The sequence below is a fragment of the Zingiber officinale genome, chromosome 11A, assembly GCF_018446385.1.
Source record: "Zingiber officinale cultivar Zhangliang chromosome 11A, Zo_v1.1, whole genome shotgun sequence".
Taxonomy (NCBI): Eukaryota; Viridiplantae; Streptophyta; class Magnoliopsida; order Zingiberales; family Zingiberaceae; genus Zingiber; species Zingiber officinale.
Genome location: NC_056006.1, coordinates 85,794,018 through 85,866,106, shown reverse-complemented (window position 1 = coordinate 85,866,106; position 72,089 = coordinate 85,794,018). Strand labels below are relative to the sequence as shown.

The 72,089-nt window shown below is 38.8% G+C and overlaps 1 long non-coding RNA gene and 2 other non-coding genes across 4 annotated transcripts; all 3 read left to right on the top strand.

The window, feature by feature from the left end:
• The first annotated feature begins 40,530 nt into the window (after nucleotides 1-40,530).
• On the top strand, nucleotides 40,531-40,602 carry TRNAD-GUC. Its single transcript has one exon. It is a non-coding gene; the product is annotated as a tRNA-Asp (tRNA).
• A 121-nt stretch (nucleotides 40,603-40,723) lies between these two features.
• On the top strand, nucleotides 40,724-40,795 carry TRNAD-GUC. Its single transcript has one exon. It is a non-coding gene; the product is annotated as a tRNA-Asp (tRNA).
• On the top strand, nucleotides 40,747-51,713 carry LOC122031030. Of its 2 annotated transcripts, none has more exons than XR_006125710.1 (6): nucleotides 40,747-40,936; nucleotides 41,015-41,084; nucleotides 41,175-41,326; nucleotides 41,402-41,647; nucleotides 41,736-42,060; nucleotides 51,675-51,713. It is a non-coding gene; the product is annotated as an uncharacterized LOC122031030 (long non-coding RNA). The 2 variants fall into 2 exon arrangements; XR_006125709.1 differs by lacking the exon at nucleotides 51,675-51,713 and adding an exon at nucleotides 44,214-44,390.
• The last annotated feature ends 20,376 nt before the right edge of the window (nucleotides 51,714-72,089 follow it).

Sequence of the window (72,089 nt, the reverse complement as noted above, 5' to 3'; positions counted from 1 at the left end):
GGACAACAGTGTTCACCTGGTTAGTCAAGTCAAGTCAATTGATCCAGTTAGATTTGACTAAGGCTGGAAGACTTGATTTGATTACTGTTAATTATGTATTTAATGCCCAGACTCATATTGATGCACAGAAATAAGCATTTTTGAGTCCAGGCTGTACCCTATGCATCTCACACCGTTCTATGTTTTACAAACACAATCAAGGTAAACCTAGGTGTTTGTGAGATGCTCTGGCTTAATTCTAGGGGAACATGATGTCTAGGGGAAATCCTAAACTAAACCCAACTTTTGAAATTTTATTAAAATTGGAGTTTTGAAAAACTATTTTTCCTAGAATTTATAAAAGAATGTGACTAAAGGACTAATTTATTAGGTTAAGGTATAGTTAATCAAGCCTGAAGTGAAACTGTCCATTAGACTAAAAAGTCGATATAGATACAAGAGTCATAATAGAGCTGCTACAAGCTGTACTAGAGTCATAATAGAGCAACAGTAGGAACTACTGAGATGATGAGGGAGGTGGTCCGGAACCCAGCGACCAGAGTAGTGTCAGGATCTCAGTGTGACGAGCTCGGTCGTCCTCTCGTAGATCTCGGCACAAGTCGGAGAGCTCCTGTCGTACGTCTCGTCGTAAGTCGGAGACCTCCTGTCGAACCTCTCGTCGAAGATCAGAGACTTCTCGTCGCATGGACTGATGAAACTCGGAGTTCTCATGCCGAAGACTCGACATAGTCCTCTCTAGTCCGGAGACTCGATTAGCGAGAGTGCGGGGAGCTGGGTGTGGTGCTCGAGGAGGTGGTGGGGCAGGAGCAGCCTCCTCAGGAAATAGTGCCAACATGAACTCATCATGCTCTGCCTCCTCCGCCTGCTGGTGCTGTGCCCCCCTACGCCAGGACATGGTACCCTCATCGTCTATATGGATATTCGCTAGGGAAAAGTTCCTAGCTCCTATGATGTCAAACTCGGTCATGTAGCGGATGTCACCTGTGGTGACGTCAATGTGTAATGAGGCCATGTAAGCTGTCAGAATATGACAATAAGGCATATGTACTCGTCTGCTAGTCACGAATCCAGCTGCATAAATGATAGTGGAAAAGATGTGAAGACTGATGTCTATATCTAACCTCTGACACAGGGCATAGAGCAGGAAGGAGTGAAATGGACGCATCACCGCAATGTCGTGAGTGGTAAGCGGTAGAATACAAAGTACTAGAACCCTATAAAGGGCGTAGTCCTGAATTCTAAGGTTAAGTGACCTAAACTGGGTCTCAGTGGGATCACGCTGGTCCTCAAAGAAGGACGAATAGATTGTATCAAGGGTAATATGTGAGTAGGGATCTCCAAAAGGTAGCTCCCTAGGAGGGTAGCATAAAAAGGTGCATGGTGACTCTCATAACCCTAGAAACTCACGAATGGTGGTGGGAGATAATGTGATATATGTGCCAGCTGCCCTAGTGGTATAGGTGTAGTCGTCTACTTTCACTAGGTTGTTGTAAAATTCGGCACATAGACTTATGTTTACTGCGCTGGCGCACTCAACTAGGTTTCGCAGCCTATAGTGGTTTATAGTCTCGGAGACTGGAATACAGGAGCGTAAAAAGAACGATCTGTCTATACATTTGGTTCTAATGGCCATGTAATTTGTTGACATAAACTTAATCCTAAGTTCTTCGGTGGGAAACCTAGGGTCAATGCTAGGGGTAGAGGGCCCAGCACCAGATTTAGTACGCTTCCTAAATATCAAACTAACATTACACTAAGAAAAGATTATAAGAAAGAAAGTTTAGGAGGGGATAAGAATTTTACCGAGGAGCCATTGTAATAAATTTTAGAACTGACGATCTCGGTTGAGTTGCGACTCCGGATCAACCGCGGACAATTTTAATTTTCAAAATCTTCGCAAATAAGCTAGGAAGCTAAGGAGGAAGATTTGAGTGCAAGGGTAGGGGACGCCTGCTGCCCCCTATATATAAGGGGTTCCGGGCGCCCGGACGTGTTCCGGGCGCCCGGGGTCGTGTGAGGCGGGGCGCCCGGGGTCGTGTGAGGCGGGGCGCCCGGGATCGCTGCGGGCGCCCGGGGTCTGAATACCGGGGGCGCCTGCCCCCGGTTTTTGACCGTGGTATTATTATTAAGCTTTAATTTTTAATTTAATCTTAATGCAAGTATGATTAAAGATGCTTAAATAAAATTGATTCTTAACCATCTTTAATTGAGAATTAATTCAAATTTTGAAATTGAGTTTGAATTAATTTGGAAAAAATAATTTTGAAATTCATTTTGAAAAATTTTGAAATTCATTTTGAAAAGATTTTTAAGTAATTTTGAGCTTAATTTTGAAAAAGATTTAAATAATTTTGAAATTGATTTTTGAAAAGATTTTTGAAAAGATTTTTAGATAATTTTGAAATTGATTTTTGAAAAGATTAAATAATTTTGAAATTGATTTTTGAAAAGATTAAATAATTTTGAAATTGATTTTGAAAAGATTTTTAAATAATTTTGAAATTGATTTTGAAAAGATTTTTAAATAATTTTGAAATTGATTTTTGAAAAGTTTAGATAATTTTGAAATTGATTTTTGAAAAGATTAAATAATTTTGAAATTGATTTTTGAAAAGATTAAATAATTTTGAAATTGATTTTGAAAAGATTTTTAAATAATTTTGAAATTGATTTTTGAAAAGTTTAGATAATTTTGAAATTGATTTTGAACAGATTTTTAAATAATTTTGAAATTGATTTTGAGAAGTTTTTTAAATAATTTTGAAATTGATTTTTGAAAAGATTTTGAAAAGATTTTAAATAATTTTGAAATTCATTTGAAATTGATTTTAAAGTAATTTTGAAATTCATTTGAAATTGAGTTTAAAGTAATTTTGAAATTCATTTGAAATTGAGTTTAAAGTAATTATGAAATTCATTTGAAATTGAGTTTAAAGTAATTTGAAATTGATTTTTCAAATAAATTTTTAAAAGAATTTTGAGTTATGAATTAATTATCAGTTTGATTTTAATTACTTAGTCATCTCACCCGATCTAAATTTTCAATCAGGGAATCCTATAATTGTTGTGAGATGAATTGAGGTTCAATTTAAGGGTTTTGTTTAGTCTTGTGTTAGATTCAGGTTTAGCTTTGGATTCAACAAGTAGGTATTCTTTGGATAAACTTCTGGGCTATGGTGAGTCACAAGGAGCTCATTAAAGTAACCATGCCTTCGAGGTCTTCCAAATAGTCCTACCCATTGAACTTAATACTAAAACTTGGTCTAACTAGTTAGGATCCATTTAAGAGTAGCTTCGGTCAGTTCCACTTGGCCAAATGCACCAGGTCGAAGCCATATCTTCCTAGACATGCGATGCCCAAGTTTCCCTAACGTACTATCATCCAAAAACTTCACCAGTACTGTGGTTCAAGTTAAACTTATCCCTTTTTAATCTAACCTTAAATACCCTGCCAGGTAATCCATTCTTGTTTTACCCATTCCGGGTAAATTAGGTTCAGTTACCCTGTCGGGTAGTTCAGTTGGAGGTGCCAGCTAGTTTGGACTCTCCTTCTATTTTTCATTTATAATTTTGATTTGTTTAATTTTGAATTTCGAATTTTAATTTTTGATTTTTAATTTAATTTCAAATTTTAAATTTTAATTTAATTTCAAATTTTGAATTTGATTTTAGATTTTTAATTTAATTTCGAATTTTGAATTTGATTTTAGATTTTTAATTTCGAATTTTAAATTTCATTTAATTTTTGAATTTAAATTTTGAATTTTTGAATTTGAATTTCAAATTTTGAATTTCATTTTTGAATTTATAATTTAATTTCGAATTTTGAGTTTCATTTTTGAATTTATAATTTAATTTCGAATTTTGAGTTTCATTTTTGAATTTATAATCTAATTTCGAATTTTGAATTTAATTTTTGAATTTCGAATTTTGAATTTAATTTTTGAATTTATAATTTAATTTCGAATTTTGAATTTAATTTTTGAATTTATAATTTAATTTCGAATTATCGTTTTTCTCTTTGCTCCCCCTGGATCACGGCCTCGATATGGTCTATCGAGATAATGCATTTAATCCTTCGGGACCCAGTATTGACCAAGTCCAACTTGATTGATCAATTTGGACTTGGGGACCCATGCTTGGGCTGTGTTACTACTTTGTTTGTTTATTAAGGATAAGTAAGATTTATATTTACTTTTATATCCTAGCCCAGTTCTATTGTAAATGGCCCTTTGTGTCCCAAGAATTAAGTCCAAGTTCTTGGAGCCCAAAGAAAACCGTTCTAAAGTAGTTTTTAAATCTTTAACCTGATTTTTTAGACTTGAATTTTCTTCCTCAAGTTTATGAACTTGATTTGGAAATTCAGTCTGACTCTGGTCAGGTAAGGTTTTAGTGTCAGGTGTCAGCCACTTCTTTAAGGACAGATACTTCCTTTAGAAGTGACTTAACTTTCAGGTTTGACTTAGCTAATTTACGCAATAAATAACTAACTAAAATGTTTAACCGGGAGATACTTACAGCGGGGTCTGGTCCTTCGGAAACGGATACGGATCCGTGGCTTTGCTCGGACTCCGCCTCGGACTCGCTCTCGCTTCCGGATTCGACGATTTGGTCCCGGGCCATTAATGCGAGTAGACTCATCTGTTCAAGCTCGTCGTCGTCGTCCTCCGATGAAGATTCATCCCATGTTGCCTTAAGGACCTTTTTCCTTCTTTGCTTTTTGACCTCCTTCAGGTTAGGGCAGTTGGATTTGATGTGCCCTTTTTGGTTGCAGCCGTAGCATGTAACTTCAAACTTCATCTTTGAGTTATGTGAACCTTCCTTCGTTTTTACTGCCTTTTTAGATCTCTTTTGTTGAAGCCCTTCGTTTTGTAGAGCTTCTTTACGAGGTTTACCAGCTCGGTTGTAATTTCAATGTCTTCATCGTCTGAGTCTGGTTCAACCTCCGACTCCGGTTCCGTTCTTCGTCTTGATCTCGGTTCCCGTGTTCGACTTGTACCTGCAACCAACGCAATACCTTTCTCGGTTGGCTGTGCATTAGTCTGCTCATGAAGTTCAAATTCACAAAATAATTCGTCTAATTTTATTGAAGACAAGTCCTTGGAAACTTTGTAGGCATCTACCATTGATGCCCACAATGTGTTCCTTGGAAATGAGTTTAAAACATACCTTATGACGTCCCGATTCTCTATCTTCTGTCCGATTCCGTGAAGAGAATTGAGGATGTCTTGGATTCTCGCATGTAGAGAACTTGCCGTCTCGCCTTCCTGCATCTTTAGATTATATAATTTATTAAGTAAAAGATCTCTTTTACTTACCTTGGTGTCGTTAGTGCCTTCGTGGAGTTCGACTAGCTTTTCCCAGAGCTCCTTTGCGGAAGAGAACGGGCCGACTCTGTTGAGTTCTTCTTTGGTAAGGCCGCACTGGAGGGTGCAGGTAGCTTTGGCGTCGGCTTCCACCTTTTTGATTAGAGAGGCGTCCCACTTCTCGCAGGGGTTGGTTTGCCGTCGTCATCGGAAGGTAGCTGAAGTCCCGTCTTAATGATCATCCATGTTTCGAACTGAATCTTCAGATACGTCTCCATTCTTCCCTTCCAATAACCGAAATCATCTCCGGAGAATAGTGGGGGACGAACAGTACTGAACCCCTCTTGTTGAGCCATTTGTAATATGCAACAAAACAAAAAATATATGTTCCAAGACTACGTCTTGGATTAGTAGTGCGGGAATAAAGAATAGTAATAATAACGAGCTCGAGTGGTGTTGCACCAACTTCGGGCAAAAGCCGATTCGATAAAAGAATTAGAATAAAACTTTAAGGCTAAATTCTAATTGACTCCGAAAAATATAAAATCGAAAGAAAAATTTGTTTTGAAAGGTGGTTGCACCAATTCAAAACGACCCCGCTCTGATACCAATTGTTGGATCGAGACCACGCTAGAGGGGGGGTGAATAGCATTCGTGGCTATTTCTTTCGATTCGTAAAACAAACGAGTAAAAGCGCAGTGGAATAAAGAAATAACAAACACAGAGAGACAGGAAGATTTACTTCGTTCGGAGCCTAAGGCGACTCCTACTCGAAGGCCCGCGATCCTTGATCGCTTTTCGTGGGCAACAACTATAAGCACGATAAAACTATTACAGATTAACTACAATTTAAAGCAGTAAACAGATTATACCGACAACAAAAGACTAAATCGAAGCTCCGGGTTATCGGGGTGTCGTTGCAGCACTTTCTGGATCGAGTCGTTAGCAGCTTGTCGCAGGGAGATTACTTAGATTCTTGTCTATCTTGAAGCTGCACCTTGACCCTTCTTTTATATGATGTTCCGGGCGCCTGGAGTGTGACGTGGCCAGCCAACCAGGATGCTGCACGTGTCAACTTCGCGCAGCGGATAAACTTTGGTCCCGGGCGCCCGGACCTGTTCCGGGCGCCCGGACCTCCGGGCGCTCGGATCCATCCCGGGCGCCCGGACCTCCGGGCGCTCGGATCCATCCCGGGCGCTCGGATAGCCTTTTTCCAGCAGGTTCCTCACCTGCAAACAAAGGTTAGTCCGAGCAAAATCCCCTGCAAGACAGTGTTAGAATAAGACAAAACATCATAAAGAAGAATTGACAGTCTTCGGACTGTCCGAGTCTGACTTCGGATTTCCAACCGGAAATCCTAGGTCGACCCGACGCCTACTGTTCCCTCTACGGGGAACGCGTCCTCACCTACTCCACTCAGGAGATTTACCTGTTGCCAGTCGATCCTCCAGATCGACTGGACTTTTGCTCAGCACTCGATGCTTCCGGACTTTCTGCTGGACATCCGCTTCCCGGCTAGTCCAGACTTTCACCTGGTTCGCGACACCAGGACTTTCCACCTAGGGTTACCACCCCCTAGGACTTTTGCCTGAAGCCATCGACCTGCCAAGACTTTCCGCATAGGGTTACCACCCCCTATGACCTAGAGTTACCACCCCCTAGGGTTTTTCCCTTTGCCTAACCGCAGGTAGGACTTTCCTGAAATACTCATTCAACCATGTTAGATTACAACAACCCTTAACTTTGAATCCTTTGCCATTATCAAAACTCAGGTTCGATCGTCGGATGCTTCCCGCACCAACATATTTTACTTATCCCAAGCTTCATACATTGGAAAAATCCTTACTCGTTTTAAGCATACAAAACTCCAAGAAAGGTTTCTTACCTTTTCAGGATGGAGTAACTTTATCTAAAGATATGTCTCTGTAGACATCAAAGGAGATAAAGGAAATAAAGGCAGTTCTTTATGCTACGGCTGTTGGAAGCCTAATGTATGCTATGCACGAGATCAGAAATCTGTTTTGCCAAGAGCATAGTTAGCAGATATCAAAGAAACCCTGGACAAGGACAGTGGACTGCAGTAAAGCATATATTGTAGTACCTTAGAGGCACTAGAGATTATATGCTAGCTTACAAGGCAGTTAATTTAGTCCTTATGGGTTGCATGGATTTTGACTTCCAATCGGATAGGGACAATAATAAATCGACCTTGGGGTTTTGTGTTTACTTTATGAGGAAAAGTCATAACTATGGAAGAGTGATAAGCATAGGTGTTTTTCTGGACTCCACCATAGAAGCTGAGTATATGGCAAGCCTCTGAGGTAGCCATAAAAGCTGAATGACTCAATAACCTCAAGATAGACTTAGATATGATTTCTGGTTTGTCCAAAGATTATTACAATTTATTGTAATAATATTGGTGCAGTAGCAAACTCGAAGAAACCATAAGTCTATAAGGCAAGTAAACACAATAGAGCGCAAGTACCACCCAATACGAGAAATCGTATAAACGAGGAGAAGTTGTTGCTGCCTAGATTGCATCAGATGATAACCTAAGGTTCTTAAGGCAAGAGCTTTTTGAAAGGCATGGGAATCAGATGTATGGCAGCAAATATGACAGCTTAGTCTTTTAGTATAAGTGGGAGATTATTAGAATGTATACTAAAAGCCTAGCTTTTGGCATAAAATATTTATCTAGAAATAAGAATCACATTGGTCAAATGTCTACATTTGTGATCAATGTAGTTGTTCAATTAATTTATATTGTAGATAACATGGTGTGTGGTGTCACACACAGAAGATCATGTTATCAGTACCTTATAAATTATAAACAGTAGCTCACGACCAAGATGGAAAGCAACAAACCATTGGAAGGTCGTAGTGTAATTAGATATTAGTTTATCTTAACTATATAATTACACTAGTACACTTAGAGTGTATTGAGTAGGACCATTTGAGGTCGTTCCTTTTATACTGACTTTATAAAGGAACAAAGACCTCAGTTATTATGGAAGTGTGTGCTCTTAATCCTAATATAATAACAAGCATATATATTTGATATTTATTTCTTTAATTTATCAATGGGTGAGATTTAGTTCGATAAATCAATAAGTCCGATAAGTTGGGAAATGATATCACTTATAGTGTGTGTTGTTGATTATAGAAGGAAACTGTGTCCTAGTTATCTAGGTTGAGAATGTCCCCAAGAGGAGCTCATAAGGATTATCATGTTAAACCCTGCAGGTGGACTTAGTCCGACATGACGATGAAGTTGAGTGGTACTACTCTTGGAGCTAGATATTAATTAAGTGAGTTGTCAGTAACTTACTTAATTAGTGGACATTTGTTATCTTAAACACAGGGAGACTAACACACTCATAATAAGAAGGAGCCCAAAATGTAATTTGGGATTGGTGCGGTAGTTCAATAATAGTTCTTTAGTGGAATGAATTATTATTGATAAAATTAAGTTGTGTGTTCGGGGCGAACACGGGATGCTTAATTTTATCAGGAGACCAAAACCAATTCCTCCTCTCGGTCCCTATCGTAGCCTCTAGTATATAGAGATTTATACCCACCGCATACCCACCTTCTTACCCATCCAATGGGGCTGACCAAGCTAGCTTGGAACCCTAGCTAGGGCCGGCCAAGACCAAGTGGATGAGCCATGTAGGTGGCCGACCAAAGCTTGGGTCCCAAGCTTAGGTGGCCGACCACTAGAATATTAAAAGAGTTTTTTTATTAAAATTATTTCTTATGTGGATATCATGATTTAAAAGAGAGTTTAAAAATTAAAATTTCCTTTTATAACTTTCTACAAAAGATTAAGAGAAGAGATTAATCTCTTTCCTTATTTGTAGATTAAAAGGATGGTTTTAATTTTTATTAAAAACTTTTCTTATTTGTAAATCATCCACATGTTTAAAAGAGAGTTTAAAAATTTAAAATCTTTCTTTATTTATTGATTAAAAGGTGGATTTTAAATTTTAAGAAAACTTTACTTTTTAAACATGTTCATTATTTAAAAAGAGAGTTTAAAAATTAAATAATCTCTTTTATAAGTTTCTACAAAAGATTAAGAAAAGATTTGTTATCTTTCCTTATTTGTAGATTGAAAGAGATTTTAATTTTTAGTGATAACTTTCTTTTTATCCACATGTATAAAAGAAAGATTTTAATTTATAAAATTTCTTTTTATTAACCAATCATGAAGGGATAAAATTATTGGAAAAATTTTATAAATTTCCGGAAGCAAATAAGGAAGATTTAATTTGTGTTTAAAATTTTATTTGCTTGGAGATTTGTATAATGGTCGGCCATTGTAAATTGAGAAGAGAAAAATTATTTGTAATTAAATAAATTTTCCTTTTCATGGCAAAAGAATTAAGGAAGTTTTTATTTAAATTTCCTTATTTGCCAAGACCAAGGATTATAAAAGAGGGGGTAGAGGTGCCTTCATGGATGAACAACTCTATTATTTTTCTCCCTCTTTTCTTCCTTGGGTGTGGCCGGCCCTTTCTTTCCTCTCCTCTCCTTTGTGTGGCCGAAATTTTCTCATGGTGGAGATAGCTTTGGTGGCCGGAACTAAGAAGGAGAAGAAGGAGAGAAAAGAAGCCTCTTTTCTAGTATCCCTTGGAGCATGGTGGTGGTGGCCGAACCTCTTCATCCTAGGAGAAGTTTTGATGGCCGAAACTTGTAAGGAAGAAGAAGGTGCTAGGTGGTTCTCATCTCGGAAGATCGTTGCCCACACAACGTCCGAGGTTAGAAGAGGAATACGGTAGAAGATCAAGAGATCTTTCTAAAAGGTATAACTAGTCATTTTTCTTTCCGCATCATACTAGTTATTTCTGGAAATAATACTAAATACAAGAGGCATACGATTCTAGTGTTTCGGATTTGTTTTCGATATAGTGTTCTTTTGTTTTTCTTTTCCTTGTGATTTGATTGTTCTTTTCGGTTGACCTAAAGTTATTTTAGGAAATTAAATATTAGCTTTCCTTAAAAGGTTTTGTCTAGTCGGTGGTGGTTGCTCCCATATCCAAGAAGGCCATGTGCCTCGCCACGTCAGTACTGGGAACCAATTTTGGAAATTAATATTTAATGGAATTAATAACTTAGGTGATTTGGATCAAACGTGTTAAGTTCCGCAGGAGATCCAAGTCAAAACCTAAAAGAACAAATAAATTAAGTTTTGGATCAAACGTGTTAAGTTCCGTAGGCGATCCAAAATTTAATTTAAAAGAACACATGGTAGCTAGGAAAAGGTTCAGACCTTTGTACAAAATTTTTGTACAGTGGAACCTCTAGGTTTTCCGAGTAGCAACCAACATATATTTAGATGGACTTGAGGCTTTAATGAGGGTACGATAGGGACCTAGAGGAGAAATTGGTTTTGGTCTTCCGATGAGTTTGAGTATCCCGTATTCGCCCCGAATACACAACTCAAGTTCATCAATAATAACTCATTCAACTAGAGAGTTATTATCGTACTACCACACTAATCCCAAATTACATTATGAGCTCCTTCTTATCATGAGTGTGTTAGTCTCCCTGTGTTTAAGATAACGAATGCCCACTAATTATGTAAGTTACTGACAACTCACTTAATTAATATCTAGCTCCAAGAGTAATACCACTCAACTTCATTGTCATATCGGACTAAGTCCACCTGTAGGGTTTAACATGACAATCCTTATGAGCTCCTCTTGGGGACATTCTCAACTTAGATTACTAGGACACAGATTCCTTCTATAATCAACAATAAATACTATAAGTAATATCATTTCTCAACTTATCGGGCATATTGATTTATCGAGCTAAACCTCACCCTTTGATATGTCAAAGAAATAAATATTAAATATATCTGCTTGTTATTATATTAGGATTAAGAGCACACACTTCCATAATAACTAAGGTCTAGTTCTTTTATTAAGTCAGTACAAAAAGAACTTACCTAAAATGGTCCTACTCAATACACTTAGAGTGTACCAGTGTAATTTATTAATCAAGATAAACTAATACTTAATTACACTACGACTATTCCGATGGTTTGTTCCTTTGCATCTTAGTCGTGAGCAACTGTTTATAATTTATAAAAAATTGACAACATGATCTTCTGTGTGTGACACCACACACCATGTTGTCTACTATATAAATTAATTGAACAATTACATTTAACAAATAAATGTAGATATTGACCAATGTGATTCTTTTATTTCAAAAATAAATGTTTACAAAAGCTAGGCTTTTAGTATACACTCTAACAGTGCTGACACCCCCTCTGCTCCCGGCCTACGCGCGCTGCCTCTCTCTCATGCTCTCTCGCATTCGCCGCTGATGGGGGGGGGGGGGGGGGGCAATCTCGGACTCTGACCGCCTCCAAGGTTGGCCACCCTTTCTTCCTCGCACCGTCTCCATTGCTGACGTCGCACTCCAGCCACCCACTATGACTCCGGCGACAACCCCGGTGTCGCTTTGCGACCCTCGACACTAATATGGCCTCTAAGCCCCCGCTGTCGTAGGTCCGGATAGCACTGATACTACCGTCTCTACTTCCATTATGTTCCGGTCTTCGTGCCGATTTGGCCTGTTTGTTGTGTTCTGACCTTCGTACCAATCTGACTTGTGTATTATGCTCCAACCTATGTGTTGCTCCTGTCTATGTGTCATGTCTCGATCTGCATGGCAATGTCTTATCTCGGGCTACGTGCCGGAGTCATATGTCGGCCCGCGTGTCGATGTCATATCTCGGTTTACGTGCCGCTATTATATCCCGACCTGTAACCCGTCCCATGGCTCCGTACCGCATTCGGCTCTGCGTCGTCAGATCCAGCTCCTCGTCCGGCACAATCATCCACTCTTCCAGATCCCGACCACTAAAGCAGTGTCCCATCCGAGGGCGCCCCCCGGGCCAGGGTACGTTTTCTTACTCGTCTCTCATTTATTTCATTATTATATTATTAGTATGTTACTAATATGTCCGTTAGATCCGTCTCGAGCTTCGGGGTACCAGGGACCGGGAGGACCCGACCATTGGCTGCAGGTAGTGTTGACCAGAGGACTTCTGAAGACTTGGTGAACACAGAAACCATCTCAGCATACCCCCCTCCGGGACATCGCGACTTCGTCAACATTCCATCCACCTCACCCGATGGTCTGTCTGATTTAGATTTCGGACCGGATCAATGTCTTAATAATATCATATTTTATAAGTTAATTATATATATATATTAATTTAATTTAATATTTAATTTTAAAAATAACATCTAATTAATTTTTAAGCTAGATAAAATTACTTTCGGCAATTTACCAAAACACGTACTACGGTTAATGTATTTACCAAAAAACGCATCACAGTTTTGTATTTACCAAAAGGCGGAGTTTACCAAAATCAATCCCCAGATTACCCCTCTGGCTAACCTGGCAACCGCCTTTTTCAAACACATTTTTCCAAGCATCCAAGCCGAAAGTAGAATAGAAAAATAATTTGTGGTTCGGATACACGTCTTCTCACCGTCTCTCTCCCTTCGTCCCTCTGTGTGGTGTTATAAACTTGAAAGAAAAAAAAAATGAACCCTGCGCTTGCCATTACTGCTCGTGGTGGTTGGCGATTGCAATAGACCAGTTAGGTTTATGGCATAATTGCGTAAGAGTTGCTAGAGGAGACCAAGGACAAATTAAGTTAAGAAGGTCAGCCGAGAAGGACAAACTTCTTACAAGAGGGAAATGAGTAGAAGCACGCATTTAAAGATTTAGACATGTATGTATGGATTTTTTTACTGTAAAATAGGATAGTGAAGGTAAATAAAAAGTACACCATTTGTCTATGAAGGGTGGCAGCAAAAAGTGGTATTATGGTTAATTTTGATTGTGTGGGGAATAATATTCAATAACACCTGAATTATGATGTAATAGAAGACTTAATCAATTTAATTCATGTTAGTTTTTGACGTTGATAGTTAAGTTTGGCTAGGGTTTAGTCAGTGGTGGTCCTAGTTTACAAGAAGTATCTGCTTCAAAAGTGGCTTGATATCTATGAGATCATGCCCAACGTGGGCCTGATATCTATGATATCAAGCCCACGTAGAGCCTGATATCGATAATGTGTTATGTGGTTAAAACTTTGCTTTTACATCAGACCGTTCCTAGTTTGAGCAAAATTACAATTTAACTACAAAAAATGATTATGTAGTTGCAAATTTACTAAAATAGTTTTTTAATTTATTTATCAGGGATGATCATATAACTGACGAAATTCTATATGAGATATGGAATACTCTTGATGCAACTTCTAGCATTGGACATGCAGATAATGTAGGAGAAGTATCCAGAACAAATATTCCATCATCTTCATAGTATACTTGTGTGCATAACACAAATAGAAATACGAGCAGTAATTTCACATTTGATCTAAATGAAGAAGCTAGTATTCAAGAAGATGAGGTTCTGAACCCGTGTGCAACACTTGTTGATTACTATGAGCCTAGTTGGAGTGAGGAGGAAGGGTATTATAACCGAAATGGAGAGGAAATGCAATGCAATACAAATGTACAAGAATTCTTTGCCGATGATATGCAGATTGAACAATATGAAATATCTCAAGAGCAGTATAGTGACTTAGAGGAGGAGTTCCCAATAGCTGATGATCCATATATTCTAAATTCTCGATTGCTCCAAAGGCCAATTGAAGAGGCAACAGATCAGCATGAATTTTTTGTAGGACAGATATTTCAGTCTCGACAAGAGTTCAAGAATCAACTTGTGAAGCATGCCATGGTTAAACATATGAGATATAACCCAGTTGACACTAGGAAAAATAAAGTAAAAGCTGTCTGCTTCAATCAACCGTGTAAGTGGAGAGTAGTTGCCAGGGGGGATGTCGAGTTCATTGTTACGAAATATATAAAGGAACACCAATGTGACACCATTAGGGAAAGTGCTGATCATCAAGCATGCTCTTCATCCTTTGTAGCTTCTTTTGTTGAAGAGCAATTTCTTGCTAATGAACAATACAAGCCAAGTATGATTATAGCAGATATAAAAGCCAGGTTCGGAGTGACCATATCCTACAGAAAAGCTTACATAGCTCGAGAGAAAGCGATGAAGAAAGTTGTTGGAGATTATGATCAAGCATATAGAGATCTTCCACTATATCTGCGTGAGTTAAGAGTAAGGGATCCTGAAACCTATGTTGCACTACACAGGAATGGGGATAATCAGTTCCAACGATGTTTTTGGGGTTTTGGAGCTTGTAGGAGAGTATTTAGGTCTTATCTGCGTAAATTAATTGGAATTGATGCCACACACCTAAGAGGCAAATATCCGGGTGTGTTGTTGATGGCTACATCAATAGATGCTAATGACAATGTCCTCCCAGTAGCCTTTGGAATCGCTGAAGTTGAATGTGGGTCTGCATGGGAGTGGTTTCTGGATCATACGAAGAGATTCTTTAATGTTGATCCAGAGTCAATGAGTATAGTATCAAATAGACATTGTGGCATTATAGCAGCAGTTAGGAAAGTATACCCTACTGCCCATCATGATTTTTGTTGCCACCACATGTCTTGCAATATGGTAACAGATACTGGCAGTAGGTCAGGTTTAGGGTTGTTTTGGGCAGCTGCTCGAGCAAACACAACACTACAATATGATCTCATAATGCACTCCATGCTTGAAAAACATCCAGATGCTCATAAGTGGCTTCAGAACATTGACCCTAAAAGATGGGCTAATGCACACTTTAGTGGGAGAAGGTACACAATGCTAACCACCAATTGTGTAGAGAGTTTAAATGCTTTGTTCAAGGAGACGCGTGAACTTCCGATAAACAGGTTAATTGATAATACCAGAAGAAAGGTAGCTCAATGGTTCTGTAACCGTAAGGAGGAAGCGTCGAAATGGTATGTAGCGTTGACACCTCATGCTACCAAAGAAATGCAATCAAGGAGGGAGAAAGCTAGACGATATAAAGTCCACCCCTACTCTCAATCCGAAATGGAAGTAGAGACATGGGGTGCTTCATACATTGTTGATTTGGAGAGGAAATATTGTAACTGTGGGGAGTTTCAAATTTCAGGATTGCCTTGCTCACATGCAAATGCCGTCATAATTTACCGGAACATGGATACACTCCCATATTGTGAGCATTACTTTCATTCACATAATTGGAAAACGACATACATGGATCGTATTTACCCCTGTCGAAGCAAAGAATTTTGGCCTAGGGGTGTCAACAACATTATAGTGCTATGTCCCCGTAGCCTTGTGCAGCCTGGTAGGCGAAAGAAGGCAAGGATCGAGTCAAAACATAATGGGAAGGTAAAAATCAAATGCAGCAGGTGCAAACAACTGGGCCATAATCGGAGGACCTGTAGAATGCCGCCAGCCCCTGGATCTTGACTGAATTGTAAATTGGAGGAGTTGAGGCATATGTTTTATATGAAGTACATAAATAGGTTTGTAAGACAAACAGTTGTTAAATGTGATGTTTCTGTTATATACGTTTATGGAGTATTTAGTTTGTGTTACAGTTTTATGGTAGGTATGAGAAGTGTAAACCATCACCTGCAAGGCAGAAATAATACTTCACACCATATCTCCATTGTGTCAAATAAAAATGCGATACATTTCAATTCAACAGGAAGGAGTTCGTAATTTCAAAGTCACATTAATATGTAGTGAAATATAGATGTGTTAAAACATGCACAAAGGGAGTGTAGTAATCCATTCCATAGGGTAGAAAAGAAAATGTGTGCACTGTTCCGTGCCAACTGGCACGGAGCCATACTTCGTAATCCATGGTGTATAAATTATGTTTGACAGCATAAATACCATCTCCCCACCATGACCTTCACAGGGGACTTGATTTCATGAAAATCCAAGTAGGGGAGGGCCATCAGTGGGTTTTGGTCAAAACCCACTGATGGACCTAGACACATCGGATTTGACCCATTTCAGCGCTAGTGGTATTCTAGAGTTGCAAGGACTCAGAATCTGGTGGCAAATAAATGTTTAAATATTTATAGGTGCTGGGAAAAATTTAAAATACAATCAGCCTCCGTTGGGCCTGATATGCTTGGATATCAGGCCCAACGTGGGCCTGATATGAGTGCATATCAGGCCCAACGTGGGCCTGATATCCAAGCATATCAGGCCCAAAGTGGCCTTGGCACTTATAAATGACAACTGGCACGGAGCCATACTTCGTAATCCATGGTGTATAAATTATGTTTGACAGCATAAATACCATCTCCCCACTAAGACCTTCACAGGGGACTTGATTTCATGAAAATCCAAGTAGGGGAGGGCCATCAGTGGGTTTTGGTCAAAACCCACTGATGGACCTAAGCACATCGGATTGGATCCATTTCAGCTCTAGTGGTATTCTGGAGTTGCAAGGACTCAGAATCTGGTGGCAAATCATTATTTAAATATTTATAGGTGCTGGGAAAAATTTAAAATGCAATCAGCCTCCGTTGGGCCTGATATGCTTGGATATCAGGCCCAACTTGGGCCTGATATGCTTCGATATCAGGCCCAACGTGGGCCTGATATGAGTGCATATCAGGCCCAAAGTGGCCTTGACACTTATAAATGGCAACTGGCACGGAGCCATACTTCGTAATCCATAGTGTATAAATTATGTTTGACACCATAAATACCATCTCCCTACCAAGACCTTCACAGGGGACTTGATTTCATGAAAATCCAAGTAGGGGAGGGCCATCAGTGGGTTTTGGTCAAAACCCACTGATGGACCTAGACACATCGGATTGGACCCATTTCAGCTTTAGTGGTATTCTGGAGTTTCAAAGACTCAGAATCTGGTGACAAATCATTATTTAAATATTTATAGGTACTGGGAAAAATTTAAAATAAAATCAGCCTCCGTTGGGCCTGATATGCTTGGATATCAGGCCCAACGTGGGCCTGATATCCAAGCATATCAGGCCCAAAGTGGCCTTGACACTTATAAATTGCAACTGGCACGCATGGCCGATGCTTCGTAATCCATGGTGTATAAATTATGTTTGACAGCATAAATACCATCTCCCCACCAAGACCTTCACAGGGGACTTGATTTCATGAAAATCCAAGTAGGGGAGGGCCATCAGTGGGTTTTGGTCAAAACCCACTGATGGACCTAGACACATCGGATTGGACCCATTTCAGCTCTAGTGGTATTCTGGAGTTTCAAAGACTCAGAATCTGGTGGCAAATCATTATTTAAATATTTATAGGTGCTGGGAAAAATTTAAAATGCAATCAGCCTCTGTTGGGCCTGATATGCTTGGATATCAGGCCCAACGTGGTCCTGATATGAATATCATTTAATAAAGCAGTATTCTATCTCCCCCTAATATAAACTCCAAGCATTCTTACAGGGGCCTGATCAAAATAATAAAATAACATCAATTTTAATAGTCACCTTCCATAGGGTAGAAAAGAAAAGGTGTGCACTGTTCCGTGCCAACTGGCACGGAGCCATACTTTGTAATCCATGGTGTATAAATTATGTTTGACACCATAATTATCATCTCCCATGACCTTCACAGGGGACTTGATTTCATGAAAATCCAAGTAGGGGAGTGCCATCAGTGGGTTTTGGTCAAAACCCACTGATTGACCTAGAAACATCAGATTGGACCCATTTCAGCGCTAGTGGTATTCTGGAGTTGCAAGGACTCAGAGTCTGGTGGAAAATCATTATTTAAATATTTATAGGTGCTGGGAAAAATTTAAAATAAAATCAGCCTCCGTTGGGCCTGATATGCTTGGATATCAGGCCCAACGTGGGCCTGATATCCAAGCATATCAGGCCCAAAGTGGCCTTGACACTTATAAATTGCAACTGGCACGCATGGCCGATGCTTCGTAATCCATGGTGTATAAATTATGTTTGACAGCATAAATACCATCTCCCCACCAAGACCTTCACAGGGGACTTGATTTCATGAAAATCCAAGTAGGGGAGGGCCATCAGTGGGTTTTGGTCAAAACCCACTGATGGACCTAGACACATCGGATTGGACCCATTTCAGCTCTAGTGGTATTCTGGAGTTTCAAAGACTCAGAATCTGGTGGCAAATCATTATTTAAATATTTATAGGTGCTGGGAAAAATTTAAAATGCAATCAGCCTCCATTGGGGCCTGATATGCTTGGATATCAGGCCCAACGTGGGCCTGATATCCAAGCATATCAGGTGCAACGTGGGCCTGATATCCAAACATATCAGGCCCAAAGTGGCCTTGGTATGGTATCCTTTCTTATAAATTTAATTTACAATAATTTTATTCACCATAAATTTTAGTTACACAAACAGTAAATCATTACTACAATAAATTATTACAATTGTTCACTATTTCTATAGTTTAAAATTTTTTTCAGACATGATTTTGTGTCCAAGTCTAAATCTATAAGCTCTCATATCAGCTTGTACAAAGTCTGTAGATCTCCGGAACATCAAACTATCTGCATAGCGCATTATAAAAAAAGCACAATCCAACCTACAAAACAAATGCACAATCCATCATAGAAAAGACAAATAGAATTAGTATGGAACATACACTAATACTTACGATTTGCTTTGTGTGGGCCCAATAACTTGCATCGTTTTATACTCTCTCCCGGAGAATGGTTCTAAACCTTTATGCCATATGTGATAGTATGACCAGTTCAGCTCCTTAAAAAACAACACCTACAAATATCAAACCATAGTAATTAATACATAAACAATGATTATTGGATATAAGAAATTTGTTACTTACAGTTTGATTAAAAACAGAAGTGTAATTTTCTGTGGTGCCAAGAGAGTTATAATGAATTATTTGTCGTTCCTCCAGGTCCATGACCATTAGATGCCAATGATCATCTTGGTTATGTAGAGGACAAAAAATATATCTAATGTCCTTGTCGTCATCTGTTTTTGCAGTTTGTTTCAATGCATCCACGTGCATCATTCCGAACAAGTCCTATACAAATAATAGAGCTATTATGGTGACTGCATCCAATATATAATTTTAACAATTTACAATGAGATAAGGGACATACTGGGAATCCAACCCCACAAAATATGGATGGGTGGTATGGTGAGTTAGAGTGTTTGGCTTCATTAGCAAGAATATTCCAATAAACATTTATGCAATCCCCATTAGTATATTGTGTCCAATCAAATATTGTCATAAAAGATTGCATATCTAAGGAGAAATTATCATTTGCCCATATTGGTTGCACCGTCACCCTACACACAAGTATACAGTCAATGGTATTTAATAAATTGAAAATAAAAAATTATCATTAAACTCCAATAATAATCCTTTGTTGACATGTGGGTTAAGAATTTAGGTTGGCAACTACGTTACCTTAACTGACTGAGCTTCAACAATGCATCGGCTATCACATCATCTTTGCTCTTTTTAAAAAATGTTTTTGCTTGCTGAGATAATTAAAATCATACTATGTCATTAAGGATTCTAAAATAACAACTTACCTACTCTCGACCGTACCTTCAATATTTTGGTTTTGACCTTGTTAATTTCATGACATTGTGTTTCTATCTGTGATGAACTTGTATTTTCTGTCTTTGATGGTGCAGGAGCATCTGGTTCGACACTAAGAACAACCTGTTTGCCTTTTTTTTTGGTGCATTGGGATATCAACCTTCTCTGGGTTCTCTTTCTTTTGGGGTCTACCCGAAAATTAGTTGGAATTATAGGCAGATTAGGGTCTATGCCTTCTGATGCTGGGTCTATGCCTTCTGATGGTCTTGGCTCCCCTGATATGCTCTGTATGACTTGTTGGAGCTCTTTAATCTTATTTTCGGCATCGGCTATGATTTTGTCTTTTACAGTTAAAATTCTATTATCCACCTCAGAATTTATAGTGTCAGCCTTGTTGCCACTCGTATCCCGTTCTTTACGCAGTTCACTTATTTGTTGATCCTTTTCTTTAAGCATAGCTTCCATATCAGCAATCACAATATCCTTTGTTGCTACTAGACTATCCTTTTCTTCTATCACCGTTGCCAGGTTTTTATTAGCTTCCTCCAAACTTTGAGAAGCTTTATATAATTCTTGCTTTAAACTCTCAATTTTGTTATCCTTTTCCTTGCACAAACTACAATCTACGGTATCGTCACACTGGAGTTGGCCTTCTTCGGCTTGATGTAAAGATCCTTGGCCAACCAACTCAAGATACTCAGATGGTTGAGGCCGGTTTGGTAGTAAATTAAACTTTGATTCTGTCGGAATTAAATCTACTAAAATTTTATCTGCAGTTACACGGTCTATCATTTTTTTTACTGTGTCAACATGATAGTTAGGCCACCTCCATCGTAGTATTCTTGGCAATTTTTCTGGAGGTCTGGATCAATAATGCTGATGTGCTCACACACCCATACCTACAATATGATTATAAAAGTAATTCATAATCTTTACACATATCTTGCTATATATGTAATCGGACTTACAGCTAAAATATTTGGAAATCCCTTTAGCAAGGGGGCCTTGGGCGTTGCATCAGCAACCTGTGGTTTTGGTCTTAATGTAAGCTCCAATCCAATGGAGTCTAATTGTTGAGCCATGAAACTGTATACTGCATTGCACCAGTTAAACCTAGCTAAGTTTTCAAAATCATCTACACAGTCAATTAGGGAGAGCACAGGTATTCTGAGAACACTGCTACTCCCACAAAACAGAACTGTTGTAAAAAAATACAGGATAAAAAGCTGACAGTACAGCTTGTCGTTTGATCTAGACTTCCTAATCAGTTTCTCTAAATGTTTGGCAGAACAATCCGATTCTCGGAAAAACTCCATGTACAGTGCGCTTGAAGCCTCATTTAAATCGAGACGAACTATATCTCCATTGTCGGGTAGGCCAAGAATCAGTCCCACATCTACCTTTGTAAAATTGAGCTTCTTCCCATGGAAGATAAAGTTTTTTTCCTCATGATCCCAGTTATCAAACATATTTTGTACCTGAGCTCTTACAAAAGAACTATCAGGGAGGTCGAGGATCCACGAAAAAGGTGTGCCTCGAATCATCTGTTCTTGTTCTGCAGTCGGGTTAACAGAAGAGATAAACTTTCTGAAGTGGCAAATGGTACTTTTCCAGTTCATTCTTTTAGTTCTTCCTCTGTTGACGTAACTTTGATAATTTGGTCGATCAGCACACAGACTTGTGGAGACTTCTTTTGTTGCCATTGCGAACCTACGTACTGTATAACAACACACAGAAAAACAACTCTTAGTTCCCGTAATAACGACTACGCTCTTATTCTAACACACCCACACAAACCCTAGGTTAACCGGTTATAGAAAGCTTAACTAAATGAGCAACCGACCTCCGTACGGAAATGATTCTTGAACGCTGGTGAAGGAAGAGTGGGTTTTGGCCCAGAGCTGCGTTGAATGGCTTCGAGAAGAAGATGAAGACCGAAGCAGGAGAGTGTGCGCTTTTGCAGATTGAAATTTGGGCCTAATATCTCATTAATTTATATTATTTAATTACCTCGATTTATGTGTAAGATTATTTATTATTATTTTGAAATATTACTTTTTATATTATCAGCCCCACGTTGGGCCTGATATGCACTCATATCAGGCCCACGTTGGGCCTGATATCCAAGCATATCAGGCCCAACGGAGGCTGATTGCATTTTAAATTTTTCCCAGCACCTATAAATATTTAAATAATGATTTACCACCAGATTCTGAGTCTTTGAAACTCCAGAATACCACTAGAGCTGAAATGGGTCCAATCCGATGTGTCTAGGTCCATCAGTGGGTTTTGACCAAAACCCACTGATGGCCCTCCCCTACTTGGATTTTCATGAAATCAAGTCCCCTGTGAAGGTCTTGGTGGGGAGATGGTATTTATGCTGTCAAACATAATTTATACACCATGGATTACGAAGTATGGCTCCGTGCCAGTTGCCATTTATAAGTGTCAAGGCCACTTTGGGCCTGATATGCTTGGATATCAGGCCCACGTTGGGCCTGATATCCAAGCATATCAGGCCCAACGGAGGCTGATTGTATTTTAAATTTTTCCCAGCACGTATAAATATGTAAATAATGATTTGCCACCAGATTCTGAGTCCTTGCAACTCCAGAATACCACTAGCGCTGAAATGGGTCCAATCCGATGTGTCTAGGTCCATCAGTGGGTTTTGACCAAAACCCACTGATGGCCCTCCCCTACTTGGATTTTCATGAAATCAAGTCCCCTGTGAAGGTCTTGGTGGGGAGATGGTATTTATAGCGTCAAACATAATTTATACACCATGGATTATGAAGCATCGGCCATGCGTGCCAGTTGCAATTTATAAGTGTCAAGGCCACTTTGGGCCTGATATGCTTGGATATCAGGCCCACGTTGGGCCTGATATCCAAGCATATTAGGCCCACGTTGGGCCTGATATCCAAGCATATCAGGCCCACGTTGGGCCTGATATCCAATCATATCAGGCCCAACGGAGGCTGATTGTATTTTAAATTTTTTCCAGCACCTATAAATATTTAAACATTTATTTGCCACCAGATTCTGAGTCCTTGCAACTCCAGAATACCACTAGATCTGAAATGGGTCTAATCCGATGTGTCTAGGTCCATCAGTGGGTTTTCACCAAAACCCACTGATGACCCTCCCCTACTTGGATTTTCATGAAATCAAGTCCCTGTGAAGGTCATGGTGGGGAGATGGTATTTATGGTGTCAAACATAATTTATACACCATGGATTACGAAGTATGGCTCCGTGCCAGTTGCCATTTATAAGTGCCAAGGCCACTTTGGGCCTGATATCCAAGCATATCAGGCCCAACGGAGGCTGATTGCATTTTAAATTTTTCCCAGCACCTATAAATATTTAAATAATGATTTGCCACCAGATTCTGAGTTCTTGCAACTCCAGAATACCACTAGAGCTGAAATGGGTCCAATCCGATGTGTCTAGGTCCATCTCTGGGTTTTCACCAAAACCCACTGATGGCCCTCCCCTACTTAGATTTTCATGAAATCAAGTCCCCTGTGAAGGTCTTGGTGGGGAGATGGTATTTATGCTGTCAAACATAATTTATACACCATGGATTACGAAGTATGGCTCGCACGGACAGTGCAGACCATTTCTTTGCTACCCTATGGAAGGTGACTATTAAACTTGATGTTATTTTATTATTTTGATCAGGCCCCTGTCCAAGCATATCAGGCCCAACGGAGGCTGATTGTATTTTAAATTTTTCCCAGCACGTATAGATATTTAAATAATGATTTGCCACCAGATTCTGAGTCCTTGCAATTCCAGAATACCACTAGCGCTGAAATGGGTCCAATCCGATGTGTCTAGGTCCATCAGTGGGTTTTGACCAAAACCCACTGATGGCCCTCCCCTACTTGGTTCTACCTTAAATCATGTTCCCTGTGAAGTTCTAACTGGGAAGATGGTATATCTGGTGTCAAAACGTATTTATACCCCATTTCTAATAAGGTATTGCTCCGTGGCAGTTGGCACGGAACCTAGTGACGTGCTCTGGAAACCGACTGTTGGTCCGAGCCTATTTGATTTTTTAAACAATCCCAACCGTTACCATGATTTCAGTTTTGAGAAGATAGAAATGGTGCGCATTACAACTTATATACATTGTCTCTTTCCACTGATAAGCACCAGCATTGCATTTTGTATTTTGTGATTTATATTTCTGACTAATCACTATGTAATATTATTAATATTCCAGTGACAGTTTCTAATCTTCTCATACACTACATACCACCGTATTATATAACAAAGACTACATATAAAGATATTAAAAGTCCTACACTACGTAATAATTGCATTTACATTCTATACAAGTTTTTGCCTTACAAGACTGGATATTTAATCCAATGTTTGAAAATATTTATCCCTCAAAATTGCTACCATTACATCAATTCTAATCTTTTTCATGTCTCCTTGTTTGAAGTCTATCTTCATATCATATAGGACACATCGAATGTATTGCATCACAAAGAAGTCACAGTCAACGCTGTAAAGAACAATAGCATTTTAATTGTCAATATTTTTTTATCAATTATTTATATTGACACCTTGTGCTCGATTTACCTTGTTTGTTGTTGTGGACATTCAATTGTGCGAGAGACCCATCTATCAAACGGATAATGCCTTTCCAAGTTTGGATGAATAGCAACAACGTGCTCACGACTATATAATTTAAAATCTGATACCTGAAGATTGAAGAGGAAATTTTCATTTTCCATCAACTAGCATTTATATTAAAATACAAACAATATCATTATTATTAGATGCTCACCGTTGCTTCAAATTCATATTTGTATTTACTTCCACTTGCAAGAGAATTGTACTGATTGAACGTCATTGATTTGGTGTCCACCACCAGCAAGTGGAAGTGTGCATTATCACTGCACAAAGGTATAAATATATACCTTACCTCTTCATCTCGTCTATCCGTCTTTATCATGTGTTGGAAGGCAAACTTACTTGACGATTTCATTAATGACTACAAATATGAAAAGTCATACATACATAACCAACTAATAAAAAGAATTCTATTTTTAACTATAATCAAATCAATTCCTTACTGTAAAGAATGTTGAACAATATATTGACTTGTTGTATGTGCTTCCAGACGGGAATGCCCCCCTAAATAAAATTTTACAATACGTGTCGATTACATCCCCTCTTGTCAACATTTCTCCATTCACACCAGATAAAAGGGAATACAAATTTAAACAAAAGGGTGGTTCCTCCCAAACTATATCATTTGTAAACCTACAAAGTAAACAAATCACAGATTATTTTTACAAATTTCTTTTTGATAACCTTAGCCCAAATATGTAATCAGATATGCATATATTATACTTTACTATTCAACTATTTAATTTAATTTACGTACTTTATTTCCTCCAAGGCTTTTAACAAGTACGCCACCTCTTCGTCTTGTTTTTTTTCTTGGAAGACTTAAATTGCTTCTTCACATACTATGCATACAAACAAAAAAGGCAATTAGATAATCCATTATATCTAACAAATTGCAAAGAAATTTGCATATATCGTCTTACAGCAATTGCTTGTTTCCTCATTTTGTCATATTTGGCAAACATTTCTACATCCTTGTCCGTCTCTTCATCAGATTTATCTTCCATCATTTGTACAATATTAATTTCTTCTTCCATTTCATCCAAACCTATTTTTCCTTTCCCCTTGCCCACAACAACATATTCTTTGACAAATTTTTTTCCTTCTCTTATACTTGTAACTTTTTCCGCAGGCTCACTTATATGTATATTTCTACGCTGCCTCTTAGGTAAAGTTTTGAGCCACAATGGACTATCAATTGGAGTATCCCTGTAATCATAGCGACTTCTGCCACGTCCTCTCCCTTCTTGTTGTAACACCTACAGGTTCAATTTGAGGATCGTCTACAGGCTCGCTATATTGAGATTCCATGCCTTTTTTTCAACTATTTTAAGTAACTTTTTCACCCTCTCCTTCAATTGCATGTTCTCCATTGTTAGCTCTTTATTTATGTTTGCTTGAATAATGCAATTACAACAATCCTTATTAATCTGCCTTCCTCCTACACTCACTTCAATTTGTGATGCCTCCATTGCATGTGGACTGTCCTCAACGCCAGCAAGGTTCTCAACCAATGATCTTTCATCTTGGTTAGGGATTAGGTTAATCACAACCTGTAGCAATATTAAACCACATGTTAAAACCATACTTTTTTTACCAAACTATAGTCAAAGTATTCTAAATTTACCTCTTCAGATGAAACTTGGTTAATCATTTCTCTCACCTTACTAATATGTGAAGGAATATTCCTCCACTTATTTATTCTGGCTCCTTTTATTTTGTATGGTTTTTGGATTGGAACATGCTCCAAAAACCATGCCTGATTCACCATGACAAGGGTTAACTATTTTATAATTGTTCGCAAAATATTAAAAATTTTCACACAAATTAAACATTTACTGCCAAAAGACCAGCAAATCCCTTTAGGTAAGGGAGGTTGGTGTTTGCATGTTTTGTCTCAGTTGATGAAAATATGTCCCCAATCTTAGGTAATTGTGGAGCCATAAATTCATGGATTGATTCAACCCAGTTGAATCTATCAAGATTCTCAAAATCATCTACTATATCTATAAGACTTAACGGGACCTTATATGTACTAGAAGAAAATAAGACACAAACAAATATATACAAAATATAGAATTTGTAAAATAATAAAACATCATCTTCGACTTCAACGCGATTGCCATAAAATTTAAGCAACTCCTCAATTCTTGATCTAGTGGCTTCTTTTTTGTTTGAGAAGTAAGTTAGAAAAAGGTCACTGGATGCTTTAGCTGAATCAATCGGAATTGAAGCTCCTCGGTCTGCAATACCGAGCAGCAATGAAACGTCTCCTCTTGTGAAGCAAACCGGAACACCTGACCAAGTTAAATTATTATTAGAATTCTACCAACACATACAAAAGTATTAGGAACACCGTGGACATGATACAATGTCATATCAAGAACTGATACTCCATCGTATCAGGCCCACGTTGAGCCTGATACGATGCCGTATCAGGCCCACGTTGGGCCTGATACGGCATCGTATCAGCCCCATGTTTAGCAAAAGCTTAAATTTTACCATACAACTACTTTGTAATTAAAATACAAATTTATAAATTGTACCTGAGAATCTAAAGGTTTGACTACTTGAATCCCAATTTTCAAATATATTTACCAAAATCCCACGGATGTGCTGCATATCTTCTATGTCCAAAAAAATACGAAAGGGTGACTGTTTGATCAGTACTATGTGTCGGTCATGTAAAATAACACCGCCTCCATGCGTTCCTTTCTTCGTGGATGGTTGAAAAAAAACTTTTAAAGTGACCGAGGACACTGTTCCAATGCAGTTTCTGTCTCACATCAACTGAACCCTATACTTTATAAAAATAAAAAAATTTAAATCATACTAGTTCAGCTTCTCAATATCACAGAGTTTGTAAAATGATAACCTTTACAGCTAATTGATGTAGCGAGGATGATGATTCACCCGAACGACGTCTTTGCGCCATTATGATACTAGCTGATTAATGTAATGTAAACCCTAAAATCCTTCACTGATGGCTCACGAACACTCTTGGTTTTTAATTAAACTAAAATGCTAGCTAGATGGCGCTTGAGAAAAACTCGAACTGATGGCTCACGAACAATAAACTAGGGTTTCACAAGACCGAGCTGCACTCGCATGCCACAAAGGAGGGAGGTACCCTAATGATCGTTTTTTTTTAATATCTAAGTTTTTTAAAAATGTGGTTCGGATGCCTGGGAATTGATGACTGATCAGAGGTGTTGGTTGGCGGTAGGGTTATATTCGGTAATATACATCACTTACCTATGTCTTTTGGTAAATACAAAATCGTAATACGTTTTTTGATAAATACATTAACTATAATATGTCTTTTGGTAAATTGCCGAATTACTTTTAACTATAATCGAGGATGGTGCTCATTCGTCAAGTAAATGGGCAAAAAGTACTCATTTGCACGTGAAAGGTTTTAGTTTTTTTTTTTTTTAACGATTCAATACAAAAGAATGAATAGATATATGATTGGTCTGCTTGGAGGGAGTTGACAGGGTGTTGGGTCAACATATTCGTTTTTTATCACTAATGATTGATCTGCATGGAATTGAATAAATATTAAAGTGTGGAAGGAGATTAGTTGAGGTAGCTGAAGTAGGGAGACGTGCCAACTGAAAGACATGGATTGGAGAGTGAGATGGGGATGACACTGCAATAATATTAGCCGAAGGAGCGGTAGAAAAGGTTTTTTCTTTCGAAAAATTAATAGAATTTTTTTAAAATATTTAAATGACATGTTATAGTTTTAAAATTATTAAATCATATATTCAATTATATTTTATCTAAACAAATCGATTATCTGATGCAATTGATTTAGATTTTTTTTTTTATAATGAACAATAATTTTAATAGATTAATTACTATATTATACTTATAGCAATCAATTATATATATATTTTTAAAATAATTAAAAAATAATCAGATTTCTGATTCTCCTCATGACTTCAGTGAGATCGTGCTTCTCTCCTCGATTGATATTGAATCGGCCTTCCGAGTCACTCTTAACTAGTTCACTCTTATAGCTAGATAGTCCAAGCGTTCCATGCTTCTTCCTTGATCTGACTCGGAAGGGGGACTAGTGATTCCAAAGGACGCGATATCTTTTTCCCGCCTAGCAGATCCGACCCAGCCCAATTGGTTACAGATTATAAAATCTAAGACCAGATAGTCCATTAGGATTTGGAGCATGTCCTTGTAAATAGAATAGCAAAGGCCAATCAATGGTAAAAAATCTCAACTTCACTCGACTGACCATTTCTTTGACGGGGATTCAATTCAATGCTTTACAGGGAACTTTGTGAAATATGACTTCAGCTTCATAAATTAAGGCATCAATTCCCAGATGGAATTAATCACACTACTGGCCGATGGAAGTTGGACCTTTTTTCTCGATCGTCACTGCACAAGGAACACCAGGCCTGACATCTGAGAACTGTCTCGTCATCAATCTGGGCTTGCTCCCACAGGAAGAATGCACGCAATGAAAGGCATGGGCCACTCATCCAGTCCTTGTCGAGCACGTTGATAGACAAAAGCCAAAGCTCCTCCATCTCTCTTTTTCTCATGTTGCAGGGCCATAGAAATTACCCTGTTCGAAAGCCAACTCCTCGAAGCTGGAAGCAGAAGACCACATCATTATCTTCATTATGCCTGCAACTTTGGTTTATCTGATTTGAGCTTTCATTTTAAGCATCAATCACCAAAAACCTCAACCCCAATGCACAGTGCACAAAAACCATCAATCTGGCCGTAGGACTAGGAAATGATGGGAAAGGAGAAAAGAGTGAGAATCAATGAAGAGAACCACTTCACACGCAATTCTTTTTGCCGGAGTTCTTACTTCTCAGGATGGCATGGCACATTGTGGCATAGCATCTGTGGGGAAAATTCATGGTCACGAATCCATCATTCTCATTCTGTTTAAAAGCCTCATCGTGTCATATCTGCGTAAAGCATTCATTCACTCCCCCCTGTTTCTGTTAATGTTAAACGATATTTGACGCGCAAATGGCCGTCCATTCCAAAATTGACGACCGAGATCATACTGTGGAGCGTGGTCCCTTCGAATTCTGCTTTTACTCCGACTCCCCGGACTCTCCTGCCTTGTGCGCCGCCGACGAAATCTTCCTCGCCGGAAAGATCCTTCCCTTCGGCGCTCCTCCTCCCAAACGGTACCAAATCTCGGAAGGAGAACTCCGCCGGAGAGACTTACTCCAAGTCGACCATCGGACGACCAGGTGCACAGCCGACGATGTCTGCTTCTGGGGCGGCGCCCAGTCGAAGGCCGGGTACCGGAGGCTCCGGAAGGTGTCGGACTGCGACGGAAAGGAGCTCGAAAAGGCAACGGCCGCAAGGACTCAGAAGGAGCCGCATCGGCCAAGGTGGTTCCTCTTCGTTCTGGGTTCCATGCGAGTGCCGGAGACGATGGACATGGGCAACATACGGAATCGGCAGCGCCGCCGGCGGAGTCGGGACTCCGAGCCAGGCGGCGACGTGGGACGAGGGACGTGGAGGCTATTGCGGTCGCTTAGCTGTCGGCGGTTTAGAGCGCCGCCGTTGTGACAGCGCCGCCGTTGAGCTTCGCATCCCGCGTGAAAGGCTGGTGATCTCTTATCTGGGTCGATCGTGACCTCAGGGTGGACCGCAGATGTCCTACATTCAGACAGATCTTTGAATATATATAGAGAAATTTATGCATAAAAAAATATCGATTATATTTATACAAATTCAATTTATTTTATAAATATCTTAAAAAATTTCAAAACAATTCTCAAAATATTTGATAGACCAACGGTAAGAGAATTCTAAGGATAAGAAGGTGTATGATTAGTCTTTTGCTGGTCCTCTCGGATGAATTTAGTGACTAGTGTATGAGGTGTCATGATTTATCTCATCCGTGTTGGCCTTGGGACGTATTGACGGGGGCATTGGAGGCGAGTGTATTCGCCTTTTTGCCACAATGATTAGTCATTTGCTGATGGTCCAACGACAGATATGATGATTTAGGAGAATAACATTTAGGTCTATTTGCTATATTTCTTGAGGAATGTGGAATCGTCCCATAGTACATCACGTCGGGGGCATCTAGCATGAATGGTGTACCTGAAAGACAAAACAGAACTCTAAGGCTATGATAAGGAGTATGATTAGTCATTCCTCCTTACCAGTATCACTCTAGGGAGAAGTACTAAAGACTGTAGCTTATATTCTTAACATGGTACCAACTAAAGCAGTTGCCAAAACACCTTTTCAGCTTTGGACTAGGCGAAAACCTAGTTTAAAGCACTTTCACATTTGGGGATGTCCAACTGAGACTAGGTTTTATAGGCCAAATGAAAGGAAATTGGACTCCAAAACAATAAGTAATTACTTTATTGGTTATTCTGAGAAATCTAAGGGTTTCAAGTTTTATGATCCCAATAAAGGGTCTATTTTTGAGACGGGAAACGCGGCATTCTTTGAGGATGTTGAATTTGGGGGGAGAAATAATGTTAGAGACATTATTTTTGAGGAGGAGTCGGTGTCAACACCGACCACTGCCTTTGGCAATGTGCAGGTTTTTAGTCCTGTCATTGATCAAGAAGCAGATCCGGTACCTCAACAGGATAATGTACAGGAAAATATTGAACAATTCCCCATTCAGGATGAACAAACTCAACAACTTCAAGAACTAATGCCATTAAGGAAATCCACGAGAGTGAGGAGAAGTGCTATTCCGGATGATTATGTAGTGTTTCTTTAAGAAAATGAGGAAAACAATGGTTTGATGCAAGATGATCCTCTCAGCTTCTGTCAAGCCATGCAGGGTACAAACTCTCAAAAGTGGATTGATGCCATGAACGAAGAGTATAAGTCAATGCAAGATAATCAAGTTTGGGATCTTGTGCCATTACTTGCAGGAGCGAAGCCCATTGGTTGTAAATGGATATTTAAAACTAAGAGGGACTCGAAGGGTAATGTGGAGAGATATAAGGCTCGTCTTGTAGTTAAAGGTTTTATTCAACGTGAAGGCGTTGATTGTAAAGAGACTTTCTCTCCGGTTTCTACGAAAGACTCCTTCAGGATAATAATGACTTTAGTTGCACATTTTGATCTTGAGTTACATCAGATGGACATAAAGACAATGTTTCTCAATGGCGACATTGATGAGACAATTTATATGGTGAAACAAAAATTTTTTGTATCTGCAGACCCAAAGACTATAATAAAGAAATCCATTTATGGGCACAAGCAGGCTTCTCGTCAGTGGTACTACAAATTTCACCAAGTAGTCATTTCGTTCAGTTTGAGATAAATGTTGTTGATGATTGTGTGTATCACATGTTCAGTGGGAGTAAGTGTATATTTCTGGTGTTATATGTCGATGACATATTGCTTGCCACCAATGATTCAGGATTGTTGTACAACATCAAGAGCTTTCTTTCAAAGAGATTTGAAATGAAAGATCATGGGGAAGCCTCTTTTGTTATGGGAATCCAGATACATCGAGATCGTTCTCGAGGTATTCTTGGGTTATCACAAAAAGGCCATATAGAAAAAGTGCTACAAAGGTTAGGCATGTAGAATTACAAACCGGGAGATACCCTTGTGTCTACGGGAGACAAGTCTAGTCTCAGTCAGTGCCCTAAAAATGATCTGGAGGTTAAGGAAATGTAGAATATTTCATATGCTTTGACTATTGGAAGTCTAATGTATGCTCAGGTCTACACAAGACCTGACATATCATTCATTGTTGGTATGCTGGGCAAATATTTAAGTAACCCTAGAATGAATAACTAGAAAGCAGCCAAACGGGTTATGAGGTACCTACAGAGGACTAAGGATTACATGCTTACATATAGGAAATTAGATCAGCTGGAGATCATAGGGTATTCTGATTATGATTTCGTTGGATGGCAAGATAGTAGGAGATCCACTTCAGGCTACATATTTCTATTGGCGGGGGCGAGGGGCGCATGGAGAACTGCTAAGCAGACACTAGTAACACCTTCTACCATGGTAGCAGAATTTGTAGCATGTTATGAGCCATCCAATTAAGGAATATGGTTGCGAAACTTTATCACTGGGATATGCAATTTTGGAGGTATTGAAAGACCACTAAGGTTGTACTGTGACAATAACTCGACGGTGTTGTATTCAAATAACAACAAGAGTTCTACTAAGTCAAAGCATATTGACATTAAGTTCCTGGTTGTGAAGGAAAGGATACAGACTGGACAGATTACTATAGAGCATAGGGACAGATTCAATGATAGCAGATCCGCTGACTAAAGGGCTACCACCCAAGGTCTTTCATGAGCACAGTACTCATATGGGTATTGTATTGTTTTAGGATTCTTTGGTTTAGTGGGAGTCTGTATTGCTCTATACTATGTTATGGACACATTTGTTGTGTAATTCTGATATTTCTGTACAGATATAAAGTATTCAGTTTTATTCCACTCTGTTAAGTATGGTTATGGTTGATCTCACTAAGGAATAAGGTTGGACCAGTTGGAAATATGCATGTTCAGATCACATTGCTTATAATTTTCATGCTACACATCCATGATTGATCTATGTCATTTAGTTGTGTTGGTATATGTGATTATTGATGGGTTTAGTCACGCTTAAAGTGATGAAAATCTCTTTAGTCCTATATCAATACGATTAATGGACGAGATTGATTAAGGGATATCCTTATTTGTAACAGCACATTTGTTCGGTGACTTTTGTAGTCCAAGTGAGAGATTGTTGGAAAAATCCAACATTTGGACTTACATATGTTGAATCAAATGTGCATAGCTGTCTTTCGATAGTCCAATTAAAACGATCTACTAAGGTTTAAAGTTTGGATAAAATAGGATATTAAATTGTCATGGAATTAATGTGTAGATACCATAAAGGGATTTTCATTTGTTGAGGGACCAAATTGAAAATAAAGTACCTTTGTTATTAAAAGGGTTATGGTTCCCAAACGACGATTCTTATTCCATCAGTTTCTGTATTCTCTCGATAGAACGTACTTGAAAGGGAAGAATCGATCATTTTGAAAAACTATACCAGGTAATTCAGATTCAACCTATGAATTTTGGTACGCTTCCGTGTTCATAGTTTTAATCTTTCCTATTCTCGATTTATCATGGTAGACGTCATCACATGTATTGCTAACATTAAATACACCTTAGTCCTACATTAAATAATAAATACGCCTTACTCATATATTTTATTTTTAAGACATTGATCGTGCAATGGTGGAATTATCACAATGATATAAACCCTAAAGTCTTAAAGGAATTATGCTGATTCGCTAATAAGACCTTGCTAATGTTGATATCGATGGCTTCCTCTGAATTCTCATCCTCTACTACTCCAAACTATGACAATGATACACTCTCACCCCTTAAATTGTCGCGTAAATATGATCTTGCTTTGTTGGGTTCACAATTGTGTAGGATGCGCAAAGACAACCAAAGACAAGCGAGTTGGACTACAATCTCCTTGGGGACCTCCTGTTACGATTCTGTAAGTGCACGGATTCGTCGCCAGTAATAAAGAATATCGATCCCACGAGGACTGGTTATAAGCATTAGTGATGACACACTTAGGATTAGTTACACTAATAATGGTTGTAAGTAATTTAAGACAAGAGATTAGAAAGCGGGGAATGAGAACTAGCAACGAGAAGAAATCAACCTGGGTGATGAAGAGTTCTACGAGTTCGGTTTCATTGTGATGGTATTGATGTGTCACATACTATCCTATATTCATTGTCCATCAACATGCATTCGCCGGAAGCTAAAACAACTATCCCTAAGCACTAGATAAAGACGATCCCTATGAAATCCTGTTACGGTTAACCCCTGTCACTAGGGCACCTCGGTAGATCACAAGGACACGACTCTAATTGATGTTATCAAAGATATAATTAAAAAGCTTAGTTTGGTCTCTCACTTCCTTGTGGAGGAGTTGCTTCTCCTTTCAAGGAAGTACCTTAGATGCTCGTGAATGGTTTACCCCTGTCATGGGCCCCTTGGGTGTACGATCTAAAATATTCCCTCTACGAGGTTGGACAATTAATCAACACGACAAAGAGATTGAGTAGTCGAAACAAAGCAAGCGAAATCATCCAATGAATATAAACATAATATGAGTTTTACATCAAAACCAATCCACAATTACTCCCTCATCATAGAATAAGAACTCTACTCCATAGACGCCGGAGAAAAACCTGAAGACATGATATATATAAACATACAAATTCTCAACACGAAGATAGAAAGAAGAAATATGCTTATCCAATGACGATGAGTGATCTTCGGATCCAATCCTTTGCTTCTGGAGTTGATGTGGTGATGAAAGATTGCTGGATCGATGTCCTGGACAACGTGGAACGACACCAGGGTGATTCTCCTCTTGACGGCTCGCCTCCCAGCTCTCTCCCCTTCGGAAAAAAGGTTAAAACCCCCTTTATATGCTAGGGCGCGGCGCGGCGGCATGGCCATGCAAGGATGGCACGGTCGTGCCCTTTCTGGGCTTTGGATGTGCTGCACGGCCATGCTAATTGGCACGACCGTGTGATGCTAGGACTCGGCTTCTGGGGACACGGCCGTGCAGGATTGCACGACCGTGTGCTGCTTGGTCTCGGTCATGGGGGGCACGGCCATGCAGGGTTGCATGGTCGCGTTCTGATCTGCCTCTCATTTGGTCGCACGGCCGTGCACTTCTCCGCTTCTGTTTGGCCACACAGCCATGCAAGGTTTGCACGGCCGTGTTCTCTGGCTCACTCTGGTGCGTCAACAAACGTTGTTTTCGCTCCGAAAGTTACCCCTGTCAACACAAAACCAAACAAAGAGCAGATATCCGTACAAAAGAGTATATATGATGAGTACATGATAAAAGAGGCGATCATACAAAGAATATGTACGTATAAAGCAAGTGAATGTGCATAAACTATTATAATATTTACGCACATCACCTCCATGGGTGGACCTCTCGGTGAGGCCCTTAAAAGCAAAGACATGCTCATCATCATCAATAAAACATCTTGACTGGCGGCTGGGACTCAAACCCTCGGTTGGAATCCTCTCTGATTCGCATCTTGTAGAAACCTTCATTTGGCAAGGAGTAGCCGGATCGAGGACCAAGAACAAGAAGACTTACTAGCACATGCAACTGTTAACATCAATTCATCATTAAGGCTGATAATGCTTGAAAACTTCCCTTCTCTAATCTCTATATGGTTGCATATCTATGTGTTTTCCTTTCCCTTCTCTATTCAGTTTTTTTGATTGGGATCTCTCTGGTTGGCTCCAAAATTTGCTTTTTACAAAACTAGAGAGTACCTTGTATTTGATTTGAATCAAATCTATATTGTGTGTGTTAGATTATATATTTATTTGTTTATAACTTTTAGGGTAATTTGGACTTTTTCCTTTTTTTATAGAGTGTACCTTGTATTTGATTTGAATCAAATCTATATTGTGTGTGTTAGATTATATATTTATTTGTTTATAACTTTTAGGGTAATTTGGACTTTTTCCTTTTTTTATAGAGAGTACCTTGTATTTGATTTGAATCAAATCTATATTGTGTGTGTTAGATTATATATTTATTTGTTTATAACTTTTAGGGTAATTTGGACTTTTTCCTTTTTTTTATAGAGTTTAGGGTTTCTTAACTTAACTATATAAGACCTTATACTCTGTATCAATTTTAAGATCTAATAATATGGTTAGTTTTTTTCCTTCTCTTAATTTCTACATGGTATCAGAGCGATTCTCCTTCTCTGACCTAATTTTTTCTACCGCCCCCTGTTATTGCTTCTTGTTGCCATTGTCGTCTCCTACCGCTGCTATTGATTTCGGCGCCAACATCTATTTTCTGTCCTGCTGCAACTGATTTCGACGCCGACATCTATTTTCTATCAATTTCGACGCAGACGTCCTGTCCTACCGATTTCGGCATCGACATTATTTCTCTTCCAATTTTAGCGTTGACGTTATTTTCTGTCGATTTCGGCACCGACGTCCTGTGCTTTCAATTTTGACACCGACACTCTTTTCTACCAATTTTGGTGCTGAAGCCCTATGTTGCCAATTTCGGCACTGACATCCTTTTCTACTAATTTTGACACCGACGCCCTGTGCTACTGATTTTTACATTTGATATCCTTTTCTACCTCAGATTCTTTGTGTGAGCACGGATTGTCCTGACATCAGTTTTTGTGGATCATACAAATGTATATCCTTACAGTTTGGTTATTCTGAGAATTATTCGTTCTGTCATCATACCTGGTCGTGCAGATGCTTCATGAAAATTTGATTCATATATGTTTGAGTAGTTTTAATAGTTACTTGCTTCACAGCCCTCTGCCATGTCAACTTTCTCTCATATAGGTTTGTCTTCGTCTGGTATTTCAGGTATTTCTTCATCCTTATGGATTTTGGACTCTAGTGCCTCCCATCATATGTCATCTAATTTATCATCTTTTGTTTCTTTTTTCTTCCAGTTCATCTATATCTATTACGACTGCTGATGGAACTCCTATATCATTAGTAGATGTTGGTTCAATTGTTACACTTTCTTTATCTCTTACTAATGTTTATTATATTATGAGTTTTACTTTAAATCTTATTTCTGTTAGTCAATTATGTGAGTCTGGATATCTAGTCTCTTTTTCTTCATCCAACTGTTATGTTCGGGACCCGTAATCTTAGAGGCTGATTGAGACAGACCATAAGCAAGGAAGACTCTATATTTTAGATCAACTTAAATTACCAGAAGTTGTAGCTTCGAGTGTGGATTTATCATCTTTTCATCTGAGTCATTCATCTTCTAATTTTTATTTGTGGCACTCTCACTTAGGTCATGTTTCAGCGCCTTGTTTTCAGTTTTTAGCCTCTACAGGAGCATTAGGACCTTTAAAAAGTTCTGATATTTCTAATTGTAGTGATTGTAAACTGGCCAAATTTTCTACCTTACTATTTTCTAAAAGTCTTTCTTTTTCTTCTACTCTATTTGATCTTATCCATTTTGATGTGTGGGGACCCTCTTCTATTACTACAAAAGGGGGGGGGGGGGGTCAAGGTATTATATTTCATTTATTGATGATTGCACTCATTACTCTTGGGTCTATCTTATGAAACACACGTCTGATTATCTTATAATTTTAAATAACTTTAAAACTCTTGTGTAAACTCAATATTCTAGTGTCATAAAGTGTTTTCGTTGTGATTTGGGGGTGAATACATTTCGAATCGATTTTCATATTTACTTGCTTCTGATGGTACTATTCATCAAACCTCCTAAACAAAATGGCGTGGCTGAACGAAAACATAGACATCTTGTTGAAACATCCCGTTTATTTTTATTATCTGCCAATATTTCTAGTGCCTTTTGGGGGGAAGCAATCCTTACTGCTGCCCATGTCATTAATAGAATTCCAACCTCACACAATTCAGGTTTGCAACATTTTGAAAAATTGTATGGGTATGCTCTTGTCTATTCCTCTTTGCGTGTTTTTGGTTGTACTTGCTTTACCCTTCGTCCACATACAGAGCGTAATAAGTTAGTCTCTCGATCTGCTCTTTGTCTTTCTGGTTTATGGTGTTAGTCAAAAAGGATATCGCTGCTTTGATTCCATTAGTCAAAAATTTGTATGTCTCTCGTCATGTTGTGTTTCTTGAGCATATTCAATTTTTTTCTATTCCGGCTAGTTCACATAATATGATAAAGTCAGATATGCTTTGTATTGATCCTTTCAATATCAATATTGTGGAAGATCCACCCACAAATCCTACTGGTAGTTCAACTGAATCTGGTACTTTGGTTTTTGAGATATCCGCTCCACATGTTCCTCCTTGTACCACTACCCAATTATCTCTTGAGGTTGCGAATGATTCTTCTCTCCACCATTGTCAATCCACTCGTGTTCGTAAGTTTACTAAACTACCAGATTTTACTTACTCTTATTATTCTCGTTCTTTTGTTTCATTTGTTACATCTATTCATTGTCTTTCTGAGCCTGATCCTATAGAGAAGGTGTTTGTAACTCACTTTGGCATAGTGCTATGGCTGAGGAACTAATTGCTTTGCATCAGAGTCATACATGAGATTTGGTTCCATTGCCACCAGGAAAATATAGTATTGGTTCTCGTTGGATATATAAGATCAAAACTAAATCTGATGGATTTATCGAATGATACAAAGCTCATCTTGTTGCTAAAGGTTATTCTCAGGAGTATAACATGAATTATAAAGAAACATTTGCTCCTGTTGCAAAAATAACAACTATTCGTACTCTGATTGTTGTTGCTTCTGTTTGTCGATGGAGAATATCTCAGATGGATGTCAAAAATGTATTTCTAAATGGTGATCTTTATGAAGAAGTTCATATGACACCTTATCCTGGTATTTTACACAAATCTGGTGAAGTTTGTAGGCTTCGTAAAGCGTTTTATGGCCTCAAACAAGCACCTCGTGCTTGGTTTGAGAAGTTCTCTACAGTGATTACTTCGTTTGATTTTCATCCTAGTGATCATGATTCAACATTGTTTGTCAGATGTACGAGTGTAGGTCGTATTCTTTTATCATTATATATTGATGACATGATTATTACTGATGATGATTTTAATAGAATTGCTTCCTTGAAGTCTGAATTGGCTCATTGTTTTGCTATGAAAGACTTGGGTATACTACGCTACTTTCTGGACTTTGAAATTGCTTATTCCCCGAAAGGTTATCTTTTATCTTAGTCAAACTATATATCTAATCTGTTTGAGCATGTTTTTCTTACTGATAATAGAGTTGTTGATACTCCTATTGAGACTAATACTCGATATTCTTCATCTGATGACTCACCTTTGTCAGATCCTAGTTTGTAGAGAACTATTGTTGGAAGCTTGGTTTATCTCACCGTGACTCGTCCAGATATTGTGTATGCTGTTCATGTGGTTAGTCAATTTGTCGCTGCACCAACTACAGTTCATTGGGTTGCTATTCTTCGTAATCTCAGGTATCTTTGGGGCACTTAATTTCAAAGTCTTTTATTTTCTTCTACTTCATCTCTTGAGCTGCGTGCATACTTTGATGCGAATTAGGTTGGTGATCCTACGGATTGCAAATCTACCACTAGCTTATGTATTTTTTCTTGGTGATTCCCTTATTTCTTAGAAGAGTAAAAAGTAAGATGTTATTTCTAGATCTTCCATAGAAGCTGAGTATCGTGTCATGGCCTCAACTACTTGTGTGATAGTTTAGTTGTGTTAGTTGCCTGCGAATATGGGTATCTTTCTTCATCAACCTACTTCGTTATATTGTGATAATCAGAGTGTTATTCAAATTACACGCAATTTAGTTTTTCATGAGCGGACGAAATATATTAAAATTGATTGTCACATTACTCGTCACCATCTTCAGATTGACACTATCACATTATCTTTTGTTCCTTCAAAACTACAGATTGCTGATATGTTTACCAATGCACATTCTGCTTCATGTTTTCATTTCTTATCTGATAAACTCTCAATACATCTAGCTGTAGTATCGTGAGTTTGAGGAGGAATGTTATATTATATATTTATTTGTTTATAATTTTTAGAGTAATTTGGATTTTTTTTTTATGGAATTTAAGGTTTCTTAATTTAACTATATAAGTTCTCTAATAATATTATTATTTTTTTATTTTCTTAATTCCTACATTATGAACCTTCAATTCTATAAGTGTTGCTGTGTGAATCCTCAACTTTAAATTATTGCTGAAGTAGAATGATTTTCACGCAACAGTGCAGAATCTATCTAAACATGATCATGTTCCTGGAAACTCTGTGCAAACAAAATCAGCAAGTAAGATACGAGGAAGAGCTGACGAACTTGTTTGGTGCAAAATGGTTGCATCTGATCTGAAGAGAAGGATGTTTTTATAGTTCACGACTAAATTAATCAGCAAGAAGCAGAGGAACCATGCATCGGAATCCTGTCAAGTGTCGCTAGCGGCGGAGGTAAAGGTGCTCCTTGCATCGCTGCTTTGTGGACCTGCAACGTAAATTAATAAGTAATAATTCTTTTAAGTAAAATAAATATCACCAAGGTCGTTGTAGTATAGTGGTGAGTATTCCCGCCTGTCACGCGGGTGACCCGGGTTCGATCCCCGGCAACGGCGTTATTTTTATATCACGTTTTCTAATTTATTTTTAAAAGGTGCTCCTTGCGTCGTTGCTGTGTAGGCCTGCAACGTAAATTAATAAGTAATCATCATTTTAAGTGAAATCCATATATCCAAGGTCGTTGTAGTATAGTGGTGAGTATTCCCGCCTGTCACGCGGGTGACCCGGGTTCGATCCCCGGCAATGGCGTTTTATCACGTTTTCTCATTTTTTTTTCCCCGTTTGCTTATTTTCTAAACCGATGGGCGATTCCGGCGATCATGGTCGACGCAGTAGCCCCGTTGGCGTCGACCAGCTCAACGCTGCCTCCTATCTCGATCCCCACTATTGGTATGGCAGCTCGCTACTCTTCTCCCTCTCTTTTCCTTCCCTTCGCTTCCTGCCTCACTCTCTGTTCTGACTTCATAGGGGCGAGAGGTTCAAAGACTACTCCCACTTCCAACACCTCCTCCGCCCCTTCCTCATTCCATCCCACTCGGTAACTTCACCGTGTTCGCTTTCTCACTGACTCGTCCGGCATGCGTGCATAGTTATAGCATTCAATTTGGATTCTTTGGTATATTGCTAGGTATTGGAGATCGGTTGTGGCAAGCCGCGGCTCTGCAAGGAGCTTCATAAGGATGGCGTCGCCGACATGACCTGCGTCGACATCTCTCCTGTCGCGGTTGAAAGGATGCGGAGCCGCTTTCGAGACGAGGGACATGAAGGAGATGAGTCTGAGTAGGATTTCCGCTGCCCTTGCGTTGTTTGTGAAAATGTCAACTTCGACGGTCTGACATGAAGGTTTCTATCTAGTTTTCCTTGCACCGCCAGGCGTCAAGGTGGTTCAGGCCGACATGCAAGATCTACCTTTCGGCAGTGAGTCATGGCATTCAATTTGGATTCTTTGGTAATATTGCTAGGTATTGGAGATCAGTCATGGCAACTCGCTGCTCTGCGAGGAGCTTCACAAGGATGGCGTGGCTGACATGACCTGCGTCGACATCTCTCCTGTCGCGGTTGAAAGGATGCGGAGCCGCTTTCCAGACAAGGGACTTAAAGGTGATGAGTCTGAGTAGGATTTCCGCTGCTCTTGCGTTGTTTGTGGAAATGTCAACCTCGACGGTCTGACATGAAGGTTTCTATCTAGTTTTCCTTGCACCGCCAGGCATCAAGGTGGTTCAGGCCGACATGCAAGACCTACCTTCGGCAGTGAGTCCTGTTCTTCAATATTGTGATCGAGAAAGGCTGAAATGCCCTTTTAAGTCCTATGTGCTTATGTCACATTCCGGTCGGTGTGGTGCGGCGAGGTCCCAGCCTATATGTCGTCTTCTGGATCCAGATCACGCTCGACTAGGTGTCATTAGATATAGCTCTTCATCCTACTCGAAGCCATCTTCTCTTCTGGATCATAACAACTCGAACAGAATCCCGACCAATTCACTGATCCATCCGATGGTACCCCCTAGGCCAGGGTATGTTACCGTACTCACTCTTCATTCATTTCATTATTATACTCTTAGTCTAGTTCTTATATATTCGTTCGATCTGTCTTGAGTATCAAAATACCAGGGATTGGGGCAACACAGTCACTGCTACAAGTGACGTTAATTAGAAGACTTATGACGACTTGGTCAATATAGAAAACATCTCAGCATATCCCCCTCTGGGTCATCGCAATTAGGTCAACATTACATCCGCCTCACCCGGCGATCCGTCTGACTTAGATTTCGGACAGAATCAATTTGATGTCGTTTGTGGGAACCTTCTCCACCTGTTCTGGAACGTAAAGATGGACGACGCCGGGAGGTTTTCTGCCATAATTACAATCCCGGAGGATCCTGACAAACATATTATCTTCTCCCCTTGCTCTACAGGTATTCGGGAGTCGAGGGATTGACTTGGAGCTTCAGTTGACCGACAGATTAGTTTTTCCATTATAATTTTTTCCCGACTCCACAGGTATTCGGGAGTCGAGGAACCGAGGCAGATCCTCAGCCAATTGGCATGACTCCTCGATCAGGTACGTTACGGGCTTTGCTCCCTTTTTACGGTTACAGGATCTGCTATATCTCCCTAATAAGAGAGTAAGATCCTAGTCCCTTGATAAAAAAAACTAGGGCCCTAGATCTTCGATCGAACACTAGGGGCACAGCTCCCCGATAAGACATTAGGGGCACAACTCCCCGATCAGACACTAGGGACACAACTCTCCTATTAGAGACTCATGGTACAACTTCCTGATGAGGATCTAGGGGTCTCGCTCTTTGATTATAGGCTAGGGCCCTTACTCTTCGATCAGAGATTAGGGGTTCAGCTCTCCGATCAGGTGTGCTATAGGCTCTGCACCCTTCACCATAGGGCTCTGCATCCTCTTACTGCTATAGGCTCTGCACCCTATTATTACTATATGCTATGCACTCTCCACCTATGGGGTTTTGCATCCTCTGATGTCTACAGACTCTGCACCCTCCACCCATGACACTCTGCTTCCTTCTATTGCTATGAGCTTTGCTCCCTTATATTGCTATGGGCTTCACTCTCTTTGACGGTTAGGGCTCAGATTATTATCTTCTCCCTCGCTCCAAGGGTATTCGGGAGTTGAGGGACCAAGTCAGATCCTCAGCCGGTCGACACCACTTCATGATCAAGTATGATAATGTAACAACCCAAATTTCTCCTGATCCGGATATAGGGAATGGCATGGGAGTAATTAAGGAGAAGGAGGAGGGCTTTTTTGTCATTTCGCCTTTAGGGTTTTTGGGCTTAAAAAAGCACGGTTCGTGCTCTTAGAGAAAAGGGGGGCAAAGGCTCGTGTGTGGAGGAGGCTGCCGCCAGTGGGTTTTTTCCCCTTTCTCGCCGGCGCCGAAGCCTGCCACCGGTTGCCCCTCTCCTCCATCTCATGTCCTCCGGCCTCTTCAAGCAGACCTTCACCCTCTCGACGGTCAGCGGCCGAACCTCATGCTTTCCTCGTCCTTGACCGTCGAGCTCCACGCCGGCCTCGCTGCGACGCACGGCTAGCGTCTCAGGCAGGGTCCAGGCTATCTTTCCCTTTCCTCCCTCTCCTCCTATCTGCAGACACCTCCGACGGAGGGCGCTGTTGCCCTTTCTCCACGCCAGCAGCACCTCAGATCCTAGTCAGTGATGCCCCTAGTGGGCACCGCCTCTGGCGGTTCTCGCTATCCCAGCGGCAGTAGCCGCCGTTGGCGGCAATCGCCGCCCTTAGCGACATTCGTCGCTTCCAACAGTCAGCGTTGCCTTCGGCAGCCACTGCCCTAGCCGCCTTGGGCGGTCAGCGCCTCTGGCGCCTAGCGCTGCCACCTCCGGATGCCATTGTCGCAGTCGCCTCCGGCGACCAGCATCCCCCACAGCTAGCTCTGGCATCCCGACATTCCGCATCTACGGCTGTACATTTGTTGTCTCCATTGCTTTTGGGCGTAGATCCGTCCCTCCGTGGTGATATGGACATCCATTGGGTTTTATTCTGCATCTTTATTATGATTATGAGCTATCTGTGCTATCCGGTTTGCGTGCCGTGTATCGGCCTATGAGCCATTATGTCTCAGCTTACATGCCGCCTTGTGGATACATGGCACACCGGACTCCACGCCGCTGCTCCTATATCCAGCTCCGTTACTGATTCATATCCATCCTTTCGGTGGGACCGTGACGACTCGGTCAGCATCCGATCAGCTCCTCCATCCATCCGAGGGCGCCCCCTGGGCTAGGGTACGTTCTCGTACTCGGTATTTGTTTATTTTATTACTATTCTATTATTATCTGGATACTCATACATTTGTGGGATTCGCCTCGAGCATCGAGGTACCAGAGACTGGGGGAACCCGGTCGCTGGATGCAGGTACAGTTGACCGGAGGAGGACCTTTGGCGATCCGGTCAACGTAGAGGACAGCTCACCACCGGGTCAAGAGGATGCGGTCAACCTTCCAGACACGTCACACCGACAGGTTCGTCTTCTCAGCTTCCCGACAGGATCATCTCCCTTTCGAGTCCCAAAAGTAATTTTAAAATATTTTAAAAAGCTACAGAAAAATTCTAGAGATTTTTAGAAATTTTTAAAGTATTTTTATGCAATTTTTGGAGATCGTTTGGTATTTTTACTAAACGAAAGAAGTTTTGACAAAAAAATATCCAAGCCGAGGTTTGAACCAGCGACCTTTGACTCGGTCAAAACCCAACTAACCAAGTGTGCTGGCGGTCGTTGCTAATAAATTAGGAAGTGAAATATATTTAAGCAGTAGTTAAGAAATCGGAAATAAATTGGAATAAAAAGTGTGCGGCTGAGGGATCGAAGCCGAGGCCTTTAACCCGAGCAAAACCCGCCTGACTAGCTGTGCTGGCGGCCGATGTTAATTAAGGAAAGAGTGACAAACATTTAAGGTATAACAGTTAATAAAAACCCTAGTTATAAGAAAAGAACTTAGGTTTTCTTTTTCCCGAATTCTTTCTCACCTTCCTCTCGCGTCGGCGTTTCTGGTCTCGGGCGAAACCACAGCAGAAGCTAGGGCTTCTTCCGACGACCGACCGAGGTTTCTCCGAGGGGTTTTTCTCCACCTCCTTAAGATCTTCTCGTCGGCGAGCTTTCGTGGACACGAAGAGGAGCCGAGACCTTCACTCTGTTGGTGCAACCTTAGGTCAAGGTTGACCTGGTTGACCCGACTCGAGTTGACCTGACTCGAGTTATATTTTGATGTTTGACGAAAACAGAAGAGTTGTATTTTGATGGGAGATTGTTGGTGCAACCTTAGGTCAAGGTTGACCTGGTTAACCCGACTCGAGTTGACCTGACTCGAGTTGTATTTTGATGTTTGACAAGAACAGAAACTTGGGAGGTTGTGGGTGCAACCCTTGGTCAAAGTTGACCTGGTTGACCCGAGGTGAGTTGACTTGGCACGGAAAAGTCCAAGCAGGGAGCTTGGCACGGGAAAAGTCCAAGTAGGGAGCTTGGCACGGGAGAAAGTCCAAGTATGGAGACTTGGCACGGAGAAGTCCAAGTATGGAAGCTTGGCATGTGGAAGTCGGAGAGGGCTTGGTAGCTCATTCTCCGGACTGTGATCAGAGAGGGCTCGGTAGCTCGTTCTCTGGACCTGATGGAGTCGGAGAGGGCTCGGTAGCTCGTTCTCCGGACTATGGTCAGAGAGGGCTCGGTAGCTCGTTCTCTGGACCTGATGTGGAAGTCGGAGAGGGCTCGGTAGCTCGTTCTCCGGACTAGGTCAGAGAGGGCTCGGTAGCTCGTTCTCTAGACCAGGAAGGCAGATGGAAAATCCTGGTGAGTGAAGCCAAGTAAAAGTCCTAGTGAGTGAAGCTAGGCAGTTTGGAAGTCCTGGTGAGTGAAGCCAGGCAGATTGGAAACCCTAGTGAGTAAAGCTAGGTGAAAGTCCTGGTGAGTGAAGCCGGGCAAGGAAAAATCCAGATGGATCAAGGATGATCGGACATCTGGTGTTGAGAAGGTCAAGTAGGTCAAGGGAGTGATCGGATACTTGGCACGAAGAGAAAAGTCCAAGTGGGTCAAAGGGATTGACCGGACACTTGGTGGGGAGTCTTAGCAGGTCAAGGGAGTGACCATATGCTAAGCATGATGTACCAACAGGTCAAAGTTGACCGGATGTTGGTGTGGGAGACTTGAGACTTGGTATTGGGAAAAACCAAGCTCTGGATCGATCTGGGAACCGATCCAGTGATACGGTTGATCGGTCTGGTGACCGATCAGTAACCAAACAGAATGCTTCTGTAGATTATCTAATCGGTCTGAAGACCGATCAGGAAGCAAACAGAAGAGAAGAAGGAGAAAGGCTGATCGGTCCAGGGACCGATCAGACTCCTCCTGGACCGATCAGGACATAGCCTGATCGGTCCCCAAGACCGATCAGGGACAGTGTGGACCGATCAGGTTGGAGCCTGATCGGTCCAGACCTAGCCGTTGTGAGTGACAACGGCTAGATCTCGGTCTTCTGTCTCTTCTTATGCCTTCACAGGTTTGCAGGTTCAGCTATATAAAGAGTCGAGCGACTCTACAGGACAATTCTTCTTGCTTCTGCAAGTTCTTCCTGGTTCCTTCTGCGAGCTTTGCTGAGCTCAAACGTCTTGAAGCTTCGCGTGAGCTTCCCTGCTGCTGGCATCCGTGAAGCTGCTGCTTCATCAACGGACTCCAGACGAGAAGGCAAGCAAGTGTGTTTACAATTTCTATTGTTCTTGTTTGCTTCCTCTATTATTGTACTCCTTTATTTTGCTGTTGCAAAGACTTTGTGGTGAGGTTTCTCCACCCAGAAGGAGTTCATATTAGCCGGTTATCCGGGGTTTCATCCACCGACGGATTGATAGGCTTCGTCCACCTTACGGACACACCGAGGAGTAGGAGTATCATCTCCGAACCTCGTTACATCGCTGCGTCTAAGGTTTGATCTTCTCGTTCTCGTTTCTATTATTTTATTTCCGCTGCGCTAACCTAATTCGTAGGAAGAAACGCGAATTTGGGGTCGGCTATTCACACCCCCCCTCTCTAGCCGCATCCGAAGATCCTAACAAGTGGTATCAAAGCGAGGTCACTCTTCGTTGGATCAACACCCGGGGGAGCACGAGCTAGAGAATGGAGTTATTTGGAGAAGACGTCACAATTCCACCTTTCTACGATCGCGACGACTTCGCGTTTTGGAAGGTAAGAATGAAGTACTTTCTTATGACTAACCTAGAAAATTGGAGGTGTGTGCAATTAGGTTTTACTCCTCCATTGGATAAAGAAGGAGAACTTTTGGAGAAGAAGAAGTGGACGAAGGATCAAATCCACCAATCAACCATCAATGATGAGGTAACGAAAATCATTGAATTTTCTTTACCTAATGATGTTTTGTATAGGATAGGTGGATGTAACGATGCCAAGGAGTTGTGGAATAACTTGGCAAAGTTCCATGAGGAGAACTCCACTTCAAGTCATGAAGAGGAGTCAAGTGAGCCAAGTAGCTCACATCATGGAGGCATGGATTTAGAGGTTGAGGGCTACTCAACATCTAAGGAAGAAGAGGAGGAGAGTTCCTCTTCAAGATCGGAGCAAGAAGAAGAAGCTTCTATCTCCGGAAGGGATGAAGAAGAGAGCTCACATCCATCCTCAACCCTAGGTAACTCAAGCCATTTAATTTCAAATAAATTACACATAATGTGCTTTGAGTGTAGGGAATTTGGGCATTACAAGAGTAAGTGTCCAAAGAGGGTTAGGAAGACTCCACCGGCACCAAAGGTCAAGGAAGCCGGAGTCCCGACACGCAAAGGCAAGGAGCACGTGGTGTGCTTCCAATGCAAGCGAAAGGGACACTATAGGAGTCAATGTCCGAGGGGGAGGCAACCTCACAAGGACAAGAGACCGAGCACGTCAATAGGGGGAGCTAAGGCAAACCCTAAGGTAACATTTAAGTCTCATTCTTGCAATAAGACACATGCTAGTAGTTTTGTTACAATTGTTAATAATGATAAGCATGTTAACTTTAGGAACCAATACATGAGCTTAGGAGCCAAACATGTTAACCTAGATAAGGATAATACTAGAAATGTCAACCCTAGAATTAACCCATCTAAGGCTAAGGAAAATCTAGGTAGAAATCCCAAATCATCTAGACATATGCCTAGGAATACCTCAAAGAAAAATGATAAATTAAAGCTTGAGGTATTAGAGAAAGAAAATCAAGTCTTGAGGTCAAGACTTGACTCTCTAGAAAAGGCTCTTGAGGATTTGACTCTAGAGTCTAGGGGTCAAAAACCAATGTCCAAGGACAAGAAAGGTTTGGGTCACAAACCTAAGTCCCAAGTGGTCAAGCCCACTTATCATAATGTTCCATTCGATTATGGAACAAAATCTAGGGCTAGGAAGACCATCACCAAGGTCACAAGGGGAGTCACCCCTAGAGTGGATCTTGATGAGTCCCAAATGACCAAGGCTTTAAAGCCTAGGAGGGTCATTAGGAGGGTTGCTAGGGAAGTCATCCCTAGTGAATATTTAGTGAACCCAATGAGCTCCAATAGGTATTGGGTTCCTAGGAGCGTGATTTCATCACGCTAGATGAGTTAGGGTGTGCCAACCTTACTTGAATAGGTAGTTAACCTAATCATGGCAAAAGGTGGCACTTTAGGAATTTTCAAGGTGTAATCAAGCCTTGGAAATGAAATGTAAAATTATTCCTAAGGTGTTTAGGATGTCCCAATCACAATTGAAGAGTTTTCTAGGGTCAATCTAATTGGCACATAGTGATCTAAAAATCCTTAGTATATGATTTTAGGTCTAATACACTTAGGAATATGGATTTTATGGCAAAATGATCAAAAATGACAACTAAGGCTAGAATTAGGTATCTTCTATACCTTTACATGTTATTTTCCATATATTGTTTGCCATATGCCATGTCATGACATCATATTTAATTTATTATTATTTGAAATGTCACGATAATGCTTAGGTTAGTTAAATGTCATGCTCTATTTAAGTTTCATACTTTATGACATGACATCATGACATTGACACATGTTTTTACTTATGATATCATTATATGCCATGTCATCATCTTTTGCATTTAAAATCAATTAATTTGATTTAAGGACAAAAACATAATTTGATATAGAGATCAAATTGTTGTTTAGAAAATGTATGAGAACTTAGCCTAAGATGACCTAAACTCATATCTCACATTAAAATTGACTTGGATGTGTTTGATACACCTTAGATGTGTGTGAGATATTAGGATCATGAGTTAGGATCAAGGTGCATAGTTCTTATACCTAGATGAGCCTAATTCGAAATTGAGGATCATAGGGAAAGCTTGTGTACAAGTCATGTACATTTAGCCCTAAGATTGTGGTCCTAAATTAAATGGTTTAAAATCATTTCAAAGTTGATTTGAAAAACCTTGATGAAGCTTTTCTAGTGATAGCATTCATCATTGAGTAAGTTGATACAAAGATTGATTAACTTTGAGTTATTTCAAAATCTTTTGAACTTTGTATCAAGATTTGAAAATGGAAGTTATTTTCATAGAAAACTATTTTTTCTTTATAGTATATGTTATGAGGAATGTATCCTCAAAGTTTTACAATTTTTGAAATTTTCTGGAATTTTCTAGGAGTTTCTGAATTTCGGGAGGAAAATCAGAAATTCTAACATGAATTTCAAGTGGTTCTGATCCTAAGTGTTGGCTTTGGATTTTGAATACTCCCTTTTGGACAGACAGTTACTGTTTTGTTTTGTTTACCAGTAGCAAACCTGTTTAATAGTTGCAATGGACTCCTTGCTGGGACACTGAACAGGGGGGATTAGTAAGGATTTCGGCTTGTTCTTTTGATACTTGCTGTTATGAAATTTAGTGCAGATTTGGTTAGGTTAGGGAAAATGAATGAATTGTTTAGAATGACATGTGGTTAAGCAACTCGGTTATTTTCTTCATGCTGTTTCCTTAATAAGTAGGAATAGCTAAAAGAGTTATTTTCTTCAGTTTTCTTTGATCACCGTTTGTACGTTTTGCATGCGAAAAGGCAGCCAAGGGGAAAGGAGTTTCTGTTGTTGGTATTTTAAAAGAAACCTAGAGTTTGCTTATATGTAGATTAGTGCCCAATTCAAATCAGTTTTAGATTGTTCCTGCCATTTTTCCCTTGTTTCCGGAACATGTGTACAGAATAGATGATCTATTCGGTTTCAAGCTTTGATTTAGTTTCCTTTGTTTTAATTCTGTCGTAGTATCTCAGTTTAGATTCTTAAGAAATGGTTTTATCTGGAGCATCTCAGTTTAGATAATTTGCTTATGTTAAATCTGAGCATAAGGTTTAGATAATTTGCTTATGTTAAATCTGAGCTTGAGGTTTAGATATGCTGCTTTCATTCAAGTATACAGATTTGAGGTTTAGATATGTTTTATAGTTATACTCATTCTAGAATGCAAATGTGAGTTCTTTACTCTAGCATGTGGTTTAGATATGCTTCTTTGCTACCATCCATTTAAGCATATAGATTTGAGTTTCCTTGTTACCTCAATATGCAGAACTTCAATCTTAGAGCAGATTTTATTAAGCATTTCATATGCAGATTTTATAAGTATAGTATGCAGATTTTCATAAGTATAATATGCAGAATTTTATTAGCATAGTAGGCAGATTTTTTGTTTAAGCATTTTAAAGTTAGAATTTGCTTAAACATTTCAGTTTCTTTTTAAAGAAGCATTCTTTTAGAAGTATTAACAAGTATAAGAAAGATAAAGAAAAGCAAGAAAAAGGCCAAGGCCTTAAGTAGATCCCAAAGTCAGGACTTTAGGAATTTTTGGCATACAAGGTGCTTATTAAAATGCCGAGGCATTATATATTAGAAGTATTAAAAGATAACAAGTATTTTACTTTTATCAGTGGCACTGTACTAGACTCTCAGTTGTCCTTGGGTTTGTCTCCCATAGTCGTCCCTAGGTTTAGATAACCTAGTAGTAACGGTACGGCCGACGGTCGACGACCCGAGGGTCGCCAAATGGGTCGGGTCGTTACAATAGTAAACCCTACTAGATTCGGGACCAGCTATCTCGGGTCTAGTTAGGGATGCGTGCATAGCAAGTACAGTTGCCGGGCCCAAGAAGAAAGTTGATTACTATTTTGAAGTATTATAAATATAAGTTTTTGAACAAGTAAAATAAGTTTTCACATAAGTATAAAAGTATTAAAGGATAAGTTTTAAACAAATGAGATAAAAGAATAAGATTAGAACAAATGAATTAAGTTTCACTTTGTTTTAAAATCAGCAAGTTGAGTTTTCTTTTATGCTAGCATGTTATTTAGATTAGTTTACTATTCTTTGCTATTAGAAGAGCATGAGTAGCTTTACATGTTTAGCATTTCAGCCTGCTTGATTTCTCTGTTATTAGAAGAGCATGAGTAGCTTTACATGTTTAGTATTTCAGTATGTTTGTTTCTTTTACTAGTAGATGAGCATGAGTAGATTTCCTTTTGAGCATTCAGTTTTAGTTTTCGGTATATTCACATGCATATCGAGATTTTGTGAGTTAGATAGCGCTTACTAAGTATTTTGCTTATAGATTGCATTTTCTCTTACTGCAGATACAGGAAAAGAAAAGTTTTAGCAAAGGAAGGAGACAAGGTGGCGCGGATGATGTGTGATGCCAGGACTGTGGAAGTCTTGGGACTAGAAAGGAGTTCCTTTAGTCTTCTTTCCTTATTTTTTTTGGTTTCCGCATTTTAGTTATTGTAAACATTTGAGACTGTACTTTACACTCCATGTCATTCGAGTTTATTTTTGTTCTAGGTTGCATGTAGGATGAGTTCAGTTTAGTAAGTAGATATTTGTGTGTTTGATACTTATTTAACTGCGTGGGTGTTTGATAAATGTTCCAGCCGTCTGTGGTTGTGTATACTGTGTATGTATTGATGTTCATGGTCACCGGTACAGGGGAGACTTTACCGAAATTTTTCGGTAGGGATTCCTCGTGGTTTCGATCACACCGGTTAAGTAGAGTTAATAGTTAAGTAACTGTCACCTTAGAGAGTAGTATAGTGTAGTAAGAAGGGTGGTCGTTACATATAAAGACTCTGCTCCCTCATATTGTTACGGACTTCGCTTCTATGGACTTCATCGCTTAACCTCCCTCGTTCGAGGTTGAGCTATCGCCATTAGTCTTGGTATACGGACTATTGCCATTGGTCTCGGACTGGACTATCACCACCGGTCTCAGATTGGACTATCGGCAACGATCTCGGATTGGAGTATCACCAACAACCTCTCGGTTGACATTCCAAACTCTCGTCCTAATGTGAGTTACAAGTGAGCATGTTCTCACAACCAATGACCTCCTGGTCGGGCTCCAGACTCTCGCCCCAGCGTGAGATATTAGTGAGCATGCTTTCACACCCAACAAACTCCAAGTCGGGATTCCAGACTCTCGTCCTAGCGTGAGATATAAGTGAGCATGCTCTCACGCCCAACGAATTCCCAGTCCGGATTCTAGACTCTTGCCCCAACGCGAGTTATAAGTGAGCATGCTCTCACGCCCAACAACCTCCTGGTCGAGATTCCAAACTCTTGCCCTAGCGCGAGTTCTAAGTGAGTATGCTCTCACGACCAACAACCTCCCGATCGGGCTCCAGACTCTCGCACCAGTGCTAGTTATAAGTGAGTATGCTCTCACGCCAAACGACCTCCCGGTCGGGATTCTAGACTCTCGCCCTAGCGCGAGTTATAAGTGAGCATGCTCTCACAACCAACGACCTCCAGGTCGGGCTCCAGACTCTCACCCCAGCGTGAGTTATAAGTGAGCATGCTCTCACGCCCAACGACCTCACCGTCGGGATTCTAAACTCTCGCCCCAGCGCGAGTTATAAGTGAGTATGCTCTCACGACCAACGACCTCCCAATCGGGCTCCAGACTCTCACCCCAATGCGAGTTATAAGTGAGCATGCTCTCACACCCAACGACCTCCCAGTCAAGATTCCAGACTCTCCCCCCAGCGCGAGTTATAAGTGAGCGTGCTCTCATGACCAACGACCTCTTGGTCGGTGTTCCAGACTCTTGCCCTAGGAAGTGGACATGCTCTCATGACCAACGACCTCCCAATCAGACTCTAGACTCTCACCCCCAACGCGAGTTATAAGCGAGCATGCTCTCGCAACCAACGACCTCTTGGTCGGGCTCCAGACTCTTGCCCCAGCGCGAGTTATAAGTGAACATACTCTCACACCCAACGACCTCCCGATCGGGATTTCAGACTCTCATCCCAGCGCGAGTTATAAGTGAGCATACTCTCACGCCCAACGACCTCCCAGTCAGGATTCCTAATGAATCGATGTATATCTGTCAATAGATCATTGGAAAATTCTAAGATATAATCTAGATTTTGAGTTTTTTTACATTATCTGTGAAGAACAGGAATAACGACAGATGTTTAGGATCTTTTGAGTTGAAAATCGTGTTTAGAAAATTAGATTTTTCTGATATCATTCAATTGGTGAAAGTCATAATCGATTGATAAATGCGAATTTAGGCACAGAATGCTCCTAAGTTGATCAGGCTGATTGATTGATATTTACCAATCGATTAGGATGCTCAAAATCATGCACAGAAAGGACTAAAATCAATTGAGTAATTAATTCATGCCATAAGAACCGATCGATTGCTAAACTTGGGTTGTGAACAAAAGAGTCTGAGATCGATTGGGCTAATCGATTGATTAACACAAATCGATTGTCATAAGGAGCCAATCAATTAGAGAATCTTGAGTCAGATACAGAAGGTCACGGAATCGATTGGGTTGATCGATTGGTTAACACCAATCGATTGTCATAAGTACCAATCAATTGTTGTTCTATGGGTTGTCAACAGAAGGTTTCCAAATCGATCAATGGATCAATTGATGTTCAATAATCAATTGAGCCAGAAGCCTTTCGAGTCGATTAGGGAACTCGACTGAATCGATTGATGTGTACAAGAATTGGCACATAAGGAGTATCTATCAATTGCTACCTATTGGCAACTGATTGCTACCTCTTGGCAATCGATTGAGCAATGTATCAATTGATTGGTAGATAACACCAATTGATTGATAACTGATTAGCTTGATTTTTTCAGTACTCTTTCTCACTCTTGCTGCTTAGTTGGACCTATATTATCGTCAAAGCAAGAACTATTAGAAAGGCTAGGAGTATTAGCGTAAAGGGATGTATATCCAAGTTAAGGATGATTGCCGCAAAGGAAAAACATTTTTATGCAGGATACATATTTAAGAAAACTCACAAATTAAGTTAAACATTTTTTTATTATACGGCCGCTAAGGGAATACGAGCTCAAATTGAACCCTAACAAATGTCTATTCGGAATCAAAAGTGGTTGCTTCGTCGGCTATATGGTGATCGAGCGTGGGATTGAAGCTAATCCAGACAAAGTCCAGATGCTCAAAAATATGACTCCTAAGAATCTCAAAGAAGCCTAGTGATTGGTTGGTCGGATCACAACACTCTCTAGGTTTATTTCCCAATCGGCTGACCGAAGCCTCCCATAGTTAAAAATACTTCAGAAAGCCACCAAATTCTAATAGGACTAGAATTGTAATAAATCCTTTGTAGAGCTTAAGGAATACCTAGTGTATCTCCCACTTTTCTCTAAACCAGCCGTTAGAGAGCAACTTTTAGTGTATCTGTCTGTCATTGAGGGGGGCAATCCAATCAGTGCTGATCAGACTAGAGGGAAATGTACAATCGTCTGTATATTTCCTTAGTCATTTATTAAAAGATGCTGAATTCTGCTACACTCCTCTTGAAAAGTTAGCCTTTGGGCTAGTCTTGACAGCTCGTCAATTGAGGCCTTACTTCCTCTCTCACCCAATAGTAGTTCTCACTAACAATACTCTTGTAACAACCCAAATTTCCTCATTACAAGTCTTAATGATACTTAAAAATATTTGGAATACTTTAGAAATATTCTAGAGATTTTTAGAAATTTTTAGAGTATTTTTATGTAATTTTTAGAGTTCGTTTGGTATTTTTACCAAAAGAAACAAGTTGTAAAAATAAAGAGGTTAAGCCGAGGGTTGAACCGGAGACCTCCGGTCAAGCAAAGCCTTAAGTTGTCTCAACTGACCGAGTGCCCAAGCAGGCGTTGCTGATTAAAGGAAGAGTGAAATTTATTTAAGTAGTAGTTAATAACAAAAAATAATTATGTATAAAAGAGTTTCAGCCGAGGTTCGAACCCGCGGCCTCCGACACGAACCAAGTCTTAAGCAATGCGTGTTAACCAAGTGCCCAAGCGGGCTGTGCTAATTAAGGAAGGAGCGAAATAAATTTAAGAAGTAATAGTTAATAGGATATTGAAGTTATAAAGGGAGAACTTAGGGATTATTTTCGGGAAAAACCTAATAACCTTCCTCTTCCCTTCTCTGCGTGCGACGGCGGCTTCTCTCGGGCGGAAAGCAAAAGGAAGCTAGGGTTTTCATCTCCGGTGGCCGGCGCAGGGCTAATCCTGTGAGTTCCTCACGGAGAAGAGACCTCCTTGCCGAAGAGGACCGTGAGCACGAAGAGGAGCCGGAAAACTTGAGTTGACCGAAACCCTAGAGCCCTTCTTCTCGGTTTGAATCCAAGAATCAATGTAAGTTGCTCCTCACCTGCGGTAAGAGTGGCTATGGAGTTGTTCTTCTTGTTAGTTTCTTGTTTTTCCGAAGTATGTTGTAAGGAACGGAGCTTTGAAGTTTTCCGCCGTGGATTGAGGTTTCGGAATGCATTTGTGCCGAGATTTGCTTGCTGCTTTATAGTTCTGTTGTAGCATGCTTAAAGAGGATTTGCTGCTTTATAGTTCTGTTGTAGCATGCTTAAAGAGGATTTGTTGTTTTGTGTTCTGTTGTAGCATGCTTAAAGAGGGTTCAGCCGTGTGGTTTAATAGCATGATCAGTTAGTTTAAGAATAGTTATGTTTAGCATGGATGCAGATTTAGTTCTTTTCGGGTTTTGTTTAGGGACACTACTATGAATAGCTATATGTAGCATTTTGGTCCCTTTTGGTTTTCTTGCCATGCCACTGAACAGGAGGAATCTGTCTTCTTTTGGTTTTCGGATTTTGGGTAGAGAATTGTGATTGTTAAGGATTGTTAGAATAGATCCAAGCTTCTGGTTTTCTTCCTTGCAATTCTGCTGAAGCAAGTTTATATATTTTGGTTGCCCTATAAAAGTTCAAGTTGTGAATCAGTTTTATATAGGTTTTTGTTTTAAGTTTTCAGCAAGCTTAATTTGGTTGAATTTTGAGTATGTGGGCTGTGTTCGTGGATTACTGTTGTTAACAGTATTGATCTATATACATGTAACATCGTAGTATCGGTGTTTTATCTTGCTGCCATGTATAAGAATGGGCTTTTTAATGAGTAATGCGGTAAGGTAGTTTGTGCCTATTAGACTTTTATTTAAAGGACTTATAGGAATGAACAATTCGGTTCTGTGAAGTTTAGTTTGGGATAGAGCTTGCTGTACAGTTCAGTAATTCAATGGTCTGGAAATTTCTGTGAAGCTTAACTTGTTTGGAGCTTAGAACGGCCACTTCATTTGTGTTTCCACGGGCAAGAACAGCCCTGTGTCATTAATCTTTTAACCAACAGAAATTAGTTAGTGTAGTAAGTAGATTTGATTAAGATTATAGTGCAGAATTTTGATTAAGCTTGTATGTAGAATTTTGATTAAGTTTGTAGGCAGATTTGATTAAGCTTATATGCAGATTTGATTAAGCTTGTATGTAGAATTGATTAAGCTTGTATGTAGATTTAGTTTTAGTGCAGTTTTAATAAGCATTTTAGTACCGTTTTACTAAGTATTTTCATGCAGTTCTGTTAAGCATTTCAGTGCAGTGTTAATAAGCATTTTAGTGCAGTTTTGTATGAGACATCATTTTATTAGAGGTATTAACAAGTATAAGAAAGATAAAGAAAAGAAAGAGGTCAAGGCCTTAAGTAGATCCCAAAGTCAAGACTTTAGGGATTTTGGCACACAAGGTGTTTGTTAAAATGTCAAGACATTTAAAGAAGAAGTAATTAAGCTATTTTACTTTGAAGAGGCTAGTACCCGACTTCCAAGGTTGTCGTTAAACAAATCCAGGTGACCAATTCCAAGGTCTTGGCCCTGGTAAGACCAAGGTCTTTACCCTCCTAGGACTGGTGATCAGCTACCACAATCTCTATTAGAGAGCGCGCATTGGTACTAAGACTGGGCCCAAGAAAAGTTTATTATTATTTTGAAGTATTAAACTATATGTATTTGAACTAGCAAAGCAAGTGTCATAGAAGTTTAATTCAGCAAAGTTAGCTTCTTTAATTCCAAGATCAGCAAGTTGGAATTGATAGTTTCTTTTAGCACTGCAAACCTTAGTTTGATTGCTACTTTCATGAAGCATTGCAGATATTAATTTTTAATTAGCAGATTTCTAGTTTTTCCTTGCTATTAAATGTGCACGAGCAGATTTTCTAGATTCCTTGCTATTAGAATTACATGAGTAGATTTTCTAGTTTTCCATTTGCTATTAGATTAACATGAGCAGCTATATATGTTTTCTTTTAAAGCATTTAGTTTTAGATTTCTTCCAGTCACATGCATATTCGAGTTTTTGTGAGTTAGACAGTGCTTACTAAGCAATTTTACTTATAGATTGCATTTCCTCTTACTGCAGATAAAGGAAAGGAAAAGATATAACAAAGAAAGGCAACAAGGAGGTGTTCGATGATGTGTGATTCCAAGACTATGGGAGAGACTTGGGATGTTATTGAGTTTCCATGTTTTAGTGGATAAGAAACATTTGAGATTGTACTTTATATTCCATGTCATTGAGATTGTACTTTATACTCCATGTCATTCGAGTTTATTCTTGTTTTAGATTGCATGCTAAGATGAGTTCAGTTTAGTAAGTAGATACTTTGTGTTGCATTGAAATATAGTTTCATATGTTTCTACTATTATATGTTATATGTGCATATCGACATTGTATTGTATTTTAGTCCTGCTGTACTACATATACTCTGCCGAAATTTTAAGTTTTCTGGAAAATTTAAGTACAGTTTGTCATACTAGTTAAGCAAGATTCTATAGTAGTTAAGTAACGAGCACCTTTAGAGGGTAGTGAGAAGGGTGGTTGTTACAACTCTAGGTAGAGTGTTAATTAATCTAGAAGCTTCAGGGAGACTAATCAAATGGACTACGGAGTTAAGTGAGTATGATATACAATATCAATTCCGTTCGGCTATTAAGGCTCAAGCCTTAGTCGATTTTCTAACTGAAATTCATAACCTAGAAATAGAAGGCACATGGAAAATTCATGTAGATGAGTCTTTCACTCGACAAGTTAGCAGTGTGGGAATTCTATTAATATCTCTCCGAGAAGACATAATGCAACTCTCCGTTCGGTTGAACTTTCGGGCCTCCAATAATGAGGTTCAATATGAAGGTTTACTAGCATGACTTCATGCAACAAATCATGTGGGAGCCTCCTTGTTGGTGCAGGGTGTACCAGAATTGAACCTGAGTTTTGATGTTGTCAAAGGTTCAAGTTAAGTCTTGTTGTGATATGATGAATTGACTAAGTGTGTAGAATGTTTACTCAACCAGAAAAGCCCTAGTCGCAGCTAGGTAATGAAGTCTTACCAGATTGTGGAAGCGAGGCAGGAAATGTTTGTCCAATTTTCCTATGTTAAGATTGACCAGTTTGACTAAGCTTGAGTTGGCTCAAACTTGAGTCTTGATGTTTGACAATATATGAAGATTGTAGATGCAATTGTTCATTTAGGAGATTGTTGATGTAATTCTCCTCTGATCAAGGTTTGACCAGTTTGATGTGAAGAATAGTCAAATAGGTCAAGATTGACCAGATACTTGACTGAGACGTCCTAATTGGAGATTAAGGACAAGACCAACGGGAAGGTTGACAGAAGAAGAAAATCCAAGTTAGTCGATGTTGACCAGACACTTAGTGTGAAAGTCCTTGTGAGTGAAGCCAGGTGAAAAGCCCTAGTGAGTAAAGTCAGATAGATGAAAGTCCTAATGAGTGAAGCTAAGTGAAAAGCCCTAATGAGTGAAGCTAGGCGAATGGAAATCCTAGTGAGTGAAGCTAGGTGATGGAAAGTCCTGGTGAGTGAGGCCAGACAGTTGAAAAATCCTGGTGAGTGAAGCTAGGTGAAAACCCTAGTAAGTAAAGCTAGGCATATGAAAATCTTAGTAAGTGAAGTCAGGTGAAAAACCCTAGTGAGTGAAGCTAGACAGTGAGAAAATCCTAGTGAGTAAACTCAGGTAAAAAGTCCTAATGAGTGAAGCTAAGCAGTTAAGAAAGTTTTGGTGAGTGAAGCTAGGCAGATAAAAATCCAGGTGAGTCAATGGTTGACTGGACACTTGGCGATTAGAAATTCAAGTGGGTCAAAATTGATCGGATACTTGGCACAAGATGGTAATTCCAAGTGGGTCATGGTTGATCGGACACTAGGCATGAGGAGAAAAGTCCAAGTGGGTTAAAAGATTGACCAGCCACTTGGTGAAGAAATCCTAGCAGGTCAAGGTTGACCGGATGCTAGGCAAGGAAGAGTCTCAACAGGTCACGGTTGACCGAATGTTGGGTAAAGAACCCTAGACTTAGGCTTGGAAGTTAGGGTTTGGAAATCGATTAGGATTATCGATTACCATAGCTTAAGTGATTACCCTAATGATTTAAGCTCATTGTTGTGAGAATAGAATGGAGCAGAATCGATTAGGGTAATCGATTCAGCAAGATTTAATCGATTATGATAATTGATTAAGGCTATTTCTGTTAGGAAACGGAGAAGGTCGTAATCAATTAGGGTAATTGATTACGACATTCTTAATCGATTACGATAATCGATTAAGTAGATTCTTTCTCGAACAGAAAGCTTTCTAATCGATTAGGTTAATTGATTAGGAAGACTTAATCAATTAGGATAATCTATTAAGCTTCAGAAAAATAGTTGTTATGTAGGTTACTGATGTGGTAATCGATTAAGGGAAAATCTTAAGCAATTAAGGCGCCAACGATAACCCTAGAAAAGGGTTCGCGTGCACTGTTCATCACACTTCTTCACTCTATCTTCTTCGCCAGTTCTTGAAAGCTTAGGGCTGAGGTGCTATAACATTTCCAAGCTTACAAGAGCCATCAACAAGCAACAAGAGATCAAGCAAGAAGGTTTTTCATTTTTATTTGTGTATTTACTTCTTGTTTGAGTTGTACGCTTGTGTGAGTTGTACGAGATTTCTCCACCTCCGGATTATTTCCGAGAAGGAGTGTTTTTAATAGTGGAGAGTGTGCTCAGTGTGGATCCTTGGATTAGTCACCTCTTCTTAGAGGTGGATACCAAGTAAATCCTATTTGTTAGCATTAGAGGAGCTTGCTTCGAATATTTCTGCTGCAAATGATTATTATTGACAATGTGAGCGAGCCATTCACCCCTAGCTCTGAAGTGTTGGTACAGTGGGGCCAGCAAGAGGGGGTGAATTGCTTGCAAAATAAAATTAACTCCTTCTCGTACTTTGGACTTGATTAGCATCACAATTAAAATAGCAATAATAAAACTAAATTAAACAACTTAAAAGAAAGATTAAGAGGCCAGGGTTTTACTTGGTTACAACATAAGTGATTGTTAATCCAAGGTAATGAAAGACACTAAAAGATCTCCTTCGTTGCAGGCAGAGAAGCCTCTTACAATCGTTGAAAAAGCTCAAGAGAATACTAGGAAAGTGATACAAGAGTTGTAGTTCAAGTTGTTATATATTTCCTAGCTCCAGGAGTATTTTTATAGCCCCTGGAAGATCCTATCTATGGGTGGAAGACATCTTCAAAAGGGTTCAAGGCGCCTTCAAGTGGATAAAATTTTATCTACAACTCAATGGTAACAAACGGTCATTTGAGGCTGACACTGTTCATTGAAGGTGTCTTTCAAGCTTTTAAAGGCGCCTTCGTATTGTCCATGGAAGGCGTCTTCCAAGCCTTTGAAGGCGCCTTCGGTACTATTTATGGAAGACGTCTTCCAAGCCTTTAAAGGCGCCTTCGACACTATTCATCCAAAAATGGTTAACTTCCCTTGTTAACCATTTTTCACTCCAATCGCTTGGGTGATGCTCCGGTTGTCCAAAATTGAGCTCACCCGAACCCAACTCCGGCCTTCTCCTCGAGCAACCTTCCTCTCTGGCTTCTCGTCCCTCAGACCACTGTGCGCATCCTTCTCGTCCGCAGGTGTACTCTTCCGTAGTACCTCATCCTTCGGATGCATCGAGCCTATCAACTCTCTTCCCGTGTCATCCTTCTCGCTAGCTACGTCTTCCGCTTGACTTCCTTTGTTCCTAAGCTCCTGCACATTTAGACACAATGATCAAACACAACAGGACCTGACTGAACTTAGTTGATTATATCAAAACTACCCCGAAGTACATACAATCTCCCCCTTTTTGATGTGCATCAATCCAAGTTCAAGTTAGGGTTAAAAATGCAATAACATAACTAAAGTAGATAAAAAAAATTGCTTGCAAAATAAGTAAAAATTCTAAATTCAAAAAAAATAACTCTCCCTTACCTTGTACCTATTCTCCCCCTTTGATCACATCAAAAAATTAGGAAAAAAAATATAATAAACAGATAAACAAGTTTTAAAAAAAATTCTAGCTAGAGGTACATTACAAATATTACTAGTAGGATAATACTTGTTAGAAATAATGTTCAAATATATTCTATTTTTAATAATTAAGCTTTTGTTTGGGGAAAAAATAATTTAAAATTTATTTTTTAGATTTGAAAAATCCTAAAAAATTTTGTCGACTTTAATCAGAATAAGTTAGACCAGTCGAAAAAATTTTCCAAAAAAATATTATTTAATCTAATATAAATAATTTATTTTAGTAAAACAACTAATTTTTGAAAATAAATCTTTTAAAAAAAAATTCAATTCTAAAAATTCTACTAATTTTCTTCGATATGAAAAACACTCTTTTTAACTTCAAGAAAATAAAAGTTTACAAATTTATATTTTCTTAAATTTTTAATATTAAAATTTTTTTTCACAAAATAATTCAGATAATATTCAAAAAAATTTGAAAATTTTTATTAAGATTGAGAATGTCATGTTCTTTCATTAAAAAAAAAATAAAAGTTTTCAAAAATAAGTCTGAAAATTATTTTTAATATTGAAAATACCATTGCTATTAATAAATTAATCAAAAATAACTTAATGGTAAAAAAAATTAAAAATATTTTTTTTGGACAGAGAATATTATATTTTATCACAAAAACTTTTTAAAAAATAAGTCTACATAATAATTTTAAATTTTAAAATATGATTTTTGTTGATAATTTTATAGAAAATAACTCAACGGAAATAAATATTGAAAAAAAAATTCTTTAATAGACATACTACTGTTCTAACTTGAAAAGTATTTTTCTAATTAAAATAATTTCTATCCTGATAATTAAAAAATTGGAAATTTAATCTAAAAATGATTTTAGAACCCAATATAAGTTCCTACCTATTGAATTTTCTAAAAAAAAATTGAAGGTACATAATTTCTAGGTGTTGGATCGATACACACGTGACAGAGTCAGGGGTGAATCACATGATTTTTAAAAACTTGTTTTATCATTTTAAAAACAAGAGTACGCGCAGCGGAAAGTACTTACGAATTTGAAAAATATCAAACACAAGAAAATACGGTCAGTTTACTTAGTTCGGAGCCTTCAACGACTTCTACTCCAAGTCCCAAGTCCCATGGATCTATTGACGAGTAATCCACTAAAAGCATCTTTCGGTACCTCCGGTAGAGGGAATCGAATACAAAGAAGATCGGAGAAGTGTTGTAACAACCCAATTTTCCTCCATAGGAGTCCTAAAAGTGCTTTAAAATATTTAAAAATACTTTAGAAAAATTCTAGAGATTTTCAGGAATTTATAGAATATTTTTATGTAATTTTTGAAGTTCATTTGGTATTTTTACCAAGAGGAAGAAGTTTAAAATAAAAAAATTAAAATTTGTTGAAGCCGGGTTTTGAACCCAAGATCCCTGACCCGAGCAAAACCCAACTAACAAACTGGGCTAGCAATTGTTACTTAATCAAATAAAGGGAGAATTTTATTTAAGTAGTAGAAGTTAATAACAATAAATAATAGGGAGAAAAATGGTTGCAGCCGGAATTCGAACCTCGAACCCGCGACTCCAACCATGAGCTAAACCGCTGCTGACCAAGTTTTCAGGCCGTCGGTTCTGTTTAGAATTGATAGCAAAATTATTTAAAGAAGTTAACCGAATATTGAAGTTATAAAAGAGGAGAACTTAGGGCTTGATTGATTACCCGTGACCTAGCTTTCCTTTCTCCTTTTTCCTTTTTCCTCTCGTGTGCGCGGTGCTTCTTCTCGGGCGAAACCGCAGTAGCGAGCCGGAGCTAGGGTTTTCACCTCCGGCGGCCGGCGAGGGGGCTAACGTCGAGAGTTCTTCACCATTTCGGGATCCTCTCATCGAAGGGAAGCGGTGGACGCAAGGAGTCGCCGAAGATCTCAAGTTATCCGAACCCTAGAAGCATTAGAAGGTTTCTCCTTCGGCTGTGAGTCAAGGAAACAAAGGTAAGAGCTTCCTCACCTGCAGTAGAGTAGCTCCGGATTCTAGTTTTGCCTTGTTTTCGAGTTTTGCCGGGGAGATTTCTGGTTTAGGGCTTTTGCCGTGAGGTTTTTGGATGGTTGCTAGATTCGGATAGGGCCTGCTAATGGATTTTCGCAAGATTTTGGAGCGTTTATGATTGAATGTTGTTGTTCTGTTCTTCCCGAGCTAGCTACGATGTAGAAGACAAGCCCTTTAAATCCTTCCTTGCTTTTCAAGAGTTCTTGCCTTAAAGGGGTGTCGTGACTCCTATTTGTTTAGATGAGATTTCTGATAGGTTGTACCGTGTTCTTTTCATAATAATGTCTTACTTGGTCCTTTGAGTTTTGCTGTGGATTTTCTAGATCGGTTGAAAGATGCTGAATTGGTTATTGTTGCATTCTAGATTCGATTGCTTCTTTGTAATTTCTGTTGTAGCATGCTTGAAGAAGGCCTGATTGCTCTTTAGTGTCCTGTTGTAGCATGTTTAAAGAGGATCCGGTTGTTTCTTTGTAGTTCTGTTATAGCAAGCTTAAGGAAGATTTGATTGGGTTCTTCAGGATTTGGATTTCGGGTTTTTTTTTTTCCTTCTGTACAGCATTGGGTGGCTGCATTCCATTTGATTGGGTGTGTAGTAGCTTGCAAGAGATGAGCTTAAGAACGAAAATCATTAGATAAGCGATGTTTAGAGTATCAGTGGTTATAACTTAACTTTAAATTGACACAGAATATTGATAGGTTCTGCTGTAGAATAGAGAAGGGTAAGTTCAAGCATGCGGGCGTGTTACCTCCAAGCTTTGTAGTTCAATTTGTAATGCGTTGAATATAGCTGTACCTACATCTTGAGTTGCAATTAATGTTGCATAATTCAGTTTTAAGGTTGTGCTGGATTCTTGCTTGTTTGCTACCATGAATCACAAAGAAAGGAAGCAAATAGTATAGTTTAAGCATGTGATTAGATGGTTCCTTTTTGTTAGATTTGCAGATTTAGTTTAGTTTATGTAGCCTTGTATTAATTCGGATTAATGTGGCTGGTAAGGTTTAGATTTTTCCTTGCTATGCATTATGTTTTCATGTGTGCAAATTTGGATTGGCATGTCATGAGTTTTATGCCTTAGTTTGGGTGCATGTGTTATAAACAGATAGTTTAGTTTTAGTTCTTAAAGTATGCAAATTTTTATGTTTTACAATTTTAGTTTTGTTTAGCATTGCAGTTCTCGATTAAAACATGCAATTTAATATAGTGCAGATCTTTTTATAAGTATTGTATGCAAGATTTTTATAAGTATTGTTTGAAGATTTTGATAAGTGTTGCATGCAGAACTCCAATCTTAGAACATATTTTTATTAAGCTTATATGCAGATTTTTGTTAAACATTTTAGTTTTAAAGAAGCATTCTTTGTTAGAAGTATTAACAAGTATAAGAAAGATAAAGAAAAGAAAGAAAAAGGCCAAGGCCTTAAGTAGATCCCAAAGTCAAGACTTTAGGGATTTTGGCACACAAGGTGCTAAAGAAAATGCCGAGGCATTATATATTAGAAGTATTAAAAGATAACAAGTATTTTACTTTTATCAGTGGCACTGTACTGGACTCTCAGTTGTCCTTGGGTTGGGCTCCCATAGTCGTCCCTAGGTTTAGATAACCTAGTATGCAGGACTCTCAGTAGTCCTTGGGCTGGGCTCCCATAGTCGGTCCCTAGGTTTAGATAACCTAGTAAACCCTACTAGATTCGGGACCAGCTATCTCGGGTCTAGTTAGGGATGCGCGCATAGCAAGTACAGTTGTCGGGCCCAAGAAGAAGTTGATTATTATTTTGAAGTATTATAAGTATAAGTTTTTGAACAAGTAAAGTAAGTTTTACATAAGTATAAAGTATTAAAGAATAAGTTTTAAACAAGTGAATTAAAGAATAAGTTTAGAACAGATGAACTAAGTTTCACTTTGTTTTAAAATCGGCAAGTTGAGTTTTCTTTTATGCTAGCATGTTATTTAGATTAGCTTACTGTTCTTTGCTATTTTCTGAGTATGAGTAGCTTTACATGTTTAGCATTTCAGCATGTCTTGTTCTTTTATTAGTAGATGAGCATGAGTAGTCTTCAGTAAGTAATCAGTTAGGTCATGTTATAGATATATGTACATGCATATCGAGATTTTGTGAGTTAGATAGCGCTTACTAAGCATTTTGCTTATAGTTTGCATTTCCTCTTACTGCAGATAAAGGAAGGCGACAAAGTGGTGCAGATGATGTGTGATGCCAGGACTATGGAAGTCTTGGGATTAGAAAGGAGTCCCTTTAGTCTTCTTTCCTTAATTTTAGTTTCCGCATTTTAGTTATTGTAACCATTTGAGTTGTATTTTAAGTTCATGACATTTGAGATTATTCAGTTTAGATTGCATGTAGGATGAGTTCAATTTAGTAAGTAGATATTTGTGTGTTTGATACTTATTTAACTGCGTGGGTGTTTGATAAATGTTCCAGCCGCCTGTGGCTGATGTATACTATGCTTGTATCTTGGTTTATGGTCACCGGTACAAGGGAGATTCTGTCGAAATTTTTCTGTAGGGTTTCCATGTGATTTTTAATCATACCGGTTAAGTAGAGTTAGTAGTCAAGTAACGGTCATCCTTAGAGTGTTGTAGTAGTAGTAAGAAGGGTGGTCGTTACAAGTGTAACAGACTACACTTTCCATTTGCAGAATTTAAGTACAATAAAAACTTTGTTACCGACATGTAGGGATTGAAGTGAGAGCTTTTGTTTGTCGGTGTTGTTCTGCCGACCATGATTAGAAGTCCTCGGAGCAGTCGTCAGGAGCAGCAAAGTCGCAGCAGGAGCCTAGAGCAGTCGAAATCTCAAATGGTCGTGTAGTAGCTCGTATAGAAGGTTGTATGTGATGCTTGGTTGAGACTGACTTATATAGGCCATGGAGGGCACCTTCAAAGGCTTTGGGAGGCGCCTCCAATGGGATAAATCCTATCCCGAACAGTGCACTCCTTATCTGAGATGACGTCCAAATTTCATCCTGCAAAAGGCGCCTTCAAGGCATGGAAGGCGCCTTCCATGAACAGTGCGAAGGCGTCTTCCATCGGCATTGAAGGCGCATTCGGGTACTGTTCATCTGAAGGTTTTTTTTTTTTTTGCTCTTTTGTCTTGCAAAAAGATGTTAGTCCAAAAACACCTACCCTACAAAATAAAGTTAGTACAGTTATAAAAATAAGTAGTAATTAATTACTGTCCTCCCAGGACCAGGAACTAGTCAAGTTCTCAGATTAGGGATCCGAAATAGACCTAACATGGACCAACGCCTATTGTCCCCTCAACCGGGATGTGTCCTCAGTTAGTCACTCTCTTCCAGTGACTTACCTTTACTTATCAGTTTGCCAGTGTCCAGTCCGCAGACCCAACTGGACTTTCTGCCAGATATCCGATCAGTCCATTGACCTATCTGGACTTCTTGCCAGATATCTGATCATCCCATCGTCTTATCTGAACTTCTTTCCAGATATCTGGCCGGCCCGTCGACCTATCTGGACTTCTTGCTAGATATCCGGCCGGTCCATTGACCTATCTGGACTTCGCACATGATATCCAGTTGGCCTGTTGACCTATATAGTTAACTCCTACACACTTAGTAAAGTGGTTAGATCACAACAATACCTAACTTAACTTACTTTGTCATTCATCAAAACCTTAGTAAAACCGTTAGTGCAAACTGCACAAATAATCTACCCCTTTTTGATACAATGACAACCTGAGTTAAGTTAGGAAAAAGATATGCAAAATAAGAAAAGCAAAAATTGAGACAGTTTGTTTTATTGTTTTGATCATTTTAGGGTTAAGTAATTCTTATTTTCTTTTATTTTCTAACTTAAACTCTAACCCTCCCCCTTTGACATTCAATAAAAACATGAGTAGAGAAATGAGTCAAGAAATGTGCTAAGTAAAGTAGTTAGTGAAAGTAATGACCGTTGGCAATAAAAAGACTTTCAGGATTACTGAGGGGAAGAGAGAAAGAATTTTTAACTTTTTCAAACATAAATTATTTGAAAAATTAGATTTGCAATACACTGTTGGTAAAGTAGTTTAAAAGAATTTACTAAGCAAAATAAGATTATTTTCGAACACGGTTTTAAAAGGTTTGTGAAATATTTTTTAAAAAAAATCCAAAGCATTTTCAAAAACATTTTGCAGAGTTACAAATTTTCAAGGTGTATTTAAAAACCATTGTTAAAACATTGTTCAAGGTTTTGAAGTTTGATACTAAATTTTAAAAGTTAACATTTATTAAAGTTTTAAAGTTTAAATAACTTTGAATAAACTTTTAAGGTAATTTTTAAATATACTAACTTTTTTTAAAAAAAATAGCGTAATAGCGGTTTGGAAAGTACTTTGCAAAATATATTTCGAAAATATTAAGCTTTGAAGAATTTCAGAATGAGGAAATTCTTTCAAAATATTTTCAAAATTTCTAAGAATTTATAGAAGTATTTTCATCCATAGTTTTAAAAGGTTTGGCAAAAAAATGACTTATGCAAAAAAATATATATATATTCAAAACCTTTCTAAGGTATAAGAGGTTTTAGCAAGTTAAGGATTTTTTAAACTATTTTTTTTTAACAAAAATCTTTAAGGTAACTTTGAGGTTCAAGGTTTTAAAGTTTCATCAAATTTTTGAAATAATGAAAGACAGTTAGATTTTCAAAATAAATAAGAATTTTGTGCACAGTTTTAATTTCAAAAATAGAGTTGAAATTATTCTTCAAATATCCTCCCCCTGGACATGATATTATTTGAAAAATGTAAACATCTAGAAATTGTCCTTACATGTCTCACCGGTAGTTATTAATTAACTATCAGAAGATAGTAGTCTTTACTTGGTTAGTCAAGTTAAGTAAGTTTATCCAGTTAGTATTTTATTAAAGTGGATTACTTAACCTGATCACTTTTCTATTTGGTATTTTATGCCCAGACTTGTGTTGATGCACTGATATAAGCATCTTAAGTTCATGCAAAGGGCCTACGTATCTCACGTCATTCTAAGTTTTGGAATACACAATCAAGGGAGTCCTAGTGTGTTTGTGAGATGCTCAAGTCCTAGGTCTATAGGAACATGCTTTCTATGGATCTAATCTAAACTAATGCTGAAATCAATTTCAAAAATCTAAGGAAATGGGAATTTTAAGAAAAATATTTTTCCTTAGAATTTTTAAATTATTTTAAAGAAAAAGAATAGCAATCATATTCTATGAAACATATTCCTAGTTATCAAGCAACAGAGGTAAAAAGTGGCAAATAGCATATGTTCAAATTGTTGGACCCCGTGGTTGTTTTGATATGATCAACCAAGTTAGGTTAGGTCCTGCTTGTTCTTTGATTCCTGTGTCTACGTGTGCAGGAGCTTAGGAGCGCAAGTAATCGAGCGGAAGACGCAGCTAGCGAGAAGGACAGCACGGAGAGAGAGCTGACGAGCTCAGTGATTTTTAAATGTTTATACAAAAAGCTAGACTTTTAGTATACACTCTAACACTTTCCACCAACACTGGTGGAATAGGTCAGGTCATCTAACTTAACTAAATTGTTGTAAAATTGGGCACACGGATCTAGATTTACTGAATGGCTACAGTAAACTAGTCTATCCAATTGATAGTAATATATAATCTCTATAATATGAGCACAGTACTAGGTGAAGAAAGTCCTACTTAGATATCTAGATTTTAATGTAACATATGTGTATTTTAGAAAATTTAATCTAAGCTTGTCAAAGGGAAACCCAGTATTAGTAGATGGGGCATTACTAGGTTTAGGAGTAACATGTTGACATTTCCTAAAAACATATATAAGCACAAATTGACAAAGAAAATATATACTGAACTAAATATTGATGAGATAGATTGAGTTAATATATATCTAGGAGGCATTTTTGAAGGTTGGAGATGAAAAGTATGAGAGATCGTGGGAGATAGTCGCTGGAAAGTGCCTCCGTGTGTTTGATTTCGTGAACAGAGCATCGCTCTGTTCGCTGGAAAATGTTTAGTCGAAGGTGCCTTCAGTGTTGATTTAAGGTGTCTTCCAAGTGTTATGGAGGGCACCTTCAAACGAATGATGGAGCCTTCCATCGATTAGGGCGGGATTTTTCCCGCCCTTCTGAGGGCGCCTCCAATTGACATGGAGGCGCCTTCGGTAGGCGCCTGCGGTGATTTTTTTTAATTCAATTTAATTTTAAGTTGGTTCTAATTTGATTTGATTTGATTTTATTTTAATATTATTTGATTTAATTTATTTTAATTTAGTTTAGTTTATTTTAGTTTATTTTTAGTTTATTGTTGATTTATTTAATTTGATTTAATTTTATTTAATTTAATTTATTTAAATTTGATTTAATTTTAGTTAGTTTAAGTTTGATTTAATTTGATTGACATTTGATTTAATTTTATTTTATTTAATTTAAATTTGATTTGATTTAATTTTAATTTGATTTGATTTAATTTTAATTTTATTTAATTTTATTTAATTTTATTTTAATTTTAATAATTTAATTTAAGTTAATTTAATTTAATTTAAATTAAATTTAAGTTAATTTAATTTAATTTAAATTAAATTTAAGTTAATTTAATTTAATTTTAATTTAATTTAAGTTAAGTTAATTTAATTTTAAATTTGATTCTTATTCATCTCACCCGATCTACGTTTTCAATCAAGGAATCCTATGATTTTGTGAGATGAATAAGTTAAATTTCAGAGTTTGATTTAATTGTGTTATATTCAAGTTTAGCTTTGGATTCAACAAATAGGCATTCTTCGAATAAACTTCTAAGCTATGGTGAATCACCTGAACATCATTAGAGTAACTATATCTTCGAGATTTTTCAAATAGTCCTATCCATTGAACTTAATAACAAAACTCTGGTCTAACCAGTTAGGATTTTTAAGGGGTAGCTTCAGTCAGTTTCACTAAGCCAAATGTACCAGGTCGAAGTCATATCTTCCTAGACATACATAAATAGAGTTTTTCTAACCTATACTATCATCCAAAACTTCACTAGTATCAGTGTTCAAGTTAAACTTTTATCCCTTTTTAACTAATCCTAATTACCTAGCCGGGCAAACTATTATTTTGGAGGTGTCAGCTAATTTGGAGCCTACCCTTGAGTTACTTGGCTAGGTTTTAAGTTTTGAATTTGTGTTAATTACTTTTATAATTATAGTGAACTTGATGGTAATTTAAGTTATTTGATTTAAATTCATTTTGTTTGTTTGAGTTTGACTTTATTTTACCTTTTAGATTTAGGTTTGATTTATTTTATTTTATTTTAGAATTTAGCTTTTTATTTTGGGTTGGTTTTGAATTATTAGTATTAGTTGGATTTGATTTTAGATGGTGGATTTCATTTTTAGGTACATAAAATTGATTGAGTCCTATTTGTGTGATTAGATACGCTTTCGGAACGAAGCTTTAATTTGATTTTTATTTTGGTTTACTAAGGATATAAAAGTTTTGTTGGTCGAGCTGGAATTGTATCCAAGTCCAGACTTGTTGTACACAACTCTTTGTGATCCAAGTATCTTGTTGAGATACTTGAATCTAGTTATAAATTTCTCTAGTAATTCTTTTAGTTCGACTATTTCATTTTCAATCTAAAATTGTCCTCATCGAGTTTTGCAACTTGATTTGGGATTTCAATTTAAGTTGGCTTAACTATTGAATTTAATTTTAATTGTTCATTAAATGTTTTATTTTCTTTTGTTAGTTCATTTATTTTATTTTTAGAGTTAGTTAGTTTCTTATTTAAACATGCAATAATTTTTGTAAAAAATTTGATTAAACCAAAATGTACCTCATCGGAACCTTCAAAAATGAGTGTGGACCCGTGGCTTGACTAAGGTTCGGACCTGTCTTCCAATTTGCTCTCTGATTCTAGCCCGTACTCCATCAGTACAAGGTAGTTGGTGTGCTTTGGCTCTTCGTCGTCCGATTCCTCCACGGATGATTCATCCCAAGTTGCCTTAAGGGCTTTCTTCTTCTTGAGATTAGGACAGTCGGTCTTGTAGTGCCCCTTCTTGTTGCATCCAAAGCATGTTGCATTCTTGTTGTTAGAGTTGGAGGTGGAGTTGATCTTCTGTAGGTCCTTGTTGGTGAAGTTCTTCTTTCTCCTGGTGAACATTTTTCTTACCAAGTTCACAAGGTATTCTTCATCATTTGAGTCTGAGTCAGACTCGACTTCAGGTTCCAGCTTAGTTCTAGATTTCCCTTTTGACGTTCCTGCAACAAGAGCAATACCTCTCTCAGTTTTGGTGTTAGTCTATTTGTGTAGCTCTAATTTTCAGAAAAGCTCGTCTAATTTCAATTTAGATAAATTCCTCAAAATTTTTAAGGCATCCACG